Genomic DNA, 72,089 nt, shown 5'->3' with positions numbered 1-72,089 from the left:
AATAGTCTGTAGGAGGAGCAGATAAGAAAGTACATATCTACTCTGTCACTTTCTGGTGTATGTTAAGTGAAAATCATTCTTTCTGATAAACTGGGTGCTTTTTCTTGCCAATGTGATGAAGAAAAAGCATAATAAAAAGTTTTTTTATGCATGAAGTGCCTCAATTCATTTAAATATTCATAAAGAAACCTGATAAGACAGATCACTTCTTGTACATATGATGGAAAAACTGGATTTTTAAAGGTGAGTTCTCTGGTAAACACTATTGGTGCCATAAACACATACACACATGCATACCCATTCATTCTCAAACACACATACACACAGACATACAGACCGACATGGTCACCAGTCAGCACATATTGATTCGTGCCTGCTGAAAATCAGATAGACACACTTGGTATCCTTGATCCCTAACATAACAAGTTATTTTTTCTTTTTTAATAGATGGGGTCATAAGATTTAAGGAATGTCTCTGTGGTGACAGAAATTTTCCTCTTGGGATTTTATGGCCATGGAATCTTCACTTTTTACATGCTGTGATTTTTATAGTAATTTACCTGGAAGCCATGAAGAGAAATGTTATCAGCAGCATAACTTCCTTCGAATCACATCTCTACACTCTGGGTACATTTCTTCCTAAGGAATCTGTCCATATTTGATCTTTGCACCATTTCTTCCTCTGTGCCCTAAATCATTGCAAACTACTTGTACTGGAGAATATGGGAAAGTTCATTTAAACCTTCTGATTGCTCTTTATTTTATTATTTGCCAAACATTTATTCCTTAGAAATATTGAGCTTCAATTTTGAAGGATGAGATATATTATATTTTAATGACAATTATTGCTCAGACATACTTGTGATTTATAATGAAAGTTAAATATAGAATATCAGTTATCTTCAAAAGGTAACATGGTTAAAGCACTCATTAGGGAGAAAACAGCAGGCTGCACTCCTCCAAATGCTGCAGGAAACATTATACCTTTTAAATATATGTTCCAGAGATTTAAATCTTCAGTCCATTCTTATATCTGTTGAGCCCTGAATCTCAACAGAGTAGTAATTAACATCTACTCTCCAGTTCATTGGACAGCCAATAAAATGGTGATGATGGGCAATGCCCATCTCAAGAAACAGAGAATATCTACAACTGCAAAGCAAGACAGTTCCATCCATCTGCCCCATGCAATCTAAAGCCTCTCTCATTTGGAAGCAAAGAAGACATTTCTACCACAATATCCTTAAGATTGAGGAATGAACGAACATAGTGGGGTAATGCAACTATGGAACAAAACAAAATTATTATTCTAGTAATGAGAGAACTATATAAAGATAGTGGTCAAAAGAGGACTTGAGAGGAGGGAGAAGGAATAATAGGTGTAGCATATGGGCAATGCTTTGACATTGGAATTGTTCTACATGATATTGTAATGATGGATACAGGCAATATACATTTTGTTAAAACTTATAAAATTGTACAATATAAATTTTAAACCATAATGCAAACTGTAAATCGTTATTAGCAATGCTTCAATATTTTTTGATACTTTGGAGGTTTTTAATGACTGATTTTATCTCTTTATTTGTGAGTGGTTTGTTGAGATCATGTTTCTTCCTTCATCAATGTAGGCTGCTCATGTGTTTCTAGGAATTTGTCCATTTCTTCTAAACTCTCCTTCTTGTTGGAATATAGTTTGTAGTTTGTGTTCCTGAGTTTGATAGAGTTGGACTCAGATGTGATCTTTCTACACATGCCTCTTCTGTTACTTTTACCAGACTTGCAGTTGGCTTTGGGGCTGGTGTATACTCAGGAGACCTGAATCTGTGAACTGTCCATGTGATAGCCAGGCCCTGAGCCTCAGCATACTTGCAACTCCTATCCTCTGGTTTATTGGACTTACCCCAGCCAGCTAACAGGGAGGTGAAGATGACCAACCATCACACCAAGGAGCCAAGTATGCCTGTAAGCAGGATAATTGCATCCATCATCCATGTGGAATCCAAATCCCCTCTCGATATAGAGGTGGAGTGGACATAACCATCCCAGGGTCCACAGGATGGAGGAATAGAGTATGAACTAGAGTGGACTTACTATTATTCTACTATAGAACTATGTGATATTGAGGTTAGGGAGAGGGAAGAAGAGATATGATGTAGTGGCATTTTCAGGACTTGGAGATGTCCTGAGTCGTACTGCAGGGACAGTTGCTGGACATAGTATGTCCTGCCATGGCCCACTGGGTGGACTGGGGGAAAGTGTAAACGATGATGTAAACCATTATCCATGTGGTACAGTAGTGAACCCAAATGTATTCACCAAATGCAATGGATGTCTCATGATGATGAAAGAGGTTGTTGATATGGGAGAAATGGGGTGAGGGGGTGGGGGGTATATGGGGACCTCATTTTTTAAATGTAACATTAAAAAAATAAATAAAGACCAAAAAGGAGAGAAGACATTGGATGAACACAAAGAAGAATTTGAAAATATACATAGAAAAATAGTGGATCTTATGGGAATTAAAGTTGAAGCAAATGAAATAAAAATACAGTGAAATCATATCAGAGAAGATTTGAGGAGAGAGAAGAAAGGATTGAGGTGCTTGAAGAAATGGACATACAAAAGAAAAGATGAAGAAAAGAATGGCATTGAAGGACAAATTCTAGATTACCTCTATGATATGAAATAAGCAAACCAAGCTGTCTCACAGAGCTACAGACTGGGTGATAGGCTGAGAGGGAATTGAGGGTGAGGAAGGTTGTGAGCTGATGCCTACATGGGGAAATCTATGATAAAGTGGAGGTAAGTATTTGTACAGGGAACAGATAAAATGGGGGCATAGGGATACTATTGAGTGGGGCTTTGCAGTTTTGAGGGGTGCTAGGGTTGGGAGGGTCACATGGCCCAAGAAATTGGGGATAGGGTTGGGGAGAACAGACGAACATGGGAGATAGTTGGGTATGTGACTGAAACTATAACATTGAGAAAACAATTTAGAAAATATAATAAGGAAGGGTTACCTGTTTAAGGTGCTTAATGGGGGATATCTGGCAGAGAGGCAGGCTTCTAGGGAGTGTGTGAGTGCTCATCTTGTCATAGAGTTATATCATTGAATGGAGACCCATACCATGAGTGGGAAGATGTACCCCCATACTGGGGAGTCCTTATGCTCTCAAACAGAGGGAATTGTGTCTCTAGAGAGAATTGGCTGCTTCCCAAAGGGTGAGGACAGTCTAGTGTGTCAAGCCCTCAGCATTGTTGCAAATATCTGTGAATATGGTCCTTCAAGCAGTGAAGCTTGTGTGTGACTAGAGGCTCTGAGGGGAGGGTGAAGGAGGAATAGAATAGATGGAAGCAGGGTAACTGGGGGCAATGGAAGTGTTCCACAAGATCAGTATGATGGATAAAGGGCATGTTAAATTTCACCAAAGATATATAAAAGTCTATAGGATAAAATATAAATCATAATGTAAACCATAAAGTAACTAAAAAATTTAGAAAATTGGACAGTCTAAATTATAAGCCATAATGTAAACCAAAGTGGAACCATAATTGGTAGCTATTTTTCAATAACTGTACATCAGCTGCAGCAAATATAACATGAACATGTAAAAAGATCATTGTTGGGGAAAAGGGAAAAGGGTTTGATGTTGGAAATATGGGAGATGCCTATATTGAATATGTGACTTAATGGTGAACTAAAACTATTCTGAAGATAAAATTAAAAATTAGGAAAAAAAGATTATGTAGATACTGAGGAAGGAATGAAAGAAATTGTCTTGCCACTGAACATACAGGGCAACACCTATTACAATGATGAAAGAGAAAACATCAAAAATAAAGTTATATGAAATTTTTAATTTTAATACCCCATTTACTTTTTAACTTTATTTTAATTTTTCTAAATTAGTACATATAATTAGTATATATAATTTCTAAACTTTTTTCTCTAACACTAGCGTTTTTATTATCTTTTTAAAAGATACATAGATCACACAAAATGATACATTAAAAATATAAGAAGTTCCAATATACCCAATCTCCACCTCAACACCACTCCTCCCACATCAACAATTTCATTCATTAGTGTGGTAAATTCATTGCATTTCCTTTCTTGTGCTGTCTTTGTTTGGCTTTGGTACTAGGGTAATGTTGGCATCATAGAATGAGTTAGGCAATGTTCCTTCTGTTTCGATTTTCTGGAAGAGTTTAAGCAAGATTGGTGTATTTCTTTCCAGAATGTTTGGTAGAATTCATCTGTGAAGCCGTCTGGACCAGGGCTCTTCTTAGTTGAGAGGTTTTTAATGACTGATTCTATCTCTATACTTGTGATTGGTTTGTTGGGATCATCAATCTCTTCTTTCATCAATCTAGGAATTTGTCTATTTCCTCTAAATTTTCATTCTTGTTGGAATATAGTTTTTCAAAGTATCTTCTTATGATAGTCTTTATTTCTGTGGGGTCAGTGGTGATATCTCCTTTCTCATTTCTTATTTTGTGTATTTGTTTCTTCCTTATTTTTCTTTATTAATCTAACTAAAGGTTTGTCAATTTTATTAATCTTCTCAAAGAACCAGCTCTTGGTTTTGTTTATTTTTTCATAGTGCTTTCTTATTTTCTGTTTCGCTTAACTCGGCTCTGATCTTTGATTTTTTTTCTTTCTTCTACATTTGGGTTTAGTTTGTTGTGTTTTTTTTAAAATAATTCATCCAAGTGTGCAGTTAGTTCTTCAATTTTAGCCCTTTCTTCTTTTTTGATGTCTGAATTTATGGCTATAAATTTCCCTCTTCATACTGCTTTTGCTGCAGCCCATAAGTTTATATATGTTGTGTTATCATTTTCATTAGTTTCAAAGGAGTTATTGATTTCTTTTGAGATTTCCTCCTTGACCTATTGTTTTTCTAAGAGTGTGTTATTTAACTTCCATATGTGTTGCCAAATCTGGGTCTCTGGTCCTTGCAGATTTCCAGCTACATTCCACTATGGTCAGAGAAATTATTTTGTATGATTTTGATCTTTCTGAATTCATTGAGACTTTTTCTGTGGCCTAGCATATGTACTACCTTGGAGAATGATCCATGTGCACTTGTGAAGAATGTATATCCTTCTGTACTTGGGTATAATGTTCTGTATCTCTCTATTAGATCAAACTACTCTAATATATTGTTCAAATTCTTTGTTTCTTTATTGATTCTCTTTTTAGATGATCTGTCCAAAGTTGATAGTGGTGTATTAAATTCCCCCACTACAATTGTAGAGGCATCTTTTCCTTCACTTAAATTTTCCTGTGTTTGCCTGATGTATTTGGAGGCACCCTTGTTAGCAGCATAAATGTTTATGATTGTTTTTTCTTCTTAAAAAATTATCCATTTCACTAATATGTAGTGTACATCTTTGTCTCTCACAACTGTTTTGCATCTAAAGTCTATTTTGTCTGATATTAGTATACTTACTCCTGCTCTTTTTTTTGGTCATTGTTTGCTTGTAAGATTGTTTTCCACCCATTTACTGTCAACGTCCTTGAATCGCTGGGTCTAAGATATGTTTCTTTTGACAGCATATAGATGGGTCCTGCTTTCCCATCCAATCTTCCAGTCTGAGATTCTTGACAGGTGTGTTTAATCCATCAATATTCAGTGTTATTACTTTCCAGGAATTACTTATATTAGCTATTTTTCCTTTGGATTTGTGTTTGTCATATTTTGATTTTTTTTCTCTTTTTGTCTTTTTAGTTGTTCTTCTGCTCTATTCCAACTCTGTCTTTGTTGTTTTTTTCTTTCTTCTTGCAGACTCCATTTAGTATTTCCTGAAGGGCAGGATTCTTGTTTGCATACTCTCTTAGTTTCTGTTTATCAGTGAATATTTTGAGCTCTCCATCATTGTTGAATACCAGCTTAGGTGAATAGAGTATTCTTGGTTGGAATTTTCTTTTCTTTTTGTACCTTGACTATGTCATACCACTGCCTTCTTCCCTCCATGGTTTCAGATGAGAAATCAGCACTTAATCTTATGGAGCCTCCTTTGTATGTGATGGTTCTCTTTTCTCTAGCTGCTTTTAGTATTTTCTCTTTGCTATGAACATCAGATAATTTAACAAGTATGTGTCTTAGAGTAGTCCTGTTGGGATTTATGTGGTTTGCAGTGTGTTGTGCTTCCTAGATATGTACATCCATCTTCCTTAATCGGTTTGGGGAATTTTCAGCCATTATTTCCTCCAACACCCCTTCTGTCTACTTTCCCTTCTCATCTCCTCTTGGGAGGCCTATAATGTATATTTTTGTTCATTTTGCATTGTCATTCAGGCCCCTAAGTCCCTGCTGGATTTTTTCTTTTTATCAATTCCACTATCTGTTTGATTTCAGATGTACTGTCTTCCACATCACTATTCTTTCCTCTGCCTCTTTGAATCTGCTGTTATTTGCTGGGAGTGTATTTTTTGATTTCTTGAATTATGCTTTTCCTCACCATCATATCTTTTCTTTTTGCATATGATTGCAATTTCTTCTGTATTCTCTCCAAGTGTTTTCTTCATTTTCTTAAACTCTTTCTTCATTTCATGAAATTGGTCCCTAATATATGTTTTCAGAATTTTAATTACTTGTTTGATATTCTGTTCTTCTTCCTGATTTTTAGTTTGTTCATTGGATAGGGACATGTTTTCCTGAACATTGGTTTGGTTTGTAGATTTTTGTTGCTGTTTGGTCATCATTTTATTTCACGGGTTTAATCATTTTTTTAGTTTCTTTGTCTAGTCTTGGTTTTAATTAGTTGTAGTTTTTTTTTGCATTTTAAGTCTTCTCTTTGTCAATTTGTTCTTCTTATCCTATTTCCTTGTTGTTAAAAGAGGAACCATGTAAGATCTAGGAGAATGGATATTAGACTCATATAAACTATGTAGAGTTATAACAGTAAGAAAATTAGAGTACTTATAATGAGACAGTAAACTGAATATGAGGAGCAATATATTATAAATTTAAAGGCCAGTGTGTTCAGGAGAGATGGAAAGAGAAAAGAAAGGACAATAATATAAAGAGTGAATAAAGGACAGGTAAAAGGACAAAGGTATTAGAAATAAAAAGTCAGAAAAATTGGGGGCCAAAAAAGAGAGGTGTAATGTAAAAGAAACAATAAATGATGGAGGTTAGAACGGTGCAGAGGAAATGGGATAGTGTTGGCGACCAAAATCAATACACACAGAAAAGAGTAGATGGAGGATGAGGAATCACAACAAATGTGAAGCATTCTCTGTAGCACCTAATATAAAAAATAAAATAAAAAGAGGAGAAAGAAAGAAAAAAAAAGGACCAAAGGGGGAGGGATCCAAGCAAGAAAAAGAGAAAGAGAAAAAAAAGAAAGAAAAAAAGGGCCTTGGGGTGATAAAGAGAAAGGATAAACAAGAAGACAAGCCAACAAAAAAGAACAGACACATTTCAAGCAAGGAATCCTCTTTGCACTTAAATAAAATGCTTATGAATCTGACGTTCCCCCTTCCTCCATTCCTCCCTTCCTCCCTTCCCTCTTTTGCAGGATAGCAGGAAATCTGCATGAGGAGTTTGATAGGAGATTCAAGTGGGTCCTTGGTGATCCATCTCAGCACAGAAAACAATGACTCTTAACTTCCAGAGAGAGAGCACCCACACCTCACCAGGAATCCCAAATATGCTATTGGAAGCTTGAAAAGCATGTTCTGCAGTTCCTCTCCCTTAGGTATGCTGGTTGATTTTCTGACTCCACCTTCTCCCAGACCAAGTTTCCTATTCTAGGGTGTTTAGATAAATTGAGCTTTCTCAGCAAATTTGCCACTCAATTCTTCCTAGGTTCTCCCCAAGTCAGTTGGTATGCTCCTCCAAGCTCAAAAAAAGAAAAAGAAAAAAAGTGTGGGGGGGGACCAGAAAATTGAAACTGCACTCATTTGGCCCCTCTCCCCTCCCACCAAATCCTTCTCACTCATGGAGTTAGTCCAAAATTGAAGGGCTAGGGTAACCTCGGACCTCTGGGACCACTGGATTCAGGAAAGGGAAGTTTGGGATATTGTGGACTCAGGGTGTGTGAGTCTGTAGAATGTGGGCTATAGAGGTTTAGGGGACACAGACCTGGGGACCATGCATCTGGGGAATATGGGGCTTCAGAATGCTACTGCATAACCAACAGTTTTCAGGGAACACTGTGGCCACCAGCACTATGGGAAGGGTCCCACCTCCCCACAACTTCTGACCTCTGTGCTAGAAACCTGCAATTCTACCTTTAGCAAGCACTACTTCTGTCACAGTCTCTCCAAACCAATGTCCATACACCTCCTGCCTTGCAAGCCCCTGAAACATCCTGCTCCAGGAAGATTCCAAACCTACTCAGCCACTTCTCTGCAGGACAGATTGTGAGGTGCACTTAGTCAGATGCCATCTCGCCCTGCCTCCATAGTGTTACATTTGGCACACATTTTCCATACTCCCCACTATCAACACAGTGCATTTTTGGCATAGATGAATAAATACTACATTATTACTGCTTATCACAATCCATAGGTCTCTCCAGTTGTATTTTCCCCATGCTTCTCCACATTCACACCTCACTGCAATAGTGATGCACATCTGCTCTAGCTCACAAAAGTAGCTCGTTCATCTGTACCATCAAAACAATTCTTATCCACACCTGGGTTTACTGTGTTATTCTGTCCTTAGCTTATTCTCTAGTCCTTCTTTCAAATGGAATTTACATCCCTAGACTATATTTTTCAGTCACATTCCCATTTATTTTTTGTTTAATTGTATTTATTAAGATACATAGATCACAAATAATGTTACATCAAAAAATATAAGAGGTTTCCGTATACTCCACACCCCACTGCACCCAGTCCTCCCAATTCAATAACCTCTTTCATCACTGTGGCACATTCATTGCAATTGGTGAATGCATTTTGGAGTACTGCTGTACTGCACAGATAATAGCTTACATTGTAGTTTACACTCTCCCCCAGTACATTCAGTGGGTAATGGCAGGATTTAAGAAGTCCAGCATCTATCCCTGTGATATCATTTAGGACAACTCCAAGTCCTGAAAATGTCCCCACATCATGTCTATTCTTTCCTCTCCTCACCCTCAGCAACTACTGTGGCCACTTTATCCATATCAATGCTACATTTTCTTCCATTACTAGTCACAATAGTTCTATAGTAGAATACCAGTAAGTCCATTCTAAACCGCATTTTATTCCTCTATCCTGTGGACCCTGGGATGGTGATGCCCATTCCACATTTATGGTGAGAGGAAGTTTAGATCCCACATGGTTGTTGGATGCAATTCTACTGCTTACAGTTTTTAGGCAATCGCAGTTCCCTGATGTGGTGGTTGACCATATTCACCTCCCTATTAACTGACCTGGGTAAGTCAAATAAATCAGAGAGTAGGTGTTGCAACTCTGCTGAGGTTCAGGGTCCAGCTGGCACATGGTCAGTCCAGAGATTCAGGTCTCCTGAGCATATATCAACCCCAGTGCCAACCACATGTTCAGGAAAAGTTACATAAGAGATATGTGTAAAAAGATCACATCTGAATCCAACATCATCACACTCAGGAACACAAATTCAAAGTAGGGCTCATTGACAAGGCACTGAACTCCAGAGTCATCTGCCATGATGGCAGAACCTGTGTTCTCCAGTCTTCAAGAGCACAAGCACCTGAGTTTGTATCTACTTTGGCTGTCTCTGGGATTGTGCTGAGACGTGCATAAGTGCAACCCCTCTGATGACATCCCAACTCTTTTTTGAAGCCTCTTAGCCACATGAACTCAGTTGTCTTTACCATTTTCCCATTTTATTAAAGGTCTTTTTCTAGTCGTGACACCAGTTAGTGATTGGTAGTATTCCATCAGCATCAGGTATGCTCATCCTCAGGACCCATGTCCCATGATGAGTAGAAGGTAATGCATTTACATGCTGAGATTGGCTTAGAGAGTGGCCACATTTGAGCAACATAGTTGCTCTCAGGAGGTAACTCTGCAGCTCTAGGCCTAGTTAAATTTTCAGGCACTCAGGCTCATAAGAATAGTCATCAGAATCAAAGGCTTATAATCCAGCTCTAATGTGTTATCATCAACTCTATACATTTCTACCCTTTTATAGTAATGTTAATTAAAACTTCTACATATACTAAACATCAGTAGTCCATCTCAGTTCTCATCTTATCTCCTTTAAGAATACATCCTTACCACCAGTTATTGAAGATATGTTCCTACATTTTCTTTCAGAAGCTTTAAGGGTGTTGCTTTTATATTTAGGTTTTTAAAATATATTTTAAGTTAATTTTTGTATGTTGAAGTCTTTTTTGTATATTGAAGTAATTTTGTGAGATTGAAGTCTTTTTCCTTCTTTTGCCTGTAGATAGCCAGTTCTTTCAGCAGCATTTGTTGAATGGGCTGTTCTGCCCAACCTGGGTGGTTTTGACAGGCTTGTTAAAAATTACTTTAACATAGATGCAATGGTCTATTTCTGAATCATCAATTTAGTACCATTGCTCTATGTGTCTGTCTTTATTCCAGTAACATGCTGTCTTTACCACTCTAACTAGTTAATATGATTTAAATCTGCAAGTGAGAGTCCTCCAACTTCACTTTTTCTTTGTAAGATGTTTCTGATTTTCAGGACCCCTTACCCTTCCAAATAACTTTGATAATTTTATTTTCCATTTATTTTTAAAATGCTGATGGAATTTTTATTGGGATTGAAGTGAATCTGTATATCCCTTTGAGTAGAATCATTATCTTAATGATATTTTGTCTTCCAATCCATGAGCATGGAATGCTCTTTAAATTATTTAGGTCTTTTCAAAGTTTCTTTTAACAATGAGTTATTTTCTGAATACAAGTACTTTACATAGTTGGTTAAGTCAATTGCAAAATATTTGTGCTTATCTGTCATATTTTATTTACACCAATCTTTTGACACTTTTATGTACTTTTACTGATATAGTCTTCATTTATAGACCCTCTTCCCGGCCTTTTTCTCCTGTCTTTTCTTTTCAGATTGTAGCATAGTCTTTAGTATTTCCTGCAAAGTTGTCTCTTGGTTACAAATTCTCTCAGGTTTCTGTAACCTGTGAATATTCTAAAGTCGCCCTCATTTTTGAAAAACAATCTTGCCAGAAACAAAATTTTGGGCTGGAAGTTTTTATCTTGTGGTATCTAAACTGTATCATACCACTGTGTTCTTTCCTCCATGGTTTCCAATGATAAATTGGCACTTAATCTAATTGGGTATCCCTTATCTGTTATGTATTGCTTTTCTCTTGCTGCTGTCAAAATTCTCTCTTTATCTTTGGCATTTGCCATTTTAATTAGTATGTGTTTCAGGGTTCGTCTTTTCAGATTTATTTGCATAGAAGTATGTTGTGCTTCTTGGAAATGGATATCTATGGATTGGGAAATTTTGTGTCATATTTCTTCAAATATTCCTTCACCTCTTTTTCTCTTCTCTTCTCCTTCTGGGACATCTATGACACATATATTTGCACATCTCTTGCTGTCCTTTATTTCCCTGAGAACTTATTCAATTATTTCCTTTCTTTTTTTCATCTGTCCTTCTGTATGTTCACTTTCAGAGGCCATATCTTCAAGCTCATGGATCCTTCCTTCTGCCTCTTTAAGTCACTATTACATGATTTCAGTGTATTTTTTCTTTGATTTTTTGTACCTTTATTTTCCATAATTTCTATTTTTCTATGGATGCTTTCAAATTCTTCTCTGTGCTCATTCAATGTCTTCCTAATATCCTTAATCTCTTTAGCCATCTCCTAGAATGTATTAAAGAGATTTGTTTGACCATCTATGACTAGTTGCCTCAATTCCTTTTGACACCTGGAGGTTTATCTTGTTCTTTTAACTGGGCCATAGCTCCCTGTTTCTTGGAATGGATTGTAATTTTTATTGGTGTCTTGGCATTTGACTTACTAGATTTATTTATTCTGGATGCAGTTTCTCTCATTAATTTAGGGCTTTCTTGCCCTTTTCTCCCTTGTTGGTTGTGCAGTAGGATCCAAGGATGTAGTAGGTGCTGCAGGCTGTGGATGCTACAGCTGCCCTTATTGCCTCAGGTACTAATGAAGCTTCTTCCAATTTTCTCCTTTGCCAGTGTTAAGGATAGAGCCACACTCATGTGTAATAATCCAAGCTGTGAAGGTCTAGACTGTAGTTTCCTGGAGAGACTGATAAAGTTTCATGCCCTTCTACTTTCCCTGGGGTAGGGATGGAGCTGCAGGTGTGGGCAAAAATCAATTACCTGTGGGTATAAAATGACTGCAGTTGCTCCAGTTGACTCTGGATTCTTCAGTCTGTGCCAGACAAAAGTACCTGCAATTTCCCAGAAATGCTAACTTCTCGAGGTGGAGCTGAAGCCTAGGATAGGGATGCAGGCCAATCTAGGTGGAAAGAAGTCAGTCTTTACCAATACTGTGATATTTGGTCAGCCCAGTTTCCCCTCATGCTGAGGGTGGAGTCAAAATATCATCTAACAGCCTATTTCCTACTTGGACAGGTTCAAACTTTAGCCAGTTGAATTGACTAATTAGTAGCTGCAGTCAGTCACCACCCATCACTTCCTCCCCTGTTTCTGGGAAATGGAGCTTCCAACTCCAGTCGCAGAATAGTTCTTGAGATGGCTTGTGTTGCCAGAGTAGGATGATCAACAGCCTCCACAGCATGACCTGTATTTTCCCAGAAAGCCTGGTGTAGGTCCCCCAGCGTCCTCCATGCTGGAGGTGGAGATGAAGCTTATGCTGTAACTGCAAACTGATCTGGATGGAAAGAAGCTGTTCCCTACCAGTACTGTGATTTTCAATCATCCCCACTTCCCCTTTTGTCAGGTACAGAGTTAAAATTGTGGCTACCAGACTTTTTCTAACATGGACAGATTCAGCCTTTAACTACTCTTAGTATTATACTTTAGCCAGTCAAGTTTACTAATCAGTAGCTGAAGTTGGTGCCCAACCACCTCTCCCTTAACCAATTTTGAGAAGTAAAGCTTCCAATTCCTGCCACAAATTAGTTTCTGAGGTGGCTGAAGGAGGAGCACTGCCCTCTGTGATATGGAGAGCTCTATTTAAGAATCTTCCCTTCAGATGGACAGTATCCTCCTTCCATTCTTTCAAGTATGTTGTAGGATGCTCTTCTGATCTCCTGGAGTCCTCAAAAAGCTGACTCTAGGAGTTCCTTACTTTGCTTCCATCTTGCTGGTTTTCTCCAAATTGGGATTTACTGGCTAAATTTACTGTCAGTAAGCCCCTGTGATGTTTAAGCTAATATGTTAACTCGGTCAGGTAATTGTGTCTAGATGTTTGTTCAAGCAAGCACTGGGTTAACTGCAACTCAAGGAAAATTATGGACTTCAATCATCCGTGAGTTTACTGCATAGATAGCTGATTATAAGTACATCAACCAGTGAGATTGTCATTAGCATGAGTGAGATTTTATCCAATCAGTTGAATGTCTTATAACGAAAAATGATTTCAGCATTCAGAGAAAATTTTCCAGCTCAACTGCGGACAGCCAGTATCTCCTGGGAACTCATCACTGACCTTCCTCGTACCTTCAATGGAGTTCTTCGTTGGCAGCCTGTCTGTGGAATCTGGACTTTTGCATCCCCATGGTCACATGAAAAAATTTTACAATATCTCATACTCTAAAGATTTCACCTGTTGATTTTGTTTCCCTAGGGAACCCTTACTAATGTACTCCCTGATTCCCCTCCACATTCTCTTGTAATGCTGACAGGAAGGAAGACATTTTTTTCCCCTCCCCATCATCTTCAGTAAAATGGGTGTTTTATCCCATTTATTTTATTTTGGATGGGGAATGGCAGCCCCTCCCAGTCACTGCATGGCATTGGTATCTCATATCTGTTGATTTAGACTCTTCATCGCTCTGTCCCTTACCCTTTTGTGAATTGTGTAGCACTGTCCTGGTCTGACTGTTCCCAAAGCAGGTCCCTTAGACAGCTTTTGGTCTTCTCTCCACTTGTTTTCTGCCTTCACTTATTTTTGCGAGAAAGTTGAACCCAACCTGTCTACCAGTGAATTTTGCTTATTTGGGTATTGAAGTCTCCAGCTCAATAATTTTTGTTTGGTCTTTTATTCTCATAAATTTATATATCTTTATTCAAATTCTAAATTTGATCCTGTATTGTTTCATTGATTTACTTTTGCTCTTTGTCCATATTTTCCTTTAGCTCATCAACTGTATTTTGTAGATTTCACTTAATGCCTTTTACCATTATTTCAATTAATTCCTTTGATTATTAATTAAAATAGTATTAATAAGAATTCATATTCACCCATTACTATGATTTTATTTTTTCTTAATTTATTTTTGATTGTTGTAGACAGTTTTAGTCTATTTATTTAGTGATTTTTCCTAACTGTTTTGCAGACTATATTCCTTGACACATTTGGTCACTGAAATTTCTTTTCTTTTATCTTTTATATGCTAGTGCTATGGCATAAATTTAGGGACTTAAAAACAAAATAATAATTAAAAAAAAACACACCACTCCTAACCTCTGCATATTGGCCATGTGGTATCTCCTTCACTGCTCATTAGCCTTACCTAAGGAACTGAAATCTTACTGTTTTCTCAGTTATTTCTTAGCTTGTTTCTTGCTCTGTGCATGTGTGTGGCCTCCTTAATTCCCCTGAATAGATGTAATCTCTGAGTGTTCATTTTTGAAAGGAAATTCTACATAGTATTTTTTAATGGGCCATAAGTCCCATATTGTTTTTCTCAATGTTAATTTTTTTCTGCATAAAACTGTGGGATGATTATTCCATTATAGTAATTTTGTATCCATTCCGCCCACCTCTAAATAATTAAGACTAGGGGGTTGGGGAAGACAGAGGTGAGCATTTTAGGTCAGTCCTTCTGCTGGTCTTCATATTGGTTGGAACAGACATATACACACTGATTTGCCAGTAATGTGTTCTCCTCTCCCTCCACAATAAGGAATCTACATTGTAAGTGCTGACTTCTGTCACACACTGTTTTGTTGAACTGGGCATAGGAAGGATGAAGGGCTACTAAAAGTGTATGATGGATTCCTACTCCCTTTCAGTTCATTTTCTTCTTCATGCAGCATGCTTTTGGTGGTGAGTGTAAACATTTTACTGTTTTCCACAGTTCAGAGAAATTTGTTTTTTGTAGTTTCAGGATTTTTCCCAATGTTTGTTTGGGAGAATGGGATTCTGGAGCTTCCTGATCCATCACCCTCCACTTATCTGTCTCAAAACTGTTTTTTTCTTTCTTTATTTTAAAAAATGTTACATTAAAAAGTTATGAGGTCCTCACTCCTCGCACATAAACAACCCTTTCATCACCATGGCACGTTCGTTGCATTTGATGAATACATTTTAGAGCACTTGCCGAACCACAGGAATAACGGTTTACATTGGCGTTTACACTCTCCCCCAGTCCACCCAGTGGGCCATGGCAGGACATACAATGTCTAACATCTGTCCCTGCAGTACCACCCAGGACAACTCCAAGTTCTCAAAATGTTCCCGTGTCATATCTATTCTTCCCTCTCCCTACCCTCAGCAGGTACTGTGGCCACTTTCTCCACATCAATGCTACAATTTCTTCCTTTACTAATCATAATAGTTCCATATGAAATTCTCATTATATAGAGGTAAAGCCTGCATGCTCAATTTATTATTTTTTTTAAAGATGTATTTATCTCCCCTCCCCACCCCAGTTGTCTGTTCTCTGTGTCTATTTGCTGCATCTTTCTTCTTTGTCGGCTTCTACTGTTGTCAGTAGCACAGGAATCTGTGTTTCTTTTTGTTGCGTCATCTGTTGTGTCAGTTCTCTGTGTGTGTGGCTGTGAGCTGCACCATTCCTGGGCAGGTATGCTCAATTTAAGAAAGAACCTGCATCACATGTCACAATCATGATTAATGACCATTTCTATCCCAAGTGGCCTTCTCATGACAAGGAGTGACATTTATTTCAACAGAGCCCACAGACCCTCATTAGTGTCTACCTGTCACAAGTCCATGAAAGCATGTATCACTACTCTGATTTTCTCATTCTTTCTTTCAGAGCCCAAGTTCTGTGGAGGCTACTGGTATTATGAGTGGCTCATAAGGAATAATCTAGGAGATCAGAGGTGAAATCCAGTGGTCACTGCTTCATTTACAAAAAGACATGATATATTCATCTTGAATCCCCTAAAACAGCACCGTGTATCCACCTCCGGTTCAGGCCTGAGATTTCCATAGACAGGTCAGAACCTGGAAGGTGCAGTGGCTAGGCTGTTGGCTTGAAGGACTGGAAAACATGCAGAGATGAGTGTATGCCACTGAAATGTCCACTCACCAAACCCTCCTATTGTTTTGGAAGAGACACAGTGGTGTCAGGATCTAGAACGTCTGGAAGATTGACTGGTATAAACCCAGAAAGTCAGAATGAACAATGGAGGCAGCACGGAGCAGGGTCACACAGAATTTCATCTGCAGTAACAACATTTAGGTGGTTGGATCATGGAGAAGCCTCAATGATGGTGGTGGCTTTGTGTCAGGGAGTTTATGCATCAATTGAATTGGTACAGGTGTTTTATAGTATATTATGGACATTTTTCTATAGTTTAAAAATTGTATCCATGTTAGAACTTAACAGTTTAGGATGAATTTTAAACCAGAAAATCCCAACTACTGAAGTTAAGTTAACTAGGTAGAAATGAAAGAGTACATTTTACTTGAAAGCAGAAATTTAAAATTATCGAGAATTCTTAACTTTAGTAAAAAAAGCAGAAGGATAAATGGTGACAATTTACAATACTAGTAACAAATTATTTTATTTATTAGAGGTGATTCAAATTGGGAGTATACCAAATAGTACAAAAGAATAAAAGAGAGTATTTAAATAAATTAATTTCCTTTATATATTACTTTGGGACTTATTTTTCCAGCCCTTTTTGTGCAGGCTGAATTATCATGATCCAGAGTCAGTATAGACCAACTTCTTTCTCTAGAGGATGCACAGATGAAGGTGCTAGAATACATGTTCTACCTAAAAAGAATTTCTGTTCATGGTTTTCTGGACTACTAGAGAATAACTGGAATTTCATTTAGTTCAAGTCCTTATATTTCCTTAAAAAGCAAATGAAATAATTAAAATTTGAATCAAGGGACATTTGAGATGAATATTTATATATTTAAAGCCTGGGGTTAAACAGCAGAATATAATATAAAATTGGAAGATTATTAAAGTTATTAAAACTGATCTTGTTAAACAATTTAGGTGACTCTGAAAATCTCATGAGTTTATTAAAATTACACTTTTTTTTCATTTTTCTTAGAATTGATCTATAATTCACATAAAATAACTTTACAGAGATAATTTTAGCAGAGCTTGTGCAATGAGAGTTTTCACTTGTATGAAAATATTGCTCCAATTAAAAAAATACCTTTTCCTTGGATGTGCCTTATGGAGACTGAAGCTTGGTGACTGAAGAATCTAAAACAATCCAGCCTTATTGTCACCATGCTTCAGGTATCCTTGTGCTCTATGTATTCCAATGAACTCTGAACTTGAAAGAGTTGAAAGTATATTTTGATTTCTACATAGATCTCAGTGAATCATTAAAAGATGTTTTCTTCTTATGGGACAAATAGGGTTATTCTCATATGACTGTGTATCCCAGTTACAATTCAGGGTATAGATTCATCCTTCCTCCCTTTCTCCTGGCATAGTTAAAGTACTAACCAGGGAGATTTCTTGATAATGAGGGAAAATATAAAGAGGGATTAAGGACTGGAATAATGAGAAACAATTTTATAATCCAGAAAAACATTTCTGATGAAATATTTGAAGAATAACCCTGGGACTCATTAAACTAAATAGAGAGCTAATAACTACCATGTTGCTTATCCTTGGATTTGTACCTCTTGAGTATCTACCTAATTAATCATCATGGGGCTAGTGGGAGACACCAAGAAATAGTACATCTGATTTAAGTAGGGATCCTTTAGGAAACTGAGAGGCAAGGAAGGCAGTGCATCTCTGGGACTAAAAGAATCAAAGGTCTCAAAATACTTGTATGGGAAGCGTTCCAAGAAAGAATGAAAATGATGCCTGAAGATTCTGAAGTAATTGACAGGGTAGAGTGACAACATGGCTCAATATTGAACAGGCAGAAATTCTAAGAATTGAATTAGATAATTCTTTTACTCTGAAGTCACTTAATTATTTAAAGATTATGTCTTAATTTATAATATATGTCTTAATTTAATAGAGAAAATAATTTGTTGGAGAAATTCCCCTTTGAAAGGTAGAATAGGATTTCCCTAAAGAATTCTTCCTGCAGACACTTCGGATTTTTTGCATTGTTCGTCAATTGACTGTGATACTTGTGCATAAAATTTGATGTACCATGCACAATATTTTGACTTCAGTATTCTCTACTTGTCCATTATGTCCTTTCCATTCTACAAATTCGCAGAATGAAGGTAAAATATACATTTAATTTCATTAATTAAATATAAATCAGGATTTTGCATTCATATCCAGTTACATATAAACAAAAACAAATGAAAACAAAAACACACTATAAAATGACAATAAATATGCCTCATTGGTATTTTAAGGCTTTTGCACCAAGAGGATTGACAAACCTAAATAGACTTTAATAGATGAGGAAACAAAGGACTTTAAAATGATGAAAGACCAAAGCTTATGAAGCATAACATGCAAAACAGAAAGAAACAAATTATTTATATCTGAAAAGTAATATAAGAAAATAATTAGTGATGAATAAAGATAATTTTCTCAAAGGGGATCAGAGATTTGCTATAAATCCCCCAACATACAATGTGATCCCTTGTTCCCCAAGACAGTTTGATTCAGCATAGCTAATCATCACACTGTATTATGTATGTTCAAGGTGAGAAACTAAAGGAAGACTTGTCAGCCCTGAAGCCATAAGTAATTCTAACTGAGGATGCTTTTGCTAGATGTTCAGAAACCCTAACATTTTTTTTTACTCATAGAATTTTTATAAAGCTTTTTTTTTTTTTTTCAGTTGGGACTGTCACATCTGTTGATTTTCCCCTAGAATTTTATTCATAGTTTTCTCAGGGGAAGCTGTTTTTGTATGAGATGAACTAGTATATTCTATTTGGAGTGGCAGAATGTTTGCCTTTTTTGAAAAAGCTTTTAAATGACAGTAGAAATTAAGAGTGGTTACACATTTCATATCGGTACTATGAGCTAATATTTTCAGGGATATATTTTTAATATCTCAAATGTAGTTTATATTTGTTATCTACAGTGATATTCTGGCAAAGAACAGAATGGAGCCATGAAAATAATCTGACAACAAATGTACCACCAGAAGTTAAATGATATTGTATATGCACAACCACACAAAGAGATAGACAAATAGAAAGATTAGAGATTTGCATAGATAGATAGATGATAGATATATAGATAGATAGATAGATAGATAGATAGATAGATAGATAGATAGATAGAAATTTAGATAGATAAATTCTGCAAATACCTCAAAGTGGAACATTAACTTGGAAATGATTAGATTGTAACTTAACTTTTTTCCTTTAGAATTCATACATGTTTTAAGTTATCATTTTGAAGATTTTTTCATTATCTCAAATTATAATTTGCTATCCTTTAAAATGTATAAAGATTTGTTCATGTTTCATTCATCTCATCACTGAGAAATGCGAAAGAGTAGATATTCACATTTATCATTGCAAAATGAGACTCATAGTCAGTGACCACATTCCAAGATGCTACAGATATGAATTTTTAAAAAATATATTCATTTTATTGTCTTTTTGAAGGATACATAGATCACAAAAATATTACATTAAAAAATATAAGAGGTTCCCACATACCCCACTCCCCATCCACCCCTCTTCCCACATCAACAGCATTTTCATCATTGTGGCACATTCATTGCATTTGATAAATAGATTTTGGAGTACTGCTACACTGCCTGGATATTAGTTTACATTGTAGTTTACAATCTCCCCCAGGTCCTTCAGTGAGTTATGGCAGATTATAAAAATGCCACACATCTGTCACTGCATTATCATTCAGGACAATTCCAGGTCCCAAAAATGTCCCCATATCCCAACTCTGCTTTCCTCTTCCTGCCCTTAGCAACTCACGTGGATCCTGTCTCCACATTAGTGATATAATTTCTTTCTTTGCTCTAGTCACAAGAGTTGTATAGTAGAATACCAGAGAGTCCTCTCTAATCCATATTTTATTCCTACATCCTGTGGACCCTAGGATGGCAATATCCACTCCACGTCTAAATCGAGAGAGGTCTTAGATCCCGTATGGCTGATCAGTGCAATTCCCCTGCTTTCAGTTGTAGAATCTCATGGTTCCCGGGCGTGGTGGTTGACCATCCTCACCTCACTGTTAGCTGACCAGGGTAAGTCCAAAGAACTGGAAAGTAGGTACTGCAACTCTGCTGAGGCTCAGGGCACAGCTGCCACATAAACAGTACAGAGATTCGGGTCTCCTGAGCATACACTAATCCCAGCACCAACCACAGTTTCAGTAAAAGTGACAGAAGAGTCATGTGCTGATAGGTCACATCTGAATACAACTCCATCACACTCAGGAGCACAAATTCCAAATTAGGGCCTATTGGAAAGTCACTGAACTCCAGAGATATCTGCCATGACCATAGAATGTTGGTGTCTCTGTAGCCCTCAGGAGCACCACTATCTGATGTTGTGTCTACTTTGGCACTTTCAGGGATCCTTTGGAGACACGCATAAGGAAAAGCCCTCTGATGACATCCTGACACATTTTGAAGTTGCTTAGTCAGATAAACTCATTTGTCTTTGCTATTTCCCCCTTTTAGTCAAGGTATTTTTCTAGTTGCTGCACAAGCTGGTGATTGGTAGTATTCCACCAGCAGAGGAAGGGCTCATACCCAGGAGTCATGTCCCACGCTGGAGAAAAGGTCATGCATTTATGAGCTGATTTTGGCTTTGAGAATGGCCACATCTTAGCAACATGGAAGCTCTCAGGAGGTAACTGTTAGGCATCCTGCAGCTCTAGGTCTAGTTGAAATTTCAAGCACATAGGCCATAAACATTATCATTAATATCAAGGGTCCATTATCAGATCATCTTTCTTCACCATTCTTAGCCCTTGCACTTGGGGGATTGTTGCTTCTCCACTGTGGAATGTGACAGAGTTCCCCAGAAAGGGAACTCATTGCTCTCTCAGTTGTCATGTGTAATTCTACCCACTATGAAAATTCCCAAAGAATTTCAGACATATCTATATACCTTTTATGAATTCCCTGTAAAAATTCTTAGTACCCATGCATTCCCCTTAGTGAAACCCACACCAGTGCTCCTACTCTACCATAGTTGAACACTTCTGTGATCAAAAACTTATTAAAAATAAAGCCTAATGTATTGCAAAACTCAATTAGTAGGAAAATGAAATATTAATGATAGGAATAAAGATTAGAAATACAATACTTAATAATTTAGAGAACTAAAATAAAGTAAAATTAACTGGGGTATTAACAATTGAAAAGTATCATTAAACTCATAAATTTCTGGTGAAATTTAACATGGCTATATCCACCATTGCATGATCTTCTGGAACATTTTCATTGCCCCCAGGGTACCCCCACTTCCATCTATTCTATTCTTTTGTCCTTTTCTCCTCATGGCTCACAGTGACAACTAAACTTCACTGCTTGAAGGGAAAAATTTATAGGTACTTCAACAAAGCTGAAGGCTTGACACACTAGTCTGTCCTCCCTGATTGGGAATCAGCCATACTCTTGTGATACACCCTCCCTTCTGTTTGAGAACAACAGCCCTCCCCAAGATGGGGGAATAAAACTTACCTGCTCATTGTATCAGTCTCCACACACTGATATAACACACCGTGCAACATGAACACTCTTACACTCTGTAGAAAACTGTCCCTAGTGCACTCTTTGCCAGATGCCCCCCATCAAACTCCTTAAAGCAGTAACCCTTCCTTATTATATTTTCTAAAGTGATTTTTTGACATTATAGTTTCAACCACATACCTGACAATCTCCTGTATTCACCTGTTCCCCCAAAACCCTCCCACTAATTCCACGGACCATCTGACCCATCCTCCCAACCCTAGCCACATTCTAGCCTGCAAAGCCCCACACAATAGTATCCCTATGTCCCCATTTTATCCCTTAACTATACAACTATTTACCTACACTTTATCATAGATATCACGCATGTGGGCATGGACTCACAAACTTCCTCTCCTCCCTATTTCCTGTAAGCCTATCTTCCAGTCTCTAGCTCTCTGAGACAGCTCAATTTGCTTAATTCATATGAGAGATTTCAGTAGTATTTGTCCTTCAATGCCTGACTCACTTCACCTAATACAAGGCCCTAAAGATTAATCCAAAGTATCACCTGTTTTAGTACTGTATTCCCTCTTCAGCTGAGTAGTATTCCACTGTATGTATATACCACATTTTGCTAATCCATTCATCTGTTCATGGGCATTTGGTTTGATTCCAACTTTTGGCAATAGTGAACAATGCCACTATGAATATTGGTGTGCATATATAAGTTGTGTCCTTGTTTTCAGTTCTTCTGGGCATATACCCAGCAGTGGAATTGCTGGATCATATGGGAAATCTATAGTTACTTTTTTGAGGAACAAACAAACTGTCTTCCAGAATGACTAGGTCATTCTAAATTCCCACTAGCAGTGGATGAGGATTCTCATTTCTCCACATCCTCTCCAGCACTTGTCGTCTTCTGTTTTTATTTTGTTTAATAGCTGCCAGTCTAATGGATGTAAAATGGCATCTTCCTTGTAGTTTTTTATTTGCATCGGTGTTTAATTTTGGAATGTATCATTCATTTATCTTTTTTTTTCTTTTGCTGATCATGCTTTGTGTGTAAAATTCATGAAGCCATTTCCTATTGCAATCTCCCATAGATGCTTCCCTACATTGCCTTCCAAGGTCTTTATGCTCTTGGCTCTTATATTTAAGTCTTTGATCTATCTTGAGTTGATTTTTGTTTAAGGTATGAGATGGTAATTCTTTTTCATTCTTTCACATGTGGATGCCAGTTCTCTAAGCACCATTTGTTGAAGAGGTCACCCTCTTACAGTTGAGTGGGCGTGGTGGCCTTGTTGAATATCAGATGACTATATGTGTGAGGATCTATATCAGAACTCTCAATTCAGTTCCATTTGTCAGTATCTCTATCCTTGTGCCAATACCATGTTATTTTGACCACGGTAGATTTGTAATGTGTTTTAAAGTCAGGTAGTGTGATTCCTTCAATTTCATTTTTCTTTTTCAATAAGTCTTTGGTTATTCAGGGCCACTTCCCCTTCCAAAATAATTCATACTTCGTTTTCCAGTTCATTAAAAATTGCTGTATTGATTTTTAATGTTATTGCATTAAATCTGTAAATCAGTTTGGGTAGGTTGGTCATCTTGTTGATATTAGTCTTCCTGTCCAATAACGGAATATTCTCCCATTTATTTAAGTATACTTTGATTTCCTTTAACAGTGTTGGCTAGTTTTCTGTGTGTAAATCTTTAAATTTATTCATAGGTATTGGATTTTTTTTTTAATTTACTATTGTAAATGGTACTTTTTCTTGATTTCCTCTTCAGATTCCCCTGAGTCTTCAAATCTGCTGCTTTTGGTTGACAGTTTTTTTTTTTTTTATTCCTTGGATTGTGTTATCCATCACAATCATATTAGTTATCTTTTTGCATATGTTTACAATTTCTTCAGTGTGCTCTCCAAATGTTTTCTTAATATCCTTAATCTTTTCCTATATTTCATTAAGTTGGCCATGATAATTATTTGGAGAACTTCGATAAGTTTTTCAATGTTCTGCTCCTCTTCCTGGTTTTTTGTTTGTTCATTGGATTGGGCCATGTCTTCCTGATTATTGGTATGTTTTTTCTTTTTTTGTTGTTGTTGCTGTCTGGTCATCATTTTTTTCTTCATTGGTTTAATCAGTTGATTAGTTTCTCCCTATAGTTTGGGTTTTATATAGATGTTGTTTATGTGTGTGCTAATTATTCTCTTTGAAACTCTGTTTTTCTTATTCTATTCATTATTGTTGTCTAAGTTCTCTTGAAGGGAAAAGATTTGGATCAGGGAAAGTAAAAGTGTTAAGAAAAGAAAAGTTATAATAGTAGTGAAGCAGGCTAGTAAGATAGGGAATCAATAGATGGATCTGGAAGCAGGCAAGAAGTCCATGTGGACATCAATAACTCCAAGAGGGGTGCTGGAAGATACTCCCCAATATTCAGCCACTCAAAAGAAGACTTCCTCCAGAAGCCAGGATAAGTTTCAGATAGAGCCCAAGGACTTTATCTTTGGCCTCTCCTGGGAGATTTATGGGAGAGATAAGCAATCAAAATGCTGAATCACTGGAATTCCTCCCTTGCCATTAGCAAAGGAGTTGGAAAATCAACAGTTCATAAAAGCAGGCACTAGACCTGTGCTCTTTCTCTCATGTGCTGTCTCATCTATGGACTCCTGTTCCTGCCCTCTGCACATTGCTCTTGTCCTTTATCTTCTGCCATGTGTACGTGCATGTAAACCTGTGGATTTATAATCTATAATGGAAAATTGTAGCATGTAAATCAGCCTGGTTTATCACTTGTCAATCCCTTCCTTTATACCTGGGGCACCTGATTTGTTATTTTCTCCCATTTCTCATCCCTCTCTACCTGAAAAAATTACTGGCCTAACTCACCCAATATAGTCTTGAAATTCATTTCTGCCCTATAGTCAAGAACCCGGTCAAAATCTGGTAACAGAATATTGATAGCAAATGTTAGTAGAAGAACCATATAAGACTTAGGTGAATGTGTATTAACTGATGTAAATTGTGTTAAATTATAAGAATAAAAAAAATGGAGAACCTACAATGTGATGGACAACTGAATTTGGAGAATAGAATATGAATTAAAAGGCAAGTGTGATCAGGAAAGAAAGAGAAAAGAAAGGACAAAAACATAAAGAGTTAATGAAAGATAGAAGACAGAATAGAGAGATTAGAAATAAAAAGCCAGAAAAATTGGGGACCAAACAAGAGAGGTAGAATGTAAGAGCAGCAACAGAAGATGGAACATAGAAAGATGTAAATGAAAGTAGATAGCATTGGTAGTCCAAATCCGTACACACAGAAAAGAGGAAACCCAGGATGAAGAAGCACAGAAAACAATCAACACTGCCAACAGCACCTAGTAGAAAAAAAAAAAAAGGAAAAAAAAGGGGGGGGGGGAAGGAGGATAAAGGGAAGGAAAGACAAGAAAACAAATACAAAAATTTTAAAAAGCAAACCCTCAAGCAAGGAGTCCTCTTTGCAATTGAATAAACTGATTAGGAATCTGTCCTTCCCTCTTTCTCCCTTCCTCAATTCCCTCTCTCCCAGGGCAGCAGGAAGCCCATGCCAGAGCTTCACTATGAGATTCAAATGGGACCCTGGTGAACCAAATCACCACAGAAAGTAATGACTCTCAGTCTCTTTGAGAGAGCGCACGCACACCCTGCTGGAAACACAAATATGCTATTGGAAGCTTACCATGTATTTCCTACTGTCCTCCTAACCCAGGTGTGCTGCACAGGACTGACCAGCAGCATTACTCCACGTTTTCCCAGTCCAATTTTCCCTATCCCAGGGTGCCTAGTTAATTCACTGCCTCAGCAGATTCTCCCCTCACCTCTTCCTAGTTTCTCCTCAAGCCAGCTGGCATTCTCCTAAAAACTCAAAAGGGGGGGACCAGAAAATTGAACCCACACTCCTCAGGCCCCTCTGCACCCTACACTGGAACCCTCCCGCTCTTAGGTATTGTGCAAGACTGGTGGGCTTGTGGAACACTGAGGCTTGGGGTTTGGGGATTGTCGAGTTTGGGGAACATGGGTTCTGAGAACACAGTGTTCAGGGAATGTGGGTTTTGGGGAATGCAGTTTTGGAAATCATGGGGTGGGGAACACAGAGCTCAGGGAATGCTGGCATGTGACCAGTGAAGTTCGGGGATACTGAGGCTCCCTGCCCTAAGGGAAGGGCCCAGCCTTCCCACAGCTTCAAGCACAAGCAGCAGAAGCCTGCAGCTTTACCTTGAGCAATCACTCTTTTTGATCAATGTCCAGAAGCCTCCTACTCTGTGAGGTCTCAAAACAGCTCACTCAGGCAGGATTTTATCCCCACTCAACACTTCTTTTGTTGGAGAAATGATGGCTGGCACACTTACTCTGATGCAATCTTGCCCAAAGTTCCTAAATAGAGAGATGAACTTATATTCAACTCATTTAGGCTTTTACTCTAATATCTAAAGATATAAGTATATGAAGATACATGTGAAAAAAAAACAGGTAATGAGTATAATTAGAAGCATGACACCATTTTTCGGGTGGCAGAAGGAATGATGTTTAAGCATCTTGTCTCAGAATCAGAAAGCTGGTATACTAGTCATCAAAAGAAATGCTGAAGAAAAATACCAGAAATTGGTTGGTTTTTATAAGGAGTATTTATTTGAGGCAGGAACTAAAAGATATCAGGCCATAGAGTATAAGTTGTTTCCTTCACCAAAGTCTATTTTCACATGTTGGAGCAAGGTGGCTGCTGAAATGTGTGAAGGTTCAGACTTCCTGGGTTTCTCCATGCCATGATCTTGCTTCTCTCTGGGTTCAAGGTTCATCTCTTCCTGGGGCTTGCTTATCTTTCCAGTGTGAATTTACTTCCCTGGGCTCTAGCTTAAGTCTTCAACATCAAACCCAACATCAAAACTTCAACATCAAAAACCCCCAAACTTTGTTATTTGCCATGCATTTTATCTGTGAGTCACCACCAACCAAGGCGTGGGGACTCTACATATGACTGGCACAAGAGATTTCCTTGATCACTTAATCAAGTAAACCTCTGAATCCAATATAATCTAATATTCCCGAGGGAAAAGACTAGTTTACAAACATAATCCAATATTTCTTTTTATAATCCATTAATAATATCAAACTGCTATACTCCACCTTCTTAGTTCCAAAAAGACATTCAAAATTAAAAATTTAAAAAAAGCCTTAAATCAGTTATAATGTAAGTGCTAAATCATATCACAATCAATTTAAAGAAATACAATATGTCCTGGGGCAAATCCTGTCAGTTATAGACCTCTGAAACTTACAAAACAATTCATCTCCTTCCAATACACACATGGAGAAAGTATAAACATTTTCAATAAAATAAGGAGAAATTGGGAGGGAAAAATGAGTCATAGTATTTCTAAAGTTCAGTAGACCTGCAGGGATATCTCTGTTTCATTTCAAAGTCTGGGAATCATTCTTAAGAAGATGGTTTCTTCTCCTTGGAACAATATGGGGACCCACCCTTTCCACATGCTTGCCTAATGGCCATTTTCTTGGTTCCACATTCATCATGCATCTGGGTGTCAACCAAATTCCAGACCTCACCATCCAAGAGTGTTGGGGTGATTGCCACACCTGGCCCAATATTTGGGTTAGAGTCTTAACCCCCTCTAGTACAGTGATGTGAAGACAACATTCCCCACTAAATCTTGCCATACAGTCTTAATCTTCTCAGAGGAACGAGTTCACCACCTGGGCTTCCCTAAACTTTGGGGAACAGGTCCACCCTCTCAGATCTGTTGGGTGCTGACATTAACCACCCTAATCTTCAGGAATGTGCTCCACACTCTCTCTACCCTGGGTTGGCAAAACTCTCCCTGAACATGAGGTGGGAACATCCACCCTCTTCAGCTGCTGAGACGGATTCACCCTCTCTGTACACATGGGTAGGTTTCCTCCCTTGGCCCAAGGTGATGTCTTAATTTCAGATCTCTGCTTCCATGGTTTTTGTATTGATGGCATTTACCCTTCAATCTCTCCCATCCACGTCCCTTTTAGTCCAGGCTGACAGTGGTTTTGTTCATACAGCTCTTACAATAACCTTGTTGGTTTAGCATGCAAGAAGCAGGGGTCCAAACCATCAGACAGTAAGACTTTCCACAAGTCTTTCCTAGATAATTGTATCTTCAATCTTGATTTACAAGTTTCCAAGTTTAGTTAAGTCCCCAAATGGGGCTCTATCAGCTGAGAGTTTGATTTCCTGAGGTCTGGACTTTCCAGTATCAGCTTCTGTATTTTTTGTGCCCAAGAGCTCTGTCCTCAGCTTATCTCTCTCATCTAACATTTTGCTATAAGCTGCAAGCCAAAGCCAAGCCACGTTCTCCAGATTTACTTTGGAAATTTCTTCAGTAAATGTTCAGGTTCACCATTTTCAAATTCTGCCTTCCATAAAACACCAGAATTTAATCTTGTTAACTTCTCTGTGACTTTATTTTTTAAAGAGTATCAAATGGTTTAAATCATTTAATGATAATTAACTTTTCTAAAAAGCCCCACAGAAACAAAAATAAAATAAACACCCAACCAACACTCACTAGCCCTTGCAAGAAAGAAGCCCTGGATAAAGAGCCTGCAATGTTTTGTCTGAGTTTCCTCATTCATTCTGGGGTCCCTGGTTTTCTTCCTCTTACGGGGGAAAGGAAACTGGCAAAAAGATTCATGTTCAAGGTCCCAAAGTTTTTACAGCTCAAGGCCAATGGTTTATACATTCTAGTTTCCAACTTTGAGAGACAACAGCAAATAAACTCTGCCAAATACACTTTTATAGGGTATTCCTCCCAGGGCTTATAACTCTCCCAGCTAACTTTTACAGTCATTCTTTGAAATGGTGTCTGAGTCCAAACTGCTTATATTCCTTGATGTAGCTTTTGTTTATCCCAGAAGACAGACCCTAAATTCCATATGCAGCCTCCAATTTCAAGTATCAAGGCTTGTTTCAGGTAAACCTCAAACTGCCATAGTGTTTTTTTGTAATATCTCTGTAGTGTCTACTGGGTGTCACCTCCTGTGTGACTTTAAAGCATGGTGTTTTATGGTAATAATGACTGAAATGACTTCTTCTAGTTCCATTTTCTGATGTTCACATATAGCTCAAATATATGGCTCAATCACCTCAAGTTTTTAGGTATCTATGACTTCATTATTGTAACCCTATTCAGCATCATCTTTTTCTTCTATGCACATTGTCTCAGCCATTTTGACAATCTGCTGTAGCAACAGAAATCCAAAAACCTCTACCTATTTATATCACCTTATAATGCTCAGTCAACTATTCTGAACTAAATTCTTCATATATGCCCAACTAAATGTCAACTTCTCAATGAAACAAAAGATAGTAGTGCTTGATTTTTATTTTCTGGTTACCATAGTGTTAAAACCCTTGGTCTATATTCTGATGAACAAATTTCTTAAGGATCCCCTGGGGAGAATAATTAAGAAGAACAGGACTGATTTCTAACATTTCTTCTTAGGCTACAAGCAGCACAGAAAGAAAGAAATTCTTGACTGGATGGAAAGTTAAAAGTTTGTTGTCTTTTTCCAATTTTTTTACCATAAGTGGAAAGCAAACTGTAGAAATTAAATGAACAAGGACTATCAAACTGGGTCTCAATTATCATTGTTCCATGTCAATGCCCTTGCTCACCAGACAGTATTGTCTTTAAACTATGATTTAAATTACACTTTACTCAGCACTCCCTCAGTTGTTGTTTATAACTGTAACTACTATGAAAATACCCAAAGAGTATCTGAACATTTTAATATACCCTGTACAAATGCCCTGGGGAACTCCCTCCCAACCATGTGTCCCCCGTCAATAACACCCAACACCAACGTTCCCCCCCTGCCATAGATGAACCCCACTGTGGTCCAAAACTTCTTCAAAAATGAAGCCTGTTATATTTCCAAATTCAATAAATAGGAAAATTATATAATAAGGTAGGTTTAAGATTAAAAATAGAATACATACTAACTTAGAAAAACTATAGACTAAACATAAATTGGGATATTAAAAAATGAAAAATATCATAAAATTTTGTTTTTTATGTTTTGCCTTTCATCACTGTAATAGGTATTGCCCTGCATTTACAGTGGCAAGGCAATTTATTTCATTTCTTCCTCATTGTCTACACTCCTTTTTTAATTTTTAATTTTGTCTTCAAAAAAGTTTTTGATCAGAGTAAAGTCACATATACTATATAGGACACTCCCACATATCCAACATCAAACCCTTTTCCCTCTTGCCCAGCAATGATCTTTTTACATGTTTATGTTATATTTGCCGTGGTTGATATACAGATATTGAAACATAGCTACAAAACATGGTTCCATTTTGGTTTGCATTACAGTTTATATTTTAGATTATGAAATTTTCTAAAATTTTACTTATCTTATGGTTTACATTTTAGCCTATAAAGTTTTATACATTTTTGGTGAAATTTAACATATTCTATATCCACCATTGAAATATTTTCTGGAACACTTGCATTGCCCCCCATTTACCCTGTTTCCATCTATTCTATTCCCCTCTACCCCTCTCCTTAGGGCCCACAGTGACAACCAAGCTTCACAGCTTAAAGGACCAGATTCACAGATACTTGCAACAATGCTGAGGGCTTGCCATACTAGAATGCCCTCCCCCATTAGGAGCCACCAATTCTCTCAAGAGACACAATTCCCTCTGATGGAGAACATCAGGCCCCCCCAGGATATGGCTACTCCTTCCCACTCATTGCATGGGTCTTCACCCAATGATATAACACACTATGAAAGATGAGCATTCACACACTCCCTAGAAACCCACCTCTGTGCCAGAGGCCCTCCCTTAAGTATCTTAAACAGGTAATCCTTCTTTATTATATTTTCTAAAGTGTTTTCTCAACATTATTGTTCCAACCTATAATTGTTCCCCCAAAACCCCACTCATATTCTTTGAGCCATCCAAACCATCCTCCCAACCCTAGCTCCCCTCAAGCCTACAAAGCTCCACTCAAAAGTATGCCTATATCTCCATCTTATCCCCCTCCTGTACAAATAATTATCACCAATTTATCCTAGATTTCATCCATGTAGGCATCAGCTCACAATCTTCCTCTCTCCCCAAATTTCCTGTAAGTTAATCATCCAGTCTTTAGCTCTCTGAGAAAGCTTGGTTTGCTTATTTCATACCAGATGGGTCTTTCTTTTTTTCCCCCCTTTTTCTTTTTTTATTTCTCAAAATTCTAAGAGACATGTCCTTGCACCAGCTTATGGCACCACTAGATAGGACTCCAATGTTCTCCTCAGTTTCCACAAACTGCATGTCCTTTTTCTAGTCAATAGACAAGTACTGAGTCAAAAGTCTAACTCTGTAGAACCCCTAAGGTAATTTTTTATTTGTCTGTCTGCTTGTTTAAATACAAATTAATAGATGCAGCTTTTGAAGGTTGTGGGGCCTACTCAGTAATCTGCATTTTTTTAAATTCTTTTGATGCCAATTTATTTTATTTTATTTTATTTATTCATTTTTTAAAAAATATTACATCCAAAAAATATGAGGTCCCCATTCATTCCCACTGCCCCCACCCCACCACTCCCCCCACAGAAACACTCTCCCCCATCATCATGACACATCCATTGCATCTGGTGAGTACATCTCTGGGCATCGCTGCACCCCATGACCTATGGTCCACACCATAGTCCACAATCTCCCACGTTCCATCCAGTGGGCCATGGGAGGACATACAATGTCCGGCAATTGTCCCTGCAGCACCACTCAGGACAACTCCAAGTCCCGAAAATGCCTCCACATCTCATCTCTTCCTCCCATTCCCTGCACCCAGCAGCCACCATGGCCACTTTTTCCACACCAATGCAACATTTTCTTGATTATTAACCACAATAGTTCATGGTAGAATATGATTAAGTCCACTCTAATCCTTACTGTATTCCTCCTTCCTGTGGACCTTGGCTTGGTTGTGTCCATTCCACATCTATGTCAAGAGGGGGCTTAGATTCCACATGGATACTGGATGCAATCCTCCTGCTTTCAGTTGTAGGCACTCTAGACTCCATGGTGTGGTGGTTGACATTCTTCAACTCCATGTTAGTTGAGTGGGGTGAGTCCAATAAATCAGAGTGTAGGAGCTGAAGTCTGTTGAGGCTTAGGGCCTGGCTATCATATTGTCAGTCCAGAGATTCAAATCCCCTAGATATATCTTAAACCCCAGCACCAACTACAATTCCAGTAAAGTAGCGTGAAAGGCTTGTGAAAAGAGATCCCATCTGAGTTCAGCTCCATCACACAGAAACACCAGCTCCAAAGAAGGGCCAACTGACATGGCAGTGAACCCCATCTGCCATGACCATAGAACCTGTGGGTCTCTTTAGCCCTCAAAAGAACCAATACCTGGGGTATCTACTTTATCTGTCTCTGAGACTCTGCTCGGGTGTGCATAAGGGCAATCCTTCTGACAACCTCTAGACTCTTTTTTAGAGACTCATGGCCATATAAACTCATTTGTCCTTTTCATTTCCCCCTTACATTAGGTCAAACAGCATTTTTAACTCCTGTTATTATATGTAGACAGGGATATTCTGCTGGTCCATGTTGAACCTTTAATTCAAGGTCATTTTCTAGTTACATCATCAGCTGGTACTTGGTAGTGATCCCTCGGTGCCAGGGAGGCTCATCCCCAGGTGTCATGTCCCATGCTGGGGGGAAGGCATTGCATTTACATGCTGAGTTTGGCTTTGAGACTGGCCACATTTGAGGGAACTCTTAAGCACAGTGCAGCTCTAGGCCTTGTACTTATTTCAGGTGTATAGGCTCACAAGCATAGTCATTAGTATCAGGGGGTCACTGTTGGACCCTCATTCCTTCCTGGTCCTTGCTGTTGCACCTGGGGACTGCCACTGCTCCCTTAGGGACCACGACAGAGCCCCCACCTGGCCAGGAACCCAGTACCCCCCAAGCTGTTGTTTCCACTATGAGTATATCCAAAGAGTTCCATGCACCCTAGACACATACCCTGTATAATTCCCTGTCAACCATATGTCCCCTGTCAATAACATCCCATACCAGTATTCCTCCACTGCCATTGTTGAACCACTCTCTGATCCAAAACTTCCTGAAAAGTGAAGCCCAAAATAATGTCAGGTTCCCTTAATAGTAAAATGGAATATAGCAATGAGTTTAAAGGTTAGATATAGATTTGGAAAAATTACACATCTTATCTTTTTCTTTTCTTTTTTCCATAATTATTGAGCTTCTCTTCACAAGAGTCTTAGATCACAGTAATTGATATAAACAACATACAAAGTACTCCCACATATCCCTCTAAAACCTTTTCCCTTCCACAGCAATAATCTTTTAACTTATTTATATCATATTTACTGAAACTGATGTACAGATATTGAGACAATAGCTTTCAAACAAGGTAACATTTGTGTTTACATTATGGTTTATACTTTAGGCTATACAGGTTTCCAAATTTTTTAGTTATCCTATGTTTTACATTATGGTTTACATTATTAGCCTGTCATCCCCTGTATGTTTTTGGTGTAATATTGCATGGTTTATATCCATCCTTCTGTACTCTTGTGAAACACTTCTTTTGCCCTCATGATTATTTTGGTTCCAAATATTCAATATCTATTTCCCCCTCCCCTTGGGGCCCACAGTGACAGTCAATCTTCATTTCTTGAGAAGCCATGTTCAGAGATACTTGCAACAGTGTTGAGGGCTTGACTTGCTCAACTGCGCTAATGCCCTGGGAGCCACCCTTTCTCTTGAGAGATATAGTTCCCTCTATTTGATGGCATTAGTCCTCCTCAGGTTGTGGGTCTACCTTCACTCTCATTATATGGGTCTCTACCAAATGGTATAACCCACTCTGGCAAAATGAGCATTCAGATATTCCCTAGCAGTCTGTTCTGCATCAGATTACTCCTTTGAGTATCTTAAACAGGTGTCTTTCCTAATTATATTTTGAAAAGGTTTTCTCAACATTATACTCTCCACCAACACCTGACAATCTCCTATGTTCGTGTGTTGCCCCACCCACCCCCCAATTTCTTGGGCAATATTACCCATCCGCCCATCCCTAGGCCCCTCAAACCCCCAAAGCCCCACCCAAAGGTAACCCTATGCCCCCATTTTATCCCTTCCTTGTACACATACTTACCTCCAGCTTATCATAGATTTCACCCATGTAGATGTCAGCTTACATCCTTCCTCTACCCCTGATTTCCTGTAAGCCTATCTTCCAGTCTCTAGCTCTCTGAGGCAGCTTGCTTGTTTCATAACATTGAGGTCATGTGGTATTTGTCCTTCAATGCCTGGGTTGCTTCACTCAACATAAGAGTCTCCATATTCATCCATGTTATCAAGTGTGTTTGCACTGTATTTGTTCTTAAAGCCGAGTAGCATTCCATTTATGCATATACCACATTTTATTGATCCACTCATCTGTTGATGGGCATTTGGGTTGATTCCAACTTTTGGCAATAGTGAACACTGCTGCTATGAACATTTGTGTGCATACATCGGTTTATGTCACTGCCTTCAGTTCTGTAGGGTATATACCCAGCAGTGGAATTCCTGGGTCATATGGCAAATCTATGGCTAGTTTTTTGAGAAACCATCAAACTGTCCTCCAGAATGATTGGATCCTTCTGCATTCCCACCAGCAGTGGATGAGTGTTCCCATTTCTTCACATCCTCTCCAGCATTTGTATTCTTCTGTTTTTTTCATAGCTGCCAATCGTATGGGAGTAAGATGGTATCTTATTGTAGTTTTGATTTGCATTTCCCTGACAGCTAAAGATTTGGAGCATTTTTTCATGAGCTTTATAGCCATTTGTATTTCTTCTTTGGAGAAGTGTCTGTTTAAGTCTTTTTCCCATTTTTAAAATGGGTTGTTTATCTTTTTATTTTCAAGGTATAGCATTCTTTATATATGCAAGTTATAAGTCTCTTATCAGATATATGGTTGGCAAATATTTTCTCCCATTGTGTAGGTTCCCTTTTTACTTTCTTGACAAACTCTTTTGAGGTACAGAAGGCTTTAATTTTGAGGAAGTCCCATTTATCTATTTGTTCTTTTGCTGCTCGTGCTTTTGGTGCGAAGTTCATGAAGCCATTTCTTATTACAAGATCTTGTAGATGTTTCCCTACACTTCTTTACAAGGTCTTTATGATCTTGGCTCTTATATTTAGGTCTTTGATCCATATTGAGTTGATCTTTGTATAAGGTGTGAGATGGTAATCCTCTTTCATTCTTCTACATATGGATATCCAGTTCTCCAGGCACAATTTGTTGAATAGGCCATTCTCTCCTAGTTGAGAGGGTTTGGTGGCTTTATTGAATATTATATGGCTATATATATGAGGTTCTATATCAGAACTTTCCATTCAATTCCATTGTTCTGTGTGTCTCTCCTTATGCCAATACTATGCTGTTTTCACTACTGTAGCTTTGTAGTATATTTTGAAGTCAGGTAGTGTGATTCCTCCAATTTCGTTTTTCTTTTTCAATATGTCTTTGTCTATTCAGAGCCTCTTTCCTTTCCAAATAAATTTCATCATTAGTTTTTGTAGTTCCTTAAAGAAGGCTGTGTTGATTTTTATTGGGATTGCATTGAATGTGTAGATCAGTTTTTTTATGATAGACATCTTAATAATATTTAGTATTCCTATCCATGAACAGGGAATATTCTTCCATTTATTTAAGTCCTCTTTGATTTCCTTAAACAGTCTTGTATAGTTCTTGGTGTATAAGTTTTTTACATCTTTAGTTAAATGTGTTCCTAAATATTTGATTTTTTAAAATTTACTATTGTGAATGGTATTCATTTCTTGATTTCCTCCTGATCTTGCTCATTATTGGTGTACAGAAATGCTACTGATTTTTGCACTTTGATCTTATAACCTGTGACTTTACTAAACTCATTTACGAGTTCTAGAAGCTTTGTTGAAGACTTCTCAGGGTTTTCTATGTATAGGAACATGTCATCTGCAAATAATGAAATTTTGACTTCTTCCTTTCCAATTTGAATGCCTTTTATATCTGGTTATTGCCTCAGTGCTTGAGCAAGTACTTGTAAGACAATGTTAAATAGAAGGGGAGACAGTAGGCATCCTTGTCTTGTTCCTGACTTTAGAGGGAAGGATTTTAGGATTTCTCCATTGTAAATGATGTTGGCTGTGGGTTTTTTTATATATACTCTTTATCATGTTCAAAAAATTTCCTTGTATTCCAATCTTTTGGAGTGTTTTTTGAAGAAAGGGTTCTGTATTTTGTCAAATGCTTTTTCTGCATCTGTAGATATAATCATGTTATTTTTTTCCTTCAATCTGTTTATATGGTGTATTACATTGATTGATTTTCTTATGTTGAAACATCCTTGCATACATGGAATGAATCCCACTTGGTCGTGGTGTATAATTCGTTTAATGTGTTGTTGAATACGATTAGCAAGTATTTTGTTAAGTATTTTTGCATCTAGGTTCATTAGAGAAATTGGTCTGTAATTTTTCTTTCTTATAGTGTCTTTGTTTGGCTTTGGTACTAGGGTAATGTTGGCATCATAGAATAAGTTAGGCAATGTTCCTTCTGTTTCAATTTTTTGGAAGTTTCAGCAGGATTGGTGTTAGTTCTTTCCGGAATGTTTTGTAGAATTCACCTGTGAAGCTGTCTGGCCCTGGGCTCCTCTTAGCTGGGAGGTTTTTAATGACTGGTTCTAACTCTTTACTTGTTATTGGTTTGTTGAGATCATCAATTTCTTCTTTCATCAATATAGGCTGCTTATGTGTTTCTAGGAATTTGTCCATTTCCTCTGAATTGTCATTTTTGTTGGAATATAGTTTTTCAAAGTATCCTCTTATGATAGTCTTTATTTCTGTGGAGTCAGTGGTGATATCTCCTTTCTCATTTCTTATTTTGTGTATTTGCATCTTCTCTCTTTTTTTCTCTGTTAGTCTCGCTGAAGGTTTGTCAATTTATTGATCTTCTCAAAAATCCAGCTCTTGGTCTTGTTTATCTTTTCAAGTACTTTCTTATTTTCTATTTCATTTAGTTCTGCTCTTATCTTAGTTATTTCCTTCCTTCTTCATCCTGTGGGATTACTTTGTTGTTTTTTTGCTAATTTCTCTAAATGTGCAGTTAGTTCTTCAATTTTTGCTCTTTCTTCTTTTTTGATGAATTTATGGCTATAAATTTCCCTCTCAGTACTGCTTCTGCTGAATCCCATAAATTTTGGTATGTTGTGTTATCATTATCATTTGTTTCAAGGTAGTCATTGATTTCTTTTGAGATTTCCTCTTTGGCCCACTGTTTTTCTAAGAGTGTGCTGTTTAATTTGCTTATATTGGTGTGAAATCTAGGCCGCTGGCCCTTGCAGATTTCCAGCTTCACTCCACTGTGGTCAGAGATATTATTTTGTATGATTTCGAGCTTTCTGAATTCATTAAACCTTTCTTTGTGGCCTAGCATATGGTCTATCTTGGAGAATGATCCATGTGCACTTGAGAAAAATGTATATCCTGCTGTATTCAGGTGTAATGATCTGTATATATTTATTAGGTCCAGCTCCTCTAATATACTGTTCACATATTTCGTTTCTTTAGTGATTCTCTTTTGAGATATTCTGTCCAGAGTTGATAGTGGTGTATTAAAATCCCCCACTATAATTATAGATGCATCCATTCTTTCACTTAGTTTTTCCAGCGTTTGCCTCATGTATTTAGAGGCGCCCTTGTTAGGAGCATAAATATTTATGATTCTTCATTCTTCTTGAGAGATTGTCCCTTTCACTAATATGTAGTATACTTCTTTGTCCCTCCCAATTGTTTTGCATTTAAAGTCTATTTTGTCTGATATTAATATAGCTACTCCTGCCTTTTTCTGGTTATTGTTTGCTTGTATGATTTTTTCCAACCATTCACTTTCAGCCTCCTTGAATCTCTGGGTCTAAGATGTATCTCTTGTAGACAGCATACGGATGGGTCATATTTCCTTATCCAATGTCCCAGTCTGAATCTTTTGATAGGTGAGTTTAATCCATTGACATTCAGTGTTATTACTTGCAAGGAATTATTTATGTTAGCCATATTTTGATTGGACTTGTGTTTGTCATATTTTGATTTTTTGGGTTTTTTTTTCTTCTCTTTTTGTCTTTTTCATTGCTCTTACACTCTTCTCCAACTCTGTCTGTCCTGTTTTTTCCTTTCTTCCTGCAGAACTCCCTTTAGAATTTCTTGAAGGGGAGGTTTCTTGTTGGCATACTCTTTCAGTTTCTGTTTATCTGTGAATATTTTGAACTCTCCATCATTTTTGAATCCTAGTTTAGCTGGATAGAGTATTCTTGGTTGGAAACTTTTTTCTTTTAGTAATCTGACTATATCATACCACTGCCTTCTTGCCTCCACGGTTTCAGATGAGAAATCAGCACTTAATCTTATGGAGCTTCCCTTGTATGTGATGGTTTTCTTTTCTCTTGCTGCTTTTAGAATTTTCTCTTTGTCTTTAGTGTTGAATAATTTGACAAGTATATGTCTTGGGGGGGTCTGTTGGGGTTTATGATGAGTGGGGTGTGTTGTGCTTCTTGGATATGTACATCTGTCTCTTTCAGTAGATTTGGGAATTTTTCAGCCATTATTTCCTGCAACACTCCTTCTGATCCCTTTCCCTTCTCTTCTCCTTCTGGGATGCCTATAATACGTATGTTTGTGCATTTTGCATTGTTGTTCAGGTCCCTAAGTCCTAACTGGATTTTTTCTTTCTTTTTATCTATCAATTCTACTATCTGTTTGATTTCCAATGTACTGTCTTCCACATCGCTAATTCTCTGCTCTTCCTCTTCTAATCTGCTGCTATTTGCTGTGAGTGTATTTTTGATTTCTTGAACAGTGGTGTTCATTCCCATCATATCTGTTATCTTTTTGCGTATGTCTGCAATTTCCCCTCCAAGTGTTGTCTTCATATTGTTAACCTCTTCTTTTACTTCATTAAATTTGCCGGTGATATATGTTCTGAGATCTTTAATTATTTGTGTGAAGGTCTGCTCCCCTTCCTGGTTTTTAGTTTTTTCATGGATTCAGCCATGTTTTCCTGATTACTGGTTTGGTTTGTAGATTTTTGTTGATGTCTGGTCATCATTTTATCTTGACTGGTTTAATCAGTTCCTTAGCTTCTTTGTCTAGTCTTGGGGATTAATTAGCTATTGTTTTTGTGTAAGTGTTATATCTTCTCTTTGTCACTTTGTTCTTCTTATTCTAATTTCTTATTGCTGGTTGAGTTCACTTTGAAGGAAAGTATTATGGCCAGGGAAAGGCAATTGTGTAAGAAAGGAAAATGTGTAAAGTAGTATTGGTAATTAATGTTAACAGAGCAACAATATGAGACCTGGGAGGATGGATATTAGATTCATGTAAGTTGTGTAGAGTTATAGCAGTAAGTAGAGCACCTATAATGAGGTAGTTGACTGAATATGGGAGGAATATGGTATGAATTATAAAGCTAGTGTTTTTGTGAGAGGGAGAAAGAGAAAAGAAAGACAATATTTTCAAGTGTGGATAAAAGACAGAAAACAAAACAAAGGTATTAGAAATTAAGAGTTAGACAATTTGGGGATCAAAGAAAGGGAGGTGGAATATAGGAGAGACAGTAGATGATGGAGGATATCAAGATGTGGGGGAAAGGGGATAGTGTAGGTAGCCAAAATCAATTCACACAGAAATGAGGCAACAGAGGATGAGGAAACCCAGCAAACGTGAGGTGTTCCCCTCAGCACCTATTGTATAATTAACATCAAATAAAATAAGAAGAAAATGAGGGACAAGAGAAAAGAGAGAAAAAAAAAGATAGAAGAAAGAAAGAAAAGTGGGTGGGTAAAGAAAAGGGAGGGAACAAATAAGGAAAAGAAAAGAAGATATAGAACACCTCCAACAGCAACAACAAAAAACCGCTAAATAAATGGAAAAACAAAAAGACCTTGGGGGATACAATGGGAGAAAAGACTAGGAAATAATGCATTATTAGCAACCAGGACAATAAAAAATTAAAAAATTAAAAATTAAAATTAAAATAAAAAAAACACAATCATTGAGGGTTATGACAATCAAGGACCTTGATGAGCCTCAGGGTGTGGTGGATTCAAGGATGGAAATTTTGTGATACTGCAGACTCAAGAGGTGTGAGACTCTGTGGTGTGGGCCACCAGGGTTTAGGGGACACAGACCTGGCAACCTCAAATCTGGTTAACAGAGAGCTTGGGAACACCGCAGTGCAACACAGCCTTCAGGGATCCCTGTAGCTGGGTGCCAGCCCTATGAGAGAGGTCACATCCACAAACTCTGACCTATGTGTCTGAAACCCACAATTCCCCCTCTCACTAGGGTCTCTTCTGTGGCTGTATCACCAATTCGACTTCAGGACACCTCCCGCCCTGCAAGCCTCCGAAACAGTCAGTTGGGTGTGCCTCTATATTGCAGCCAATTTAAGGACAGTGAAGATACGCAGCCAGGCCTAGGGGGTGGGACTCTAGCCAGAAGCGCTGTATCTGTGTCTGAAACCAAAAATCCTATGCCTCACAAAAGATTCTCCTAATCGGCTCCCAGATGCCTCCCACGCTGCAAGCCCCCAAAATAGCCTCCTGGTGACATCTCTTTACTGCGAGTGATTTAAGGCCACTGCAGATCAGCAGCAGGCCTTGGGGGCGGGGCTCTAGCTGGAAGTGCTATTATTCGTGTCAGAAATCAAAAATTCCCCGCCTCACAAAAACCTCTTGTCTGTTTCACCAAATCGTTTTGTGATTGCCTCCTGCCCTGTTAGTCCCTTAATAGCCAGCTCAGGGCTTATGAATTCCCCAGTACCGCAGAGCCTCCAGGAATCGCCGCTGCAGTGCTGGTGCCATGGTTCCACCCACCCCAGGGGGGAGTGTCCCACTCGCAGCCCCTAACTCTGTGTAAGAGAGCTTCAATTGTATATTTTACACAAATTTCCTCTGTTACCTTCCCATGAAATTGATGTCCAGACACCTCCTGCCCCGCAAAATCCTGAAACAGCCTGGTCCTGAAGAATTTCTAATGCTGCCCAGCCACTTCTTTGCAGAACAGACTATCAGGTGCACTTACTCAACCACCATCTTGCCCCACCCTTCTCCCCAGATGGGTCTTGTAGTATTTACCCTTCAATGCCTGGCTTGCTTCACTCAATATTAAGGTTCTGAGTTCATAGTCAAGGCAGCTCTGTCCCATTCCCCAATGGAACAGCAACAGTCCTCCAAGTGCAAGAGCAAAGACTAGTGAAGGAGAATGGTCCAATTATGAGCACTTGATACTGATGTCTATGCTTATGGGCCTTTGTGCCTGAAATTTTAACCAGGCCTAGAGCAGCAGTGTCCCTAAGAGTTACATCCTGAGAGCCTCCATGGAGCTAAAATGTGGCCACTTTCTAAATAAATAAATGCATTATCTTTCCCCAAACATGGGACATGACTCCCAGGGATAAGCCTCTCTGGTACCAAGGGATTACTACTAATTACTAACTGGTGATTCAACTAGAAAAAGACCTTGAATAAATGGGAGAAATGATGGAGGTAAATGAGATTTTATAGTTAATTGTCTTCAAAAAAGAGATTGGAAGTCATGAGAGGCATCACACTTATGCCCACCTGAAGAGGATCTCAGAGACAGCCATAGTGGATGCAACCCACTGTACTGGTACTCCTGAAGCTACAGGGACACACAGGTTCTGCAGTCATGACAGATGATTCTGGAATTCAGTGCCTTGTCAGTGGACCCTACTTTGTAATTTGTGTTCCTGAGTGTGATGTAGTTGGACTCAGATGTGATCTTTCTACACATTCCTCTTCTGTCATTTTAACTGCTCCTATGGTTGGCCCTGAGATTGATGTATAATCAGGAGACTTGAATCTCTGGACTGGCCATGTGTCAGCTGGGTCCTGAGCCTCAGCAAAGTTGCAGCTCCTACTCTCCAGTACGTTGGACTTACCCAGGTCAACTAACAAGGAGGTGAAGATGGTGAACCAACACACCAGGTAACCTAGAGTACTTACAACTGTAAGCAGGAGAATCACATCCATCAACCATGTGGGATCTAAGCCCCCTTTCATTATAGAGATGGAGTGGACATCACCATCCTAGGGTCCACAGGATGGAGGAATAAAATATGGATTAGTGTAGACTTACTGGTATTCTACTATAGAACTCTTGTGACTAGTTTTGGAAGAAACTGTAGCATTGATCTGGAGAAAGTGGCCAGGTAGTTGCTGAGGCAGAGAGAGGGAATAAGAGATGTGATGTGGGGACTTTTTTGTGTCTTGGAGTTGTCCAAAATGATATTGCAGGGATGGATGTTAGACATTATATATCCTGCCATAACATACTGAAAGGACTGGAGGAGAGTATATACTACAATATAAACTATAATCCACTCAGGGCAGCAGTCCTTTGAAATGTATTCACAAAACAATGAATGTGCCACAGTGATGAAAGAAGTTGTTGATGTGGGAGGAGTGGGGGTGTGAGGGGTGTGGTATACGGGAACCTCATATTTTTTAATGTAACATTTTTTTTTGTGATCCATGTAGCTTCAAAAATTTAAATAAAATTTCTTTTTTAAATTACAATATACTCATATGTAATTTGGACCAGATCACTGCTTCTCAACAGTGATAACACTCTGCCTATTCTGCTTAATCTGTCTCTCATGTTCTCTTGAGTGCCTGTATGAGTATAAGTACTCTCATAATGATTAAAACAAAATACTTTTGTTTCAGTATACACATTTGGATTCTTTTACCAGTAAAAGTAGACAGATGTCTCCAAAATAATGGATACACCAATGACTTACATCCCAGAAAAAAATAAAGGGCTCTTCATTTTAGTTTTTTATTTAGCAAAAAGAGTTTATTTCCAAAAAAAAAAAACCTTTATCATAGAGTTTCTGGGAAAATTGACTGTGAAGTACAGTTTTTCCATTTTTCTAAAAATGAAGCATGTAGATATTTTGAAATGTGGGTTCTCACAAGTATAATATGCATGCCACAGTGGATGGGGTATAGGACATTATCAGGTGATTATGGTTAATATTATTGTATTAAAATATAACTCCACTTATTGGAAGACAAATATTGGTGATGTAATTTTTCAGATTTAAAATTAATCAAATACTCTAAAAGAGATGAAGATATTCATTCTGGTGTATAATGCATCCAAAAAGGGAATGGGAGTCAATTCAATCTAATATTAGAAGACAGTGACCCAGAACTCTGACTTACTGATGTAGTATTCAGTGAGGTATCTCTCTGTTACCACCACTGCCATGTTAAATCTAAGTTTAAATATTAAGTGACATTTTCCAAGTTAGGACTTTCTAAATTAGAAGTTATAAAAGTAAAAAAAAACCTTGTCTATAGAGTTAATGTGAAAAATTGTTCAGACTTGCCATTATGATTGTGAAATATATGTCTTCGTTGTTACTTCCATTAAGATATTTATGTTCAGTAAATTTAAATATAAAATTACTAATTTTATATTAAATTTAAATATCACATTCCATAGTAGTTATGTATAAAATAAAATACTAATTATTTTTTCATTTTAATGAGAATGAATTATTCATTAAATATTCATGGATGATCCAGTTTTGATAAAACTTGGCTTAAACGAATACCACATATATTAGTCAGCTAAAGGGGTCCCGGTGTCAAATAGAATAATTCTGTTGGCTTTTATCAAGGGTATTTTTTTGAGGTAGAAGCTCACAGTTACCAGGCCATAAAATATAAGTTACTTCCCTCACCAAAGTCTTTTGCCATGTGTTGGAGCAAGATGGCTGCCAACATCTGTAAGGTTTCAGGCTTTCTGGAGTCCTCTAATCTAGGGGCTAATTTCTCCCTGAGCTCAGCTGCTATAGTCTCTTAACAAGGCCAGCTGTACTCTAGCAGGAGAATGGCTCCCCTTTCTTCCAAGGACCTCTAGCATGTCTAATGGAGCCTTCTGTCCTTTCTGGCATAGCTCCTCTCTGTATGTTTATTTTCCAGACTCCAGGATCAAAGTTTCAACCTCCCTTCTCTATTGGCATGGCCCAATCAAACCCTTAATCATTTAATCAAGTAAACATGAAACCACTGTATCCAATATAATCTAATATGCCCAGAGGAGCAGCCTAGTATAAAAACATAATCCAAAATCTATTTTTGGAATTCATAAGAAATAGCAAACTGCTACACTATGTATTTGCATAAAAATGAAAATTCTAGGGAGGTACCTAAATGTTTTGATGTATTTTTAATGTAGTACTAAATATGTATATATGTATGCATTTATGTGCATGTTGAATATGAATATGTAATGAATATGAACATGAATTTTTGTGCTTCCTGAGGGGAAACTGCCATTTTTAATTTATAATCTCACTACAGAAATTTTTAATTTTTAGTTCCTTGAAATAAGAACAGAACTCTCATTATAACCAGAGACAAAATAAATGAAAAATAAGTACCAATTGACTGATAGTTTAGCTGCTTTATAAGTCACCAATTTTCTTAAGAAAGACTAATGTTTGCATTAATTAGTTTTCTATCCCTTTAAAAAATGGTAGATTAAAAAGAAAACTTAATAGTGACAGTAGAAAACTACTTTTTTAAAAAAGGTCATTTCATTATCAGGAAAACATATAAAATGAAGCCCAAGTGAGAAGATAAAAGGTAGTCTAGTTAAATATTGTCAAATGCTTGGCCCACAGGGAAATCAGTAAAAATCAGTTTACCTTACTATTTTAAAATCATAATCTGCTCTTCACTTTTGTAAAGAATACACCAGCAGTGCTTAATGTATCAGATCACTATGAATTATGCATTAGGAAGAAAGTGAAATCCAAGACAAAAATTAAAGAAAGTTCATCCACATATTTTTCTTAGGAGGCATCTAAATTTAAATGTTATTTACAGGACAGTTCTTTCCTCCACCATTGGGATCCATGAAACCTCATTATATACAATGCATAAATCATAATTCTTGTATACACCTATATCAAATTTTGATTAATTCAATTTACATAGTTATTTGCAAAACTTTCCATTCACTTCAGGAATATGCCACCAACATTTCTTAATCTAATTATCAAGACTGTCCTTTCAGAAATCCATCCACTCAACTTTTATTGTCACTCTGCTAATGAAAATACTAGAGGAAATTTTGTCAATGGAGTATAAAGCTATCTTGGAGTCCAACTCCAATATATTAATTTTAAGTATTTGATGTATAATATATACTGATAATGCAAAGAGTAGTTAATTTATTCTCTCAAGAAATTTGGTGACTGTCATCAAGAAAAATCAGTGACCCTGAAGATAAAGAAAATGAAATTATTCAGGTTGAGTAGGAGAAGAAAAATCTTTTTATAAATAAAAAGAATGTAAGACTCTTGTGGGGTGCATTCACATATATCATTATATACATTATGGATGTCCCTAGAGGAGAAGAAAGAATGGAGCAGAAGGAATATTTAAGGAAGTAATGAAAGAAAATTTATTGAATTTAGCAAAGCATGTAAATATGCACACTCAAGAATCTAAGAGAGCAACATCAGGAAAAACTTGGAAAGAAAGTCACCCATCACATACTGGTGTAAAATAGAGTGCGGTTAGAACAGTTCTGGAAGAAGAAAGTAAAAAGCAATATGCTATGTACAAGGGAGTACCAAATAGATTCAGTAGGAATATTTTATTGACAACCCTGGAAGCAAGAAGACAGTAGGATGAAATACTTATAGGGATGACAGAAAATTTCTAACCAAAACTTTTATATATATGGTGAGACTGTCTTTCATGAATGAAGAAGATACAAAGATATTCACAGATAACATCTGAAGAAGTACATTATTCTTAGACCTGACATAAAAACAATGTTAAAGGAAGTCTTACATCTGAAAGTACATCAGACAGTGGTTCAAAGTGATATAAAATCTAACACCCTCTGATAAGGGTGTTAGTGCATTGAATTTTTGGCATGTAACTCCACTTCTTCTTACATATGCTAAAATGGAAATGCATAAAAATCAATGATAAATTTAAGTTTCTGACATCAATTTAAAAAGATATTTTTAACAAGTACAATAAAAGTGCAGTGAAGGTATATAGGAACAGTTTATGTGTATGCAATTAAAGTCATTGTTACCTAGTCAAATATGATTGTAAAATGGATTAGGAATGGACTTACTGATGTTCTGCTATAGAACTATTGTGACTCTAGCAATGGAAGAAATTGTATCAGTGATGTAGAAACAGTGGCCACAGTAGCTGATGAAGGCATGGAGAGAGAAGAAGAGATGTGATGTGGGGGCATTTCCAGGACTTGGAGTCATCCTGGGTGGTACTGCAGGGACAGATGCTGGAAATTATATATCCTGCTATAACCCACTGAATGGAATGGGGTAAAGTGCCAACTACAATGTTAACTATAATCCATGCAGTGCAGCAGTGTCACAGAAATCTGTGACAGCAAGGAAAAACTACAAACCAAACCCAAAATCAGGAAAACATGGCTGAATTCAATGAACAAATAAAAAACCAGGAAGGGGAGCAGAACATCAACCAAATAATTAAAGAACTCAAAACATATATTAGAGACCAACTTAATGAAGTAAAGGAAGAGATTAACAATATGAAGAAAACACTTGGAGAGGAAATTGAAGACATACGCAAAAAGATAACAGATATTATGGGGATGAACACCACAGTTCAAGAAATCAAAAATACACTCTCAGCAAATAGCAGCAGATTTGAAGAGGAAAACGAGAGAATTAGTGATGTGGAAGAGAATACATCTGAAATCAAACAGATAGTAGAACTGATTGATAAAAAAGATAGAAAAAATCAAGCTAGGACTTAGGGACCTGGATGACAATGCAAAACGCACAAACATACGTTTTATAGGCATCCCAGAAGGAGAAGAGAAGGGAAAGGGGACAGAAGGTGTGTTGGAGGAAATGATGGCTGAAAACTTTCCAAATCTACTGAGAGAGATGGATGTACATGTCCAGGAAGCACAACGCATCCCAAATACCATAAATCCCAACAGGCCTACCCCAAGACATATACTTGTCAAATTATCCAATGCTCAAGACAAAGAGAAAATTCTAAAATCAGCAAGAGAAAAGAGAACCATCACATGCAAGGAAGGCTCTATAAGATTAAGTGCTGATTTCTCATCTGAAACCATGGAGGCAAGAAGGCAGTGGTATGATATAGTCAGGTACTAAAAGAAAAAAATTCCCAACCAAAAATACTCTACCAAGCTAAACTAGCATTTAAAAATGATGGAGAGTTCAAAATATTCACAGAAAACAGAAATTGAAAGAATATGCCAACAAGAACCCTGCCCTTCAAGAAATGCAAAAGGGAATTCTGCAGGAGGAATGAAAAAAACAGGAGAGGCAGAGTTGAAGGAGAGTGTAAGAGCAACAAAAAAGACAAAAAGAGAAGAAATAAAAAAACAAAAAATGACAAACACAAATCCAAACAAAATATGGCTAACATAAATAATTCCTTGAAAGTAATAACACTGAATTTCAATGGACTAAACTCACCTGTCAAAACATTCAGACTGGGAGAATGGATAAGGAAATATGACCCATCCATATGCTGTCTACAAGAAACACATCTTAGACCCAGGGATTCCTGGAGGTTGAAAGTGAATGGCTAGAAAACAATCTTACAAGCAGACAATAACCAAAAAAAAAAAAAAATGGCAGAAGTAGCTATATTAATATCAGACAAAATAGACTTTAAAAGTGAAACAATTGTGAGAGACAAAGAAGAATACTATATATTAGTGAAAGGGCAAATCTTTCAAGAAGAAAGAACAATCATAAATATTTATGCTCCTAACAAGGGCGCTTCCAAGTACATGAGGCAAACACTGACTGGAAAAACTAAGTGAAAGAATAGATGCCTCTACAATTATAGTGGGAGACTTTAATACACTACCATCAGCTTTGGACAGAACATCTCAAAAGAGAATCAATAAGGAAACAAAAACTTTGAACAGTATATTAGAGGAGCTGGATCTAATAGACGTATACAGATCATTACACCTGAATACAGCAGGATATACATTTTTCTCAAGTGCACATGGATCATTCTCCAACATAGACCATATGCTAGGCCACGAAGAAAGGCTCAATGAATTCAGAAAGATTGAAATCATACATAATAATATCTCTCACGATAGTGGAGCGAAACTGACAATCTGCAAGGGCCAGAGGCCCAGATTTCACACCAAGATAGGGAAATTAAACAGCACATTCTTTGAAAAACAGTGGGTCAAAGAGGAAATATCAAAGGAAATTAATAACTACCTTGAAACTAATGATAATGATAACACAACATACCAAAATTTATGGGATGAGCAAAAGCAGTACTGAGAGGGAAATTTATAGCCATAAATTCATACATCAAAAAGGAAGAAAGAGCAAAAATTGCAAAACTAACTGCACATTTGGAGGAATTAGTAAAAAAAAAACAAAGGAACACCACAGGAAGAAGAAAGAAATAACAAAGATAAGAGCAGAACTAAATGAACTAGAAAATAAGAAAGCACTTGAAAAGATAAACAAGACCAAGAGCTGGTTCTTTGAGAAGATCAATAAAATTGACAAATCTTTAGCGAGACTAACAAAGAAAAAAAAAGAAGATGCAAATACACAAAATAAGAAATGAGAAAGTCGATATCACCACTGACCCCACAGAAATAAAGACTAGCATAAGAGGATACTTTGAAAAACTATATTCCAACAAAAATGACAATTCAGAGGAAATGGACAAATTCCTAGAAACACATAAGCAGCCTATATTGATGAAAGAAGAAATTGATGATCTCAACAAACCAATCACAAGTAAAGAGATAGAATCAGTCATTAAAAACCTCCCAACTAAGAAGAGCCCAGGGCCAGACGGCTTCACAGGTGAATTCTACAAAACATTCCAGAAAGAACTAACACCAATCCTGCTGAAACTCTTCCAAAAAATTGATACAGAAGGAATATTACCTAACTCATTCTATGCTGCCAACATTATCCTAGTTCCAAAGCCAAACAAAGACACCACAAGAAAGGAAAATTACAGACCAATTTCTCTAATGAACCCAGATGCTAAAATTCTCAACAAATACTTGCTAACTGTATTCAACAACACATTAAGCAAATTATACACCATGACCAAGTATGATTCATTCTGGGTATGCAAGGATGTTTCAACATAAGAAAATCAATGAATGTAATACACCACAAAAACAGATTGAAGGGAAAAAAAACACATGATTATATCTATAGATGCAGAAAAGGTATTTGACAAAATACAGCACACTTTCTTAATAAAAACACTCCAAAAGATCGGAATACAAGGAAATTTTCTTAATATGATAAAGAGTATATATGAAAAACCCACAGCCAACATCGTTTACAATGGTGAAATCCTCAAATCCTTCCCTCTAAGATCAGGAACAAGACAAGGATGCCCACTCTAACATCTTCTATTTAATGTTGTCTTAGAAGTACTTATTCAAGCACTGAGGCCAGAACCAGATATAAAAGGCATTCAAATTGGAAAGGAAAAAGTCAAAATTTCATTATTTGCAGATGACATGATCCTATACATAGAAAACCCTGGCAGGTCTACAAGAAAGCTTCTAGAAAACATAAATGAGTTTAGTAAAGTAGCAGTTTATAAGATCAATGCACAAAAATCAGTAGCAATTCTGTTCACCAGTAATGAGCAAGCTCAGGAGGAAATCAAGAAACAAATACCATTCACAATAGTTAATAAAAAATTCAAATACCTAGGAATAAATTTAACCAAAGATGTAAAAAACTTATACACAGAGAACTACACAACACTGTTCAAGGAAGTCAAAGAAGACCTAAATACATGGAAGAATATTCCCTGTTCATGGATTGGAAGATTAAATATTATTAAGATGTCTATCCTACCAAAATTGATCTACACATTAAATGCAATCCAATAAAAATCAAGACATCATTCTTTAAAGAACTAGAAAACCTAGCTATGAAATTCATTTGGAAAGGACAGAGGCCTTGAATAGACAAAGACGTATTGAAAAAGAAAAATGAAATTGGAGGAATCACACTACCAGACTTCAAAATATACTACAAAGCTACAGTAGTGAAAACAGCATGGTATTGGCACAAGGAGAGACACACAGAACAATGGAACCGAATTGAGAGTTCTGATATAGATCCTCAAATATATATTCTTATAATATTTGATAAAGCCACCAAACCCCCTCAACTGGGAGAGAAAGGCCTATTCAATAAATGGTGCCTAGAGAACTGGATATCCACATATAAAAGAATGAAAGAGGATTACCGACTCACATCTCATACAAAAATCAACTCAAGATGGATCAAAGACCTAAATATAAGAGCCAAGATCATAAAGACTTTGGAAAGCAGTGCAGGGAAGCATATACAAGACCTTGTAACAGGAAAAGGCTTCATGAACTTCACACCAAAAGCACGAGCAGCAAAAGAACAAATAGATGAATGGGACTTCCTCAAAATTAAAGCCTTCTGCACCTCAAAGGAGTTTGTCAAGAAAGTGAAAAGAGAGCCTATACAATCGGAGAAAATATTTGGTAACCATATATTTGATAGGAGACTTATATCCTGAATATATAGAGAACTCCTATATCTTGAAAATAAAGACAAACACCCACTTAAAAAATGGGAAAAGATTTAAACAGACACTTCTCCAAAGAAGAAATACAAATGGCTAAAAAGCACATGAAAAAATGCCCCAAATATCTAGCTATCAGGGAAAAGCAAATTAAAACTACAATGAGATACTATCTTACTCCCATAAGATTGGCAGCTATGAAAAAAAACAGAAAACTACAAACGCTTGAGAGGATGTGGAGGAATGGGGATGCTCATCCACGGCTGGTGGGAATGCAGAAGGATCCAGCCATTCTGGAGGTCAGTTTGGAGGTTTCTCAAAATACTAGCTATAGATTTGCCATATGACCCAGCAATTCCACCACTGGGTATATACCCAGTAGAACTGAAAACAAGGACACAAACCGATATATGCACTCCAATGTTCATAGCAGCATTGTTCACTATTGCTAAAAGTTGGTTTCAACCCAAATGCCAATCAACAGATGAATGGATAAATAAAATGTGGTATATACATACAATGGAATACTACTCAGCTTTAAGAACAAATACACTACAAACTCACGTGATAACATGGATGAATCTTGAGAACCTTATGTTGAGTGAAGCAACCCTGGCATTGAAGGACAAATACTACATGACCTCAATGATATGAAATAAGTAATCCAAGCTGCCTCAGAGAGCTAGAGACTGGATGATAGGCTTAAAAGAAATTGGGGGGTAGAAGAAGGATGTAAGCTGACACCTACATGGGTGAAATCTATGATAAGCTGGAGGTAAGTATTTGTACAAGGAAGGGATAAAGTGGGGGCATACCTTACCTTTGGGTGGGGTTTGCATGCTTGAGGGGGATTAGGGATGGGAGGATGGGTAATATTGCTCAAGAAATTGGGGGGAGGGTGGGGCAACATAGATTGTCAGGTATTTGGTTGAGAGTATAATGCTGAGAAAACCTTTTCAAAAATATAATAAGGAAGGTTACCTCTGTAAGATGCTTAAAGGGGATAATCTGATGCAGGGCACGGTCCTAGGGAATATGTGAATGCTCATTTTGCCATAGTGGGTTATATCATTGGAGAGAGACCCATATAATGAGAATGAAGGTGCTCCCACATCCTGGGGAGGACTGATGCCCTCAAATAGAGGGAATTGTATCTCTCAAGAGAAATAGTGGCTCCCAGTGCATTAGGGCAGTTGAGCATGTCAGTCCCTCAACAGTGTTGCAAGTATATCTGAACATGGCCCTTCAAGCAATGAAGATTGACTGTCACTGTGTGGGCCCTAAGGGGAGGCCTAAAGAGGTATTGAATAGATGGAACCAATGTAACTGTGTGGGCAATAGAAGTGTTCCACAAGAGTACACAAGGATGGATATAAGACATGTTAAATTACACCAAAAATATATAGGGGCTGATAGGCTAAAATGTAAATCATAATGTAAAACATAAGATAACTAAAAATTTAGAAAATCGAATAGTTCAAAATATAAACCACAATGTAAACACAAATATTACCTTGTTCAAAAACTATTGTCTCAGTATCTCTACATCAGTTTCAGTAAATATATTATAATATGTAAAAAATTATTACTGTGGAAGGAAAAAGGTTTTATGTTGATATGTGGGAATACTGTATATTGTATATATGAATTACTGTGATCTAAAACTTTTGTGAAGATAAGCTCAATAATTAGAAAAAGAAGAGTAAAAGATAGGATGTAAACACTGAGGAAATGACGGAAGTAGTTGCCCTGTCTATTTGCATACAGGGCAACACTTATTGCAGTGATGGAAGGCAAAACATCAAAAACAAAGCTTTTTAATTTTTTAATTTTTTGATACCCCAGTTTATTTTTACCTTAATTTTTCTAAATAGATATGTATTCTATATCTAACCTTTAAACTCATCACCATATTCCATTTTACTATTAATGGAACCTGGAAATATATTGGGCTTCACTTTTCAGGAAGTTTTGGATCACAGAGCTGTTCAACAATGGCAGGGGAGGAATACTGATGTGGAATGTTAATGACAGGGGACATGGTTGGCAGGGAGTCCTACAGGGCATATATCCAGGGTACATAAAAATGTTTGGATATTTTCATAGTGGATACGATTAAAAACAACAAATGAGGGAGTGCTGAGTTCCTAGCCAGGGGAGCTCTATCACAGTCCCTAAAGGACAAGCAACAATCCCCCAAGTGCAACCGCAACGACCAAAAAAGAATGAAGGTCCAACAATGAGCCCTTTATCCTAATGATTATGCTTTTCTGCCTGTGCGCCTGAAATAAGAACACGGCCTAGAGCTGCAGGGTGCCTAAGAGTTCCCTCCTGAGAACCTCCGTGTTGCTCAAATGTGGCCAGTCTCAAAGCCAAACTCAGCATATAAATGTGTTGCCTTCCCTCAGTGTGGGATATGTCTCCTGGGGATGAGCTTCCTGGGACCGAGGGATTACTAGCAAGTACCAGCTGAAAATGTAACTAGAAAATTACCTTGAATAAAAGGATCAACTCGGACCAGCAGAATATTTCAATCTACATATAATACCAGGAATTAAAAATGCTTTTTGACCTGAATCAAAGGGGGAAATGGAAAGGACAACTGAGTTTATATGGCTATGAGTCTCCAAAAAGAGCTGGGAGGGTATCAGAGGGGTTACCCTTATGCACACCTCAGCAGAGTCCCAGAGACAGATAAAGTAGATACAACCCCGGGTATTGGTTCTTCTGAGGGCTACAGAGACCCATGGGTTCTATGGTCATTGCAGATGAGTTCAGTGCCATGTCATTTGGCCCTACTTTGGAGTTTGTGTTCCTGTGTGATGGAGTTGGACTCAGATGTGATCTTTGTTCTAAAGCCTCTCCTGTTACTTTTACTGGAATTGTAGTTGGTGCTGGGGTTTAGTGTATAACCAGGGGACATGAATCTCTGGACTGACCATGTTATCGATAGCCAGGCCATGAGCCTCAACAGACTTCAGCTCCTACAATCTGGTTTATTGGACTTACCCCACTCAGCTAACATGGAGTTGAAGAAGGTCAACCACCACACCAGGGAAACAAGAGTACCTACAACTGAGAGCAGGAGAATTGCATCCAGCATCCATGTGGAATCTAAGGCCCCTCTTGATATAGAAGTGGTGTGAACACAACCATTCCAAGTTGCACAGGATGGACAAATAGAGTATGTATTAGAGTGGACTTACTGATATTCTATTCATGAACTATTGTGATTAGTAATTGAAGAAAATATGGCATTGGTATGGAGAAAGTCGCCATGGTGGCTACTGGATGTAGGGAATGGGAGGAAGAGATGTGATGTGGGGGTGTTTTTGGGACTTGGAGTTGTCCTGAGTGGTGTTGCATGGACAGTGACCGGACATCGTATATCCTCCCATGGCCCACTGGGTGGAATGTGGGAGAGTGTGGGCTATGATGTGGACCATTGACCATGAGGTGCAGCGGTGCTTAGAGATGTATTCACCAAATGCAATGAATGTCTCATGATGATGGAGGAGATTGTTGCTATGGGGGGAGGAGTGGGATGAGGGAGGTGGGGGGTATATGGGGACTTCATATTTTTTTAATGTAATATTAAATCAATAAATATAGACAAAAAACATGAAAGAAACTGTTCATTATGTTTATCTAAGTAATAGAACCATAAGTCATATTTTTCTTCTATTTGTCAGAATTATATTTATTAATATTTTTTAATGAGTATTGTAGTAAGCTGAATAATGGCCCATCAAACATGCCCATGTCCTAATCTACAGAATTTGAGAATAATATGTTACCTGATGTGGTAAGAGATCTCAAGATGAGATTATCAGGGATTGTCTGGATGTAATCACAAAGATCCTTTCTTATAAGAGGGATATAGCAGGACCAAATAATGAAGGCACTGTTTGAACAAATGTAGGGATCATCCTTAGAGAGAGAGAGTTAAAGATGCTACACTATTGGCTTTAAAGATGGAGAAAGGGGCCATGAGCTTCAAGATGCTGGAAAAGGCAAGGACACACATTCTTCTCTAGGGCCTCCAGAAGAAACGCAGCCCTGCCAACACCTAATTTTAGACCTCCAGAAATGTAAAGTAATAAATTTAAAAATAAATTTTAAGCCATTTGTGATCATTTTTTAGAGCATCAATAGGAAATGATTACATGTACAAATAATTTTTATGGTGGAAACAAACTTTGGTAAAAGCAATTTTATTTTCTTAAAATAGAAAAATTTTAAATGATGTATACATTAATATTTATAGTCCAGTATTACTTCACCATTTAGATGTCATAAAAAAATAAAATGTTTTGAATGTGAAAAAAAATAAAATAAAAACAATAAAAAGTTAATTATTGAATTTTTCCAATACTTTCAGTGAAAAGATGTTTCTTAATTTGCCTTCAAACTTTCATATCAGTTGAGGGAAGAATATTCTCTTTACTAAAATATTAGCTTAAATGTTTATTAGCAATACTTAAATATTGTCATCCTGGATGAAAATTACCTAACTGGTTGTTTTTCTTTGCAATTGCTTGAATAATTGTAAACTAGTAAAAACCTTCATTAACTTTTCTCTGTATGTGATTTTTTTGAGAATTGAAAATTCCTTCATTATATTTCAAGGCCCAAGAATATTCTTCTACAGCACCAAGCTTTGTTCTCTGATCTCTCAGCTCTACCTTCTAAAGTATTGCTTTCACAAACTGAACCCTTGATTTTACTTTTCCCCATTCTTTAATTTAGTGCATTTATAGCATTGTTATTGGCCTGCTTAGTGATAGTGTAATTTGTGAAGTCCAAAAGCTTTCTTTCATAACATGTCTATTTCTTACTCAGTCCAAGCTGAAAGCATTTCTTCTGGTCTAAAATTCTCAAGAAACTGAAATTTGCCTGGAATTTAAAAGTATTCACTCCATTAGGACATAGACAAGTCCACAGATTTATTTATTTATGTAAATAATTGAAGCTGATCTGTTGGATACTTCTGGCTTCTGTGAAGAAAGGTCTTCAACTTCCTAGAGGCCCTCTAATTTAATTGAGGATATACATAAAAATATCCTTACTGATCTGTAATTGAATTTGCTGATCTTTTGATTTTGCTGTGATTGAAAATAAAAAAACAAAACCTCACAACCTGAGGCTTTTCTCTCTGACACAATTTTGGCAGTAGTTTCTGAACTGCATATTTTTTTGTCTGCATAGAAAAGTTTTCCTATATCATCAAGTTCTGGTTTTTGTTTAAAATCCCTCACCTCCATTTTACTCTATCTCATAGTTTACCCTAAGCAGTAAATAGAAACCTGCAGGGAAATCTTCACTAATGTTCCAAGTTAATCATATGTGAGTTCTGCTTCCCACATTAACTGTAGTGCATAATTTTGCTAAGTTTATACCATTACATATCAAGGATCCCTCTACTTCCTGGGTCCAATAACATGTTCCTAATTTCCACCTCACCAACCGCATTCTTCCAGTCCAGATTTCCATGTATTCACAATGCTTTATACTTTTTCTAAGGTGACTACATCACTAGTAGCCAATTCATTGTATATATTTCAACTAAAAGTCTGCTCAAGGAAATCCAGGCTTATCCTATGATGTTCCTAAACATTCTTACAACATTTGCTTACTGCCCAATTCCCAAGACACTACTGTATTTTTACGTATTTTTACAGTGGCACTCCACATCTGGTTGCCAAAATCTGTATTAATTTTCTATCAATGTCAGAACAAATTATCACACATTCTGCAGCTTTAAACAATACCCATTTATTTTTTCACAGGTCAGAATTCTGGCAAGGCCCTCTTGGAAAGGTCTGATAAGGCCAAATTCAAGTTTTTAGTGCATTAAATCCCCATCATGTTGCGAATCTCTGACATCTTTCTCTGCCATCAAACTGAAAATAAAAATATCTGGCACATCCATATAATCTCAGTATCTTAAAAGTTACACCTTTGGGTCTTTAATTACATATGTAAAATCCTTACTCAGTAGTGTCTAGATTAGTGGTATTTGATTAAATAACCAGAGGATGGGAATCTTAGCAGGGAAAAGGTTGTTACCACAGGTATAATATAAGTTGTAAGACATTCTCAGTCTGTAGCTAATCCTTTACTTTTGGTAGTGGTGGTGGGATTTTATTATTATGTTTTTATTAAGAAAATTTATTAATGAATGGGCAAGGAAAAACATGCAAGATCCTGAAATATCATATTGGATTAAGTAAACCAAACACAGAAGGATGAATATTGTGTAATTTCACTCATACAAAATAATTAGAGGGAAACGGATGTGGCCCAGTAGTTAGGGCGTCCGTCTACCACATGGGAGGTCCGCGGTTCAAACCCCAGTCCTTCTTGACCCGTGTGGTGCTGGCCCATGTGCAGTGCTGAGGGGTGTCCCCCGCGTAGGGGAGCCCCATGCGCAAGGAGTGCACCCCGTAAGGAAAGCCGCCCAGCGCGAAAGAAAGTACAGCCTGCCCAGGAATGGCGCTGCACACACAGAGAGCTGACACAACAAGATGACACAACAAGTCCCATGCCACTGACAACAACAGAAGTGGACAAAGAAACAAGATGCAGCAAATAGACACAGAGGCCAGACAACCGGGGTTGGGGGATGAGGGAAGAGAAATAAATAAATAAATAAAGATTTTAAAAAATAATAATAATTAGAATATGAAAATTCATAAAGTCAGAAACTGGAATTCAGGTTAATTGGGGCTGGTGGAGGTTGGGAAGGGGATTTATGGTTAATTGTTACAGAGTTTCTATTTGGATTCATGGAGAAGTTTTGGTAAGGATATTGTTGATGGTGACACAATATTGTAAATGCAATTAACACCATTGAAATGAAAATAGATAAAATGGGAATTTTAGGTTGCATATATGTTCCCAGAGTTTTTTAAAAAGACATAAAACTAGTTAATAATATAGCTATAATAATATTTGTTCATCAATAGTAACAGATGTGCCATACCAATGCAAAATGTTAATAATAGGGGAAACAGTAATTTATTTGCTATTATGAATGGGAAGGTTTATATGAGAATTCTGTAGTTTATCATGAACTGATAAAAACTAGTTCAGCATGATTTTTCTGTAAACCTGTAACTACTTTATTTAAATGCATAAAATGTTAATGGATAACTTTAATTTCTATTTTATTATATATTTGAGTATGGTTTTGTGTTCTTTATGTCATGGTGGGAATTAAGTACTACCTGTCATATTATTAAACAGTCATATTTTAATAAGTAATTTTATACACAAATTGTCAGTTATCTCAATAAATGTGTATTAATTATCAAATTTTTGAAATCATTTTTAATGTTGCCTTCAGCTTTCCATAAGTTTGGTAGAAATACAATTTTTTAGGAAACTTGCTCTTCTTATCCAAGGATTGCCTGGAATATTCTAGAAATAAGAACAAATATATCATATTGAAATACATGAAATTGTCCTTTTGTTGTTGGTTTGAAAAGTAAAATATCACCAGTATTTTGCTGTTTAAACTAATGTAATGCTTTATGATATCTAAAGTGAAGTTTACATTGTTATACTGTGTTATTTTTTTAAAATCATGGCCATCTCATGATTTTGTTCTCCCTCTACTTCAAAAGAAATTCAGTATATTTTCAGGTTCAAAGTAAAACCTTGTTTCATATAGATCGTGATCAAATTAATTTATAAAATATCCATAAAATTCAATCACTCAAAATCAGAATATATTTGTTCCTCTTCATTAAATAAAGTTTATTCTGTTTCACATAGTTCAAATTAATCTTTCCTCATACAGGGTATAACATATATTAAGAAAAAAAGCCTTTATTATTCACTTACATCATCATTATAAGAACAAAGTTGTACGTTATTGACTCTTCACCATGCCCCTTGGGGTTACATCCATATAATAATTTTGTCCTACAGTGCATATGAGACTGCTTGCATGTATGTGGTATTAATTTATTTACACAGGCTACAAACACATCAGTTAGAAATGGAAGATTTTGACATAATCAATAAACTATTTGTTTGCAAAAAGTATACTATTTATTCTTTTTATCTGTAATTCAAGATCATTCATTTGTCCAACACAAGAAATAATTCCAAACTGATTACCAGAATTCTCAGTTGGGAGAAAGTATCTATGACCAGAAGAGTTTGTAACATTATAAATATTTAATTGATTTTATGTTGCTCTTCTCATTATAAAGTCAATAGCACAGAATGAGGTTCTGATTCTGATGAAGGGGCAAAGGCCCTGCCATGTGGGGAGCACAAGGGTCTTCCTTGAATCTATTTTGTTTTATTTATTTTCATGTTTGATTTGTCAACTGCTAATGGTCTAGAGCAGCCTAGACCAGCTGGTAATACATCCCTAAAGGATCCAATGATCTTTTTCCCTTTCTTAATGTAAATGGGCACATAATTCTAAATTTTGGACAAATCCTTGACTTCTGTTTCCTGAAATATCACTGAATTGCAGGTCCCCACTATAGATGATGCCTAGATGAAGAAATATGAATCTCACCATCTTGTATACATACTTTTGTCCTATAGTCCTGTGGCTAAAATATATAAAAATAAAATGTTTTCAACATAGGAAAAATATATATACATACATAGGTATTTTTTTTGAAGCCAGATTTTGGAATTTCAGCTTATTAATTTTACCCCAAATTTAACTCTAATATGGTGCAAAAAGCCTCATGTTGCTATTAATTAAATTTAAATTAATTAAAATTAAATTAAAATATTAGTTCCTCTATTGTAAAAGCCACAGTTCTGCATAGCAGAAAATTAAATTGCACAGTGCTGCTAAAAATCGTCTGTGCTTTCAAAAGGAATTTCTCTATATCTTGTTCTCTGCGATACTCACACACTTTGTGGCATTAGTTTAAAGAGCGCGCTGAGCAGTTCCACCAGCAAGCAGGTGTTGGAGAGTGACCTCTGGAGTTATTATAAGCACTGATTTCACCTGCACATCTTCTAAAGCGCAACTGAAGTTTAATTGCTTTCCACCACTTAGCTAGATAGCCAATTGAAAATACATAATATTTTTATGATGCTCTCTTATCTTACACTTATCCCTCTTCCTTTTGCCACATTATATATGAGGCAGTGTTTTTAGTTTAAGCAAAATATATTAAGGGGAAAAATCAATTTATTGATGTAAAGTAGGACAGAAAATCAAAATCAACACTAAAATACAAGATTCAGAAAGAACAGAAACCAGGAAAATTGCAAGGATCTTGGCTTTTTCAGTACAATGCCTTCAGATGATATCAAAGAGATAAATCAGACCTTCTGTCATTCTTTTCAAAAGTCTCTTTTCAGGGAGAGGAAATACCTAGCTTGAATTATATCCCTTGAATAGGGAAGGGGAAAAAAAAGATTGGCAGTTCCAGAAATGAAATCCAATTATGAAAGAGATACTCTGACCAGAAGGCAACATTTGACATGGAACACATTCTACTAAGTTATCCACGTCACCAATAACAACTTGTTACCCAATTTCATTAATATAAATGATGTATGATCTCAATTTTAAATACTTTTATAGACCCATAGTCTGTCTTGTACATGAGATCAGATAAAAGATTTAAACGGTTTGGAGACTTTGCCAAAAATTACCTTTCTTAGAGCATCTTTGATGTCTTTATTCCTCAGACTGTAGATCATGGGATTCAGTGTTGGGGGAATCACAGTGTAGAAGACAGAAGATAAAAGATCCAGAAAAGATGGGATATCTGATTTTGGCTTCAAATAGGGTGCTGTGCCAGTTGAGAAAAATAAGATCACAGTGAAGAGATGAGGCAGACAGGTGGAGAATGCTTTTGATCTGCTCTGTACTGAAGGGATTTTCAGCACAGCAAAAAATATATACGTGTAGGACACTATAATGGAAATAAAGCAAGACAAAGCCAATAAAAAAATTACAGCTGTTGTGACAGTTTCAGCAAGGTATGGACCAACACATGAGATTTTCATTAAGGAAGGAACATCACAGAAAAATTGTTGTACAAATAAGCTACAGAAGGTTAATGAGAAGGTGCTGGAAGTGTACATGCTCCCAACTATGCCCCCACTAAGCCAAGATGCTGCGAACAGTTGCATACAGAACTTCCTGTTCATGATGACCTCATAGTGCAAGGGATTGCAAATTGCCACATAGCGATCGTACGACATCACTGTGAGTAATACAAGCTCTGAAAATGCCAGATAAAGAACTGAAAAGAGCTGTGTGGCACAGCCTAGAAAAGATATAGAGTTGGTGTGGGTTAGTGAGTTAGTCATAGACTTGGGTACAGTGACTGAGATGAAACAGAAATCTAAAAATGAAAGGTGCTTCAGGAAAAAGTACATAGGAGTAGAAAGAAATTTGTCAAGAGAAGTAACATTAATGATGAGGGTATTCCCCACTAAAGCTGTTATGTAGATTAATAAGAATATTAGAGCATGCAAGATTTGAAGTTCATGAATCTCTGAGAATCCCATGAGTATAAAGTCTGTCTCAATAGTGGGGTTGGCCATTTCCCAAGCACAGATTTCTTCAGCTGTAGAAGAAAATAGGGTGAAAGTCACAAAAAAATATGCATAGTATATGACAGTCTACATCTCAATTACATTGTCTATATAGATGGAAATTTTTAAATCCGTGATAGTTCTTGTCTTCTGATTATGTAGGATGATGGAAATCATTCACATTTAGACCGTTAGAAATAAAACTCCCAAGAGCAGTACAAAATAACTGTATTAACATAATACTAACATAATAAGGTGGTGTTTGAGATCTGGGACTCCTCCTGGGAAGCTCAGGCCTTTGAGTTGGAGATTCGTCCTAGATTTATTTTTTTCAGGTAGTCATGCCTCTCAAGGGAGGTTAATAGATTTTAAACTAAGAGTAAATTTCTATTTGTATATTATTCATATACAGACATGCAAACCATCTTTTCCAGTCTCATCTGTTTACAAACACTCTGTAAAGATTCATCTAGGTAAATTTATTGAGGTAGAGAAACAGGCTACTTGGTTAGAGTTATATTCATTTTATACAACATGACCAGTATCTTGAAAATATTGAACAACTGAGACAAGAAAATATCAATATCATATATCAAGTAATGAGTCATATTAGGAAAAATATTTATCTCAAGTTAACTTAATATTTCAATGGTGTTAGTCTCAATCCTTTCCCTATTTTAGGTTTCTATATTATCAATATAAACAATAGAATAACACAGAAGGAAGTACCTTTATCGTCCATAGAGCCCAGAAAGAACAGAATAGTAACAATACTGACTAAGGTTAAAGGTGTGAGGTTTTCCTAAAATTCAATCAATTGTATTCCCAAGAAATCTTTGAATGTCATTTGAGATATGTATACTCTATCTAGAACATCTGATTAATTTGATGTATATTCAAAATTATATTTAGGGACAAATCAACAATTCCCATTTTATGATCAGAAAAAGGGAAAATATGACTATTTTGAGAGTATACATATTTTTATGATAAAGTTGTTATAAGCCATACTTTATCAAGCTATGCCATTAACATTTTGTATAATCTTATCAAAGTATCTACTTTTCTCAGTATTTATCCAATATGCATATTATTACCTCCCCCACTAGATTCCAGGATTGCTAAAATCTTAACATAATGTTGTTTGTTTCTGCCGGTTGTGTCTCTTTTTGTACTATTCTATCAAGTCAAAAATTTTGTTTGACTTTTTAGCATCAAGCAGTTTTAATTTTACACTTTTATACTCATTTCTCAGTCTTTCCCTATTTGACAAATTTCCCAAAGTAAGTCCTAATTCAAACTCTGTGGGATATATTTTATTTGTCCATCACTCCTCCATGATATCATTTCCCACTTTCATGTACACACAGATTATATAAATTGGTCTAATAAGAATTTTCCACCCAAACTGAATAATCTTATACATTTTTCACTGTCCAACATATAATGTTAAATCATTATTAGTATATTGAAAGATTCATCTCCTATACCAATTATCACAATTGTTTTCCTTTGATACATGAGTTTTGCAATTTTCTTCATCAATATTTTTGATTAGTTTCTTACCTGTAAAATGTTTTATCCCGGTAAGCCCAGAGATAAAATGTAGAACTCTTTAGTATGACCCCACTACCAAGAAGAACATCTCAATGAGCTATCATTAATGTTCTTAAATAACAGAGTAATAAAATGAATAAAATTTCAACATAAAAGATTCATACTTTTGGACTCAGACTGGTTATTTAAAGACTATAATTCCTTAAAGACTATAATTCTCTTGATAAGTAGACAAACTCACTTGAAAATTATGCAATAATCTCTGATAGGCTTTGTGAATGATTAAATCTGATGTTGGTTGGTGGATATTTATTATTTCTGTGAAATTCAAAGTCATGCATTTTCCTGTCTTCTGATTAATGGATAAATGTATGAAGATTTCATATCACCACCAAACCCTGCATTCACTCAGCACTTTTAAAGATATGCCAGCTTCTTCTTTTAGCTGAGAAAGTATGAATGTTGTCTTAGACATAAGACTATCACACAAAAATCATGTTCTCAGGGGATATATGCCTAGAGAAATTTAATGCATCACCAATTATATTTAATTATATAAGCAATTTAACATTTGTAATCCCAAAGGACTGATAACATTAAAAACATCAATGAACCTTATAAATAATTTATCAATGTATTTCCAAATTATACAAATGATCTATACACTTAAATTTCAATACTTGGAAGCCAATCATTGAAGTCTATACATTATTACCATTTTAATAATCATGCTTCTTTCCCATCTCCCCACCCTCTTTTACTTCCACAATTATTCTTCTAATTTATATTCTTACAGGCAACATCTAAAAAATGTTTAGAAGCAGAGAGTAAAAGAGGTTCAAAGAACCTGATGCTTTGTCAAGAACATTCTTATAATATTAACTATGCTCTTCATCCACCACTGAAATCAATGCATTATTCAAACTATAAAACCTTTTGTCACTCTCTAGCTTCTTTTCAAATGATATTTACATTCACAGACTACCCCTTTCAGCTAAAATATTCTTCATAAACCAGCAGTGTTAATTAAACTCTTTATACAACTCCAGAAATGCATCAATTTAAAATAAGTTGTCCATCTTTTTGGCATACAATCTTTCAAGGTAACCTTTTTTTTTTAAGATTTATTTTTGTTTATTCTCCCCTCCCCCAGTTGTCTGTTCTCTGTGTCCATTTGCCATGTGCTATGTGTTCTTGTCCGCTTCTGTTGTCAGCGGCACAGGAATCTGTGTCTCTTTGTTGTTGCATCATCTTGCTGTGTCAGCTCTCCGTGTGTGCAGCACCATTCTTGGGCAGGCTGCACTTTCTTTCCCACTGAGCAGCTCTCCTTACGGGGTGCACTTCTTGCATGTGGGGCTCCCCTACGTGGGGTACAACCCTGTGTGGCACGGCATTCCTTGCGCGGGTCAGCACTGCACATGGGCCAGCTCCACACAGGTCAAGGATGCCTGGGGTTTGAACCGCCAACCTCCAGTGTGGTAGACGGATGCCCTAACCACTGGACCAAGTCCACTTCCCAAGGTAACGTTTTTTGATACAATTTATTTCTAAGAGGTCAATAATGGTATTCTTTCTCTGATTTCCATTTCTGATTTTATATTTGCATCTCTTCTCCTTTCTAATTATTACTCTAGCTAAATAGTTGACAATTTTATTAACTTCTCAGAGAATATTCTTTCTGTTTTCTCTATTTTCAGTTTCATTTAATTCTTCTCTATGCTTTGTTATTTCTTTTCTTCTGCTTGCTTTGCAATCAGTTTGTAGTATTTTCTAGTTCCTCCAGGTCTTCAGTTTAATTTTTACTCCTTTTTCTGTTTCAATATAGGCATTTAGGGCTATAAATTTCCATCTCATCACTGATTTATTTGTGTAGAAGTTTGGTATTGTATATAAATTCCAAAATTAGTTATTGGATATGTTTCTTAACTAGTCAGTGGGAGATTTCACTTTCATTTGATTAAATAATGATTAAGGCTTTGATTTGACCATATCAGTAGGATTTTGTGTCCCTTCCCCCTTGATGGGTGGGAAATCACAGAAAAACCACTCCACAGAGAAGGGAGGCTAGGGAATTTGAGATGGAGGAAGTTAAAAAAAAAAAAAAAAAAGAGAGAGATAGCAAAGCAGCTCAGTCTGGAAAAAAATCAAGACCTAGGAAGAGAAACAGCCATTCACCTGATAATCTACAGCTGACCTTGTGGAAAAAATAGGTGCCTGGAAAGAAATGAGCCCTGGGAAAAGAGGAACCTAGGAAACCTGAAATCTGGAAGATGTTGGCAGCATTCTTGCTCCAACATGTGACAATAGACTTTGGTGAGGGAAGTAACATGTTTTTGTTTTTGTTTTTTTAAGATTTATTTATTTATTTATTCCCACACCCCCACTCCGTTGTGTTCTCTGTGTCTATTCGCTGTGTTCTTCTGTGATGGCTTCTATCCTTATCAGCAGCACTGGGAATCTGTGTTTCTTTTTGTTGCATCATCTCATTGTGTCAGCTCTCTGTGTGTGCGGCGTCATTCTTGGGCAGGCTGCACTTTCTTTCACACTGGGCAGCTCTCCTTATGGGGTGCACTCCTTGCATGTGGGGATCCCCTTTGAGGGGTCACCCCTGCATGGCAGGGCACTCCTTGTGTGCATCAGCACTGTGCATGGGACAGCTCCACACGGGTCAAGGAGGCCAGGGGTTTGAACTCTGGACCTCCCATGTGGTAGGCGGACGCCCTATCCATTGGGTCAAGTCCACTTCCCACAACTTATGTTTTATGGCCAGGTAACTGTAAGCTTCTACCCCAAATAAACACCCTTTATATAAGCCAACAGTGTTCTGATATTTTTCATTAGAACCCCTTTGGCTGACTAATACAGAATTTTTTTTGTAGGACAGAGGTGTTGTGCTTTTACAATTATCAAAATGCTGGAATAACTTTATAAATGGGTCACTTGTATTTTTTTTTTTTGAGGAACTGTGAGGTGCTTGGTAGAAAAGACCTACAGTGCTTTGAAGAGATTATTGATAGTAATAAAGACTTGAAAGACACTTTTTAAGAGACCTTATAAATGAATGATGAAACTATTCTTGGAAACTGGAGGAAAGGCAATCCATGTTTTAAATTTGCAGAGAACTTAGCAAGATTGGCTCCTAAAGTTTTACTGAAGACAGAATTTAAAAACAGCAAGTCTGAACATTTAGCTGAAGAACTTTCCAAAGTAAACTCAGAGAATGTGGCTAGTCTTCTCCTTAATGCTTATAGCAAAATGTTTGATGAATGAGATAAGCTGAGCACTGAACTGTTGGGCACCAAGAAAAGAGAAACTAATTCTGGAAATTCCAAGTCTCTAGAAATCAAGTTCCCAAATGATAGTGCCCCATTTGAGGATTTAACAAAACTTGGAACTTGTAAATCAGGATTGAAGATTCAGTTATCTACGAAAGATTTGTGGAAGGTCTTACTCTCTGATGGCTTGGACCCCTGCTTCTTGCATGCTACACAAACATGTTTTTTAAGAATGCTGTATGAACAAAACCAGTGTCGGCTTGGACTAAAAAGGACATGGAAAGGAGCAATTGAAGGAGAAAGAGCTATATGAGGAAAACCATAGAAGCTGAGATTTGAAATTAAGACACCAATTTGGACCAAGAGAGGAACCTCACCCATATGTAAAGAGAGGGAGAATTTGCCCTCACAGTTGAAAAGGGTTGATGCCCCTCCCCAACATTTAGAGAGAAGTTTGCTGCCCCAGCATACAAAGAGGGTAAAGCATATTCCCCAAATATTAGGGAGGTTTAGATACCTGCCCCATACGTCTTTAAGTGGCCAATCTGTATCCCAAAGATTAGGGATGGCAGGGATCCCAACTTGTTCCTATGAGAGAGTTCAACCAGTATGCCAAAGATTAGGGAGAATTTTGTCTTCATTTCACTGTACTAGGTGATTTAGGACTCCTACTGAAGTTTGCATAAAGTGTGGCAGTCACACCAATGATCTTAGAGCATGAGGTCTGGAGCTTGATCAACACCCAGATGCTTGATGAAAGATGAACCAAGAAAATGGACATTCGGCAAGCCTGGGGAAAGTATGGCTCCCATGAGACCCCAAAGAGCACAAGCAATCATCTTAAGAATGACTGTCAGACTTTGCCATCTAATGAATTATACCCTTCAGGTTTAGGGAACTGTTCTGGATGCATAGCTCATGTTTCCCTCCCAATTTCTCCTTATTGTATTGCAAATGTTTATCTTTTGTCTGTCAATTTGTGTATTGGAAGGAGATAAATGCTTTTGTAAGTTTCAGAAATCTACAACCAGACCAGACATTGCCTCAAGACAAACTGTACTTCTTTTGATTGTGATAAGATTTTGCACTTAGCTTTTTACCAATTGAAGGTTTTTTGAATATCAAAATGTCTTTTTGGAATTCAGAGGGTGGAGTGTGGCATTTTGGTATTTTTTGTAATTTCCAAAAATAGGTATTGGATTATGTTTGTAAACTCATCTGTGGGAGGTTTTGTAAGGGTAAAAACACATTAGGAAAATAGGAATAGAACTGCATTAAGAAATAGGAATTGCAAGTGCCTTCAGATAAATAAATAACTGAGGGCGGCCTCCAAGGAGAGTGCCAATAAATACCCTAGGGTGGCCTCCAAGGAGAGTGTCAATAAATACCTTAGGGCAGCCTCCAAGGAGAATGCCAATAATTAACTTAGGGCTGCCCACAAGAAAAGTGCCAATAAAATAACATGGGACTGCTCACAAGAAGAGGCTTTTCAAAAAGAAAAAAATAGATACGCTATCTTCAAATAACCGCAGTGTTCTGCTTCTGTGCCTGCTTGCATGCTAAACCCCCCTTTCTTAAAAGAATATAAAAACACCTCTTCCCTGAGACTCAGGGCTGTTCTCTCCTCTGCGTAAGATGAGGCAGTCGATGCGCGGCTAATAAAGCTCTCAATTGGAACTTTATTCATAGTCTGAGTCTGGTCAATATCGCTAATACTATAACAGTTTCACTTTTACTTGATTAAATAATTATTATGGTTTGATTGGGCCACATCAGTAAGAGGTTGAATCTCCAACTCCTTGATGGGTGTGTACTCACAGAAAAACCACACCACACAGAAGGGATGCTAGAGTTTTTGAGCTGGAGACCTGGAAGTACACATATAGGAGAGAGGAGAGCACCTGAGCTCAGAGATAAATGAGCCCCAGGAAGAGAGGAATCCAGGAAGCCTGAACCCTGGCAAATGTTGGCAGTCATCTTCCTCCAACATGTGGTAAAAGACTTTGATGAGGGAAGTAAATTATGCTTTATGACTGGTCACTGTAAGATTCTACCCCAAATAAATACCCTTTATAAAAACCAACCATTTGCATCAGCACACCTTTGACTAATACAGATGTATTCTACCAGTCATTCTGGAGAAAACAAATACCAGTGCTGCTCAAACTCTCCCCAAAAATAGATGTAGAAGGAACATTATTAACTCATTTTCCAATGCCAATATCCTAATAACAAAGTCATGTAAAGATGCTACAAGAATAGAAAACCACAGACAAATTTCTTTAATGAACTTTGATGTAAAAATCCTCAACAAAATACTTTCTAATTAAAGCCAACAAAACTTCAATCACAATATACAACATGATTGAATGGATTTTATCCCAAGTATGCAAGGATGGTTTAACATAGGAAAATCAATTAATGTAGTATACCACATTAACAGATTAAAAGGAAAAACAGTGGTCATCTCTGTTCATGCTGAAAAGGCAATCAACAAAATACAGTGTCTTTTTTTTTATTAAAAACTCTTCAAATGTATGATTAGAAGGAAAATTCCTCAATATTATAAAGGCTATAATATACACACATACACATACAGATAATGTCATACTCAATGGTGAAAGTCTAAAACACTTCCCTCTAAAAACTGGAAGAGGACAAGAATTCCCACTCTTACCCCTCTCATTTAACAATGTATTAAAAGTGCTTGCTTGAGCACTTAGGCAAGAAGTTTATATTAAACAAATCCAAGTTGGAAGGAAAGAAGTAAAAATTTCACTATTTGCAGATGACATATTCCTACTTCATAGAAAGCCCAGAAAAATCTAAAACAAAGCTTGTAGAGATGATAAATAAGTACAATAATCTGGTGGGTACAAGAGCAACATGCATAATCAGTAGCATATCTGTATGCAAATAATGAGCAATATGTAGAGGAATTCAAGAAAAAATTGCACTTACAATAACAACAAATTGAATTAAATATTCAGAAATAAACTTAACTAATGATGTTGTGATGGTTAGGTTAATGTGTCAACTCAGCCAGGTAATTGTGCCCAGTTGTTTGTTCAAGCAAACACTGGGCTAACTGTAATACAAGGGCACTTATGGACTTTACTCACCAGTGAGTTTACTGCATAGATAGCTCCTTAGATCTACATCAACCAAGAAGATTGCCATCAGCAATGAGTAAGGAATTATCCAATCTGTTGAATGCTTTGAAAAGGGAAATGATTTCAAAATTCAGAGAGAAATTCCCAGCTTATCTTTGAACAGTCAATATCTCTGGAAACTCATCAAGGACCTTTATTGAACTTTCATCAGAACCCCTGGTTTGCAGCCTGCCTGAAGAGCCTGGACTAGTGTACCCCATGTTCATGTGAGAGACTCTTATAAAATCTTATACTTATTTACCAATATATCCTATTGATTCTGTTCCCCTAGAGAAGCCTGTCTAATACAGCTTGGTACTGGGACTGGTTCTTGAGGAACAGAGTCCTAAAAATCGGTTGTCTGAAGTGGTTCTGTGAGTTTTTCAATTGTCTCTCTTCTCTAATTGGATTCAAGGTTCCTAGTGACTCCATTTGTAATAATGAAGAGAACACTAACATCCATGGCATGAGTTGGTAATGGAGATACACAAAATATCATCACTGGATTTCACTACTTCCATGCTTATGAAAAGCAAGGACCTGGATGAGAGTGTTTTTAACACCTTAAAAGAGTTTTGTGGAGTCAAAAGGTGTAATGATGTTGGCTGGCTCCTCTTAGATACTCTGGAGACAGTTACAAAAGAAAGAGATGAACTGAAGTCTTCAAATTTGAAGCTTAAATGCTGCATGAATGATGTATTTCTATATGTTCTCTGAAAGAAAATCTTGTCTCCTGCAGCCACAGACTTGAGATATCTGAGAACCAAACTCAAACTCTCATTGTATAAGTAACAGAGTTGCGAAGGAAACTAAAATCTCCACGCTGCAGATATTCTGTGGTTAAAATGAAGGCAATGACTGGAAATCAGTGGAACCCAGAGGATTGGGATGGAGACATATGGGATAATGATAATATTCCTGGGAACATTGAAACAATAAATTCTGCTGAGAATTTACCAGGTAAACATGTGATGGCCTGTTCTGTGGAGACCACACCTTTTCAACCTTGAATAACACAACCTCCAGACTGCCCAGGGGGTTCAGGCCTCCTTCTAGCCCTGAGGTGTGTACCAGACAAAACTGAAGCCTGTACAGCCCATCCTCTGGCCTGGTCCAGGGAGTCTGGGCCTCCTCCCATCCCTGAGGGAGTTACCACCCATATTCCATCAAGCACTGCCCAGCCACCACACTGCCCTGAGGCATCTGACTCCCAACCCTTGCCTGAGGGGATTAATCCTATATCACCAGAATGAAATGCAAAGGAATGCCCTGACTTCAGTAGTTTGCAAGGTATTTCTAACCCTTCTTCTTACTCACCTTGCCACCACTCTTCAAGATCTATTAATCGACTAAAATCGCAAGAAGCCCCCAAAGGTGAAATACAAAGTGCAACCCATAAGGAAGTATGTTATACTCTGAAAGAGCTGCATGAGTTTTCCAAATTTTGTAGACAGTAATCTGGGGAATATGTGTGATGATGGATACGAAGTGTATGGGATAATGATGGAAGGAATATAAAGTTGGACTATGCAGAAATTAATGATAAGGCCCACTAAGCAAAAATTCTGAATTCAGTGCTGTAGCTCAAGGGGTTAAAAAGGGCGCTAACAGTTTGTTTGGATTGCTGACTGAAACATGGACCAAAAGATGGTCAAGCATGTCAGAGGTTGAGATACCTGATTTGCACTGGAATACAGCAGAAGAGGGAATTCAATGGCTAAGATAGATTTTAATGCTAAAATGAATTTACCATATGAGACTTGCCCACCTACCTCAGGAATATCCAGAGCACACACATTTAAGAAATATGTGGAATTAATTTGTAAGACTAACTCCATCTTTCCTTAAGAACTCTATGGTTTCTCTCCTCTGTCATACAGATATTACAGTATTTAGGGCTGTAATTGAATTAGAATCCTTAAACTTTATAGGGATGACTATCTCTTGGTCTGGTAGAAGTCAAGTATTTGGCATTTAATCACCAAAGACAAGGTGGATGTGGATAGTGCATTGAAAGTCAGACCAAAAGTAACACTCAAAATAGTGAGCCACATAGAGTTATGGTTTTGGCTAATAGATCATGGGGTACCTAGAAGTGAGATAGATTGGCACTCTATTAAATTTATTCTAATAAATTTATTAAGCAGAAGTGTTCTAGGCCAGGTGAACAAAAACCTAGCACAACTTAAAGATGCAAAGAATCATGGCCCCTTAACTCCCATGTTATAGACCAGCGATATTGACCAGACTCAGACTTTGAACATAGTTCCAATTGAGAGCTTTATTAGCCACGTGGCAGCTGTCTCATCCTCTGCAGAGGCAAGAGCAGCCCCAAGTCTCAGGGAAGGGGTGGTTTTATAGCTTTTTAGGAAGGGGGGCATTTACTAATAAGCGAGCAAACAAGCAGGCAAAGAAGCAGAACACTGCGGTTAGCTGAATTTAATGTATCTATGTTTTTTTTCTTTTTGAAAGGCTTCTTCTAGTAAGCAGTCCCATATTATTCATTGGCACTCTCCTTACAGACCATCCTGTTATTTATTGGCACTCTCTTTACAGACCATCTTAAGTCATTTATCTATTTGAAGGCACTTGCAATTCCCACCTCCCAATGTAGTTCTATTCCTATTTTCCCAATGTGGCCTTACCCTTATACCCAGACATGAGATAGTTTACAGACCCAGAGTACCTTGAATGAGAAGACTGGGACCCCTTGGTGAAGGATCCTGTTAAACTGCCAAAAATTTATATTGTTAACCTTCCTCCCACATTTCCCCAAGGACACCTATGGCCTCTTACCAGAGTAACTGTGCTTTGGGGAAAAGGAAATAATCAGACTCTTTAGGGATTATTACACACTGGCTCAGAAGAGACATTAATTCCGGAAGAACCAAAATGTCACTATGGTCCACCAGTCAGAGACAGGCTTATA

Source organism: Dasypus novemcinctus, chromosome 22, assembly GCF_030445035.2.
Source record: "Dasypus novemcinctus isolate mDasNov1 chromosome 22, mDasNov1.1.hap2, whole genome shotgun sequence".
Taxonomy (NCBI): Eukaryota; Metazoa; Chordata; class Mammalia; order Cingulata; family Dasypodidae; genus Dasypus; species Dasypus novemcinctus.
This window is presented reverse-complemented; position numbering follows the sequence as displayed.